Below are 70,625 nucleotides of genomic sequence, written 5' to 3' on the forward strand. Positions count from 1 at the left end.
AGAGTAAGTGGAAGATAATGGAAGATAAATGTTCATTGAAGGAATGAATGCATGAATAAATGAATGAATGAAAGAAGGAATGAAGAGTCTGAATGTTGGAGACAATTGGGAGTAGAGGAGGATTCCATTAAATTGAAAGTTAGAACATGTTCATTTTAAAGTAGGTTCCATGTCCATGAATTGTGTGCCTGGTGCTTGTCTGTTAAGCTTGAACATGTTGCAGGTACTGAAAGGTGATGATGGCATCCTTAACTAGAAGAAATAAATTTTGCCTAAGGGAGAAATCTGGCTAAAATCAGAAATGCCTCTTAAATATTTAGTTTTTGTAAGCTTGATCCCTGAAAAGATTTTTAAGGGGAAGCTGGGGGACACTAGGTGACGTTTCTGACTTTTAAGGCTGGTGCATGGAAGTCTGATGTAGTTCTGGCGTGGGGACCCCTGGGATGGCCAAGAGGATGGGAAGGAGTCAGAGGGCAGTGCAGGGAAGGGCTGGTGGTTTTCCCAAGAGAGATGAGACCTTCTGGAGACCTGGGGTGGGGGTGGGAGCTGTGTGGGCTGAAGAAGAGCAAATTGGAATACCCAGTGGGCTTATCTGAAGAGACGAGGTCATTTGGGGAATCTGGGAACTGGGGGATAAGTCTAGGATGGGGAATCACCTTCTCCTTTTCTTTCTGCTCTTTTTCTTCCTTTTCCTTCCCTTTCTCCTCTCTCTCTTCATCTCCTTCATCTTCTCTGTGGACCCCATGTAAGGTACAAACAACCCTCTTGTACCCCAGGAGGCAAGACACTATCTAGCATTGAGTTTATTCATTCATTCTTTCAGTTATTCACGGGTCTGCTTCCAAGGGGCCCATGGTTTCATGGAGAAGATGGACAAGAAGACTGAGGTACCTCCCTCCCTGAGGAAGGCAACTACATCAGTCTCGGGCAGAAGGCCACAGAAGGCTCCTGGGGAAGGAACTGCATGTGCTTTGTTTTGCCGTATGGTAGGGTTAACCATGCTTTGTTTTGCCGTATGGTATGGTTAACCATGCTATGTTTTGCTGTACGGTATGGTTAACCATGCTATGTTTGCCGTACGGCAGGGTTAACCATGCTATGTTTTGCCGTACGGTATGGTTAACCATGCTATGTTTTGCTGTACGGTAGGGTTAACCATGCTATGTTTTGCTGTACGGTAGGGTTAACCATGCTATGTTTTGCTGTACGGTAGGGTTAACCAGGCTTTGTTTTGCCATATGGTAGGGTTAACCATGCTTTGTTTTGCCATAAGGTAGGGTTAACCATGCTTTGTTTTGCCGTATGGTAGGGTTAACCATGCTTTGTTTTGCTGTACGGTAGGGTTAACCATGCTATGTTTTGCCGTACAGTAGGGTTAACCACGCTATGTTTTGCCATACGGTAGGGTTAACCAGGCTTTGTTTTGCCGTACGGTAGGGTTAACCAGGCAGGGAGGGTGAGCAAGACCATGCCAGGCAGCCAGAGGAAAAAATCCCTGTTAGGAGGCTGTTGGAATAGAGAGATCCAAGAGAGATGTTACGGGAACCTTCAGCAGACTCAGGAATTGAATGGGTGGGTGATCGGGTGAGGAGACCTCTTGGCTGAGATTTCCAGAAGTTTCCTGCAACAGGATGCAGGAGAAGACTGTATTCATGCCACGTGACTGAGCCCAGGAGGAAGGAGATCAGATGGGATGTGCAGAGACACCAGCCATACTCATGAGGTGAACCCAGTAAGGCTGTGTCTAGAGCTCTACTCCTCTCAGAGGACTCCCTGCCCCACATTGGGCAGATTCACGACAATGGCACATTCCTAGACCTGATTCCTAGGCCTTTCTGTGCTGGCAACACAATGACCTCCCAGATAGGCCCACATCCCACCCCAGGGCCTGTGCACATGTCAGGTGTTCGGCAAAGGGGAGTTAAGGCAGCAGATGGAATTAAGGTTGCTAATAAACAGAATTATCCAGGCAAGGTTAATGGAACCCCTTAAGGGAAAATGGAGGCTGAAGAATCAGTGTCAAGAGTCATGTGCTGTGAGAAAGACTTGGCCTGCCATTGTTGGCTTTGTAAATGGGAGGGGGGACATGGGCAGTCTCTGGACGACAGAGAAGACAAGAAAATGGACTTTCCCCTAGAGCCTCCAGAAAGCACCATGCCCTGTTGACCTTGCTTTTAGCCAACTGAGATTCCTTTCAGACTCCTGACTTCCAGAAATGTAATACAACACAGTTTTGTTGTTTTAAGCCACTGAATTTTGTGGCAACTTGTCATAGCAACAATAAAAAAACAAATACACCTTCTGAATGTCTCAAGTTCTTGGGAACTAGGGAGGAGGGAGGTCTCAAATGAAACACGTAAATTCCCAGCGTAGTGGCCCCTCATTTAAGTGTATTTCCACCCGTTGTGTCAGCATCCTCCATCAGGGGTTGGCTTTGGTAAGAGGGGCTGTGCTGCCTGGAAAAATAACTTAGGCTCAAAATCCCACTGACCTGGAGTTGACTTTGTTATCTAGAGTAATGGCTACGCTGCTTAGCCTCCCCGAGTCCCAGCTTTCTCTTGTTGAGAAGGGATAATACTATTCCACAGATTTCTCGAGAGGAATAAATAAAAGAATGTGTACACCTGCACTGTGGGTCATCAAACTCCTTACAGAATGGCTTTGCAATCTGAATCAGAATGGGCAAATTTGGGCTCCCAGAGGCTTCTAAAATCTGTTCAAGACTCACTTCCTCCATGAAGACTTCCTTGATTTCTCTCCAGTTCTATTTGTTCCTTGTCCGTAACTCTATCCCTTCAGTCCTTGGACTTTGAATTGCATTTTTCTGTTCGCTGTGATGCAGTAGAAAGTACACTACACAGCGGCCCCGGCTCTCTGGCTCTGCCCCTAAGCAGAGGCAAGTTCCAGACCTTCTCTGGACTTGGTTTCATCATGTTTACAGTAGAGAAGTTGGGAACCAGATGGGTTCAACCCAGCTTTGGCGTTCTGTGGCGCTGGAAATGTGATTGGTATTAGCCTGGGCACATATGCGACTTTGTATGTGTGTGGACGCATGTGTGTGTGTGCTCTTTCTCCGTAATCTAGGTTATAATTCATTCACAGAAAGCGCCCGTTTCTGTCCTCTACACTCAGCACTGAGTGACCTTGGGTCACTTGTCTTTTACCTGCTGCAGAATAGGAGTGGTTGGGGTCAGAGTCTCAAAACTTGGCCTTAGTGGTCCACTGTCCGGGCTGTGGGGTGGACAGCTCTGGGGAGACTGTTGCATTCCATATATTAAGATATGGTGACTAAATAGTTTCTCTGACGGTTCCCAGCCCTCCAGCAAGAGAAGGGTTAATCTGATTTAATGCCAAGTAAGATTTAAGATTTCTGACTTCCGCTGCTGTCATTATTAGGAGCCAGGTGTAATTAGACAGGGCAAGAAAAAGAGACTCAGCTGTGCACCGGACATGGGCTTTTTTTTTTCATTTCCATCAAATAGCCATCTCCTTTGTTCAGGTCATAAAATTCCCAGACTCGTCTGATTCATGTGGCTGGCCCTGTCTGCATATTACAGGGAAACGGCGCTGATAAAGCTGAGTGGTGCAGAGCGTGACTCATCCCATTTCCTGGGGCGCAGGTGCCTTTGGGGAGCGTATGAGTGAGAGGATGGTGGGGAGAGTCCCACATCACCCCACAGGAACCTGACTCAGAGGCGGGGGGAGGACCCGAGGGCCCGGGAGCTGGACGGACGTGAGAGGTCACCTGATTCCAGCTCTTGTCTTAGTCCCAGCACGTGCTTCAAAGAGGAGGCACTAAGCTATTTATTGACTGCATTTTTTAGTGAGGAAAATGAGGCACAGAAATGCTGAGGGCCTTGTCCCAGGTCACCCGGTGAACCTGCGTCTGGACTTGGAGGAAGCTTTTCATGAGCTTGGGGAGAGCAAACACACAGACCAGCTGGTGTTGGGGTCGTGGCAGACACACACCTGTACATGCCTTACCTTCGGGGGTCCACAGTCCGCAGGTTAAAGACTGCTAGCAATGGGGTAGACGATGGGGAGAAACGAACTCCCCAAACTGTTGGGTTTCATCCTTTTTCCTGCTGAGGCTGAGTCTTGGCTTGTCTTCTCCCAAGTGGAGTTAGGAGTTCTGGCCTCTGACAGCACCCAACTCACTGTCACGTCACTTCACTTGTTTCTCTCTTGGGCCTTCGTTTCCTCACCGAGGCACTGAGGGCACCATGTGCAGCTGATGGCCAGTGATGGAAAAGCTTCCTTCTGGCTGCCGGGGTGATCTGTGCTCGACCTGGGCCCAGCCTGGGAATGGAGCGGGAGGGCTGGCCTCTAAATCTACTTGCTTTCAAACAGTCTCTCCTTCCTTTCCTGCAATTCCCTCTTTCTCCCTCAAACCCATTGCTTTACACAGCGGAGGGCAAGAATCTGCACCAGGTGATGTGTTGTGACTCCAAACTTTGACCTGCACCCTTGGGTCCTGCGGGCAGCTTGACCTTCTTAGTTCAGCTTCCCGTGCCAGGGCCTTGGCATAAATTATCTCATTTAATCCCCCCTCCCCAAGAAGGGGTCTTGAAAAAACCAAGAGCTCCTCTTTCCTCACTGCAGTTAAATAGGTGCTAGGGCTGCACAGCTGGTTTGAGTGGAGCCAAATTGGGAGCCTTTTGCTGGACCCGTGCTGCTTTCCAAGGTGAGGAACCCTCTCAGAGGCCGCTGCCCTCCCTGTGAGGCCAGGGTGAGGGCTCCCAGCGCCTGCATCTTGATCGCTAAGAAAGGACTCAGGGCCTTGCTTTCAGCCCCGGGCCACCTGTGTTGAGCCTCTCCCCCCTGTCCACCTCAGAGTCCTGAGGATGACCCCATCTGCTGAGGTTCAGCACACCCCTCTCCTCTTTGGAAAGGGGCCGCAGTAGCCTCTGAGTGGTCCCTCATTTATTCTTGGTGAAAGCCTAAGTGCTTGCTGTCTCGTGGGAGAAACATAGCAGAGAACCGACCAGAACTGTGTGGTACTTTCTGCAGTAGACAAAGGCGTGGGGATGCTTGGAGGCCGCAGGAGGGGACTGCTAACTGGCTGCAGGTGGGAGGTGGGGGAAGCTTTTTAGAGCAGGTGACCCCTGAACTGAATTAAAGGCGAGAGGTTATTCTGTGGCTCATTGAGGGAAGGGTTCAGTGCAAGAAAGAGGAATGCTAGAGAAGGAAGTGTGGAGCCGCACTTGACACTGCTGTGTGCTCGGAAAACCTGTTGCTGGGGTGCAAAGCTGTCGGAGAGGGAGTGGGGGCAGGTCCTGAAACTGTGCCAAGCCAGGTCACTCGGGCTGGGCCACGGGCAAAGGGAGCCTTCAGGGTTTGAAGCGAAGAGAGTGGCTTGCTTGGCTCTGAGGTTTAGAGACGGCCTTGCTGGCTTTTGTTGGTGTGAGGACAGGAGGAGGTGAGCCGAGAGCGTGGGGAGCCCGGGAGGGGCTCCTAAGTGGTGTGGGACAGAGGTGACAGGGGCCTTAGGGGAGTTTTGGTGGGAAAAGGTATGAGCCTGGGTCTGAGCAGGACCCCCCTGGGCCTGGGAGAGTGCGCGGCCCCGGAAGCCAGAGGTCTGAGGGGATCTGGAGGAAAGGCACAGCTGAAAATACCCTGGGATGCGTTTTATGATCAGTTTGTATCTTAAACCTTTATGTGCTTGACAAATGACCTACTGTGTTTGCCGATCTATTTATTTGCTGGGCATCAATAGCTGTGGCATTGGAGCAGTTATGACTTCATCAGTAAAGCTTCCCGGGGTGTGCTTTGCTCGGGCATCTGGGCTGGAATAGTTGGTCATGCGAGTGAAGAGCAGGAAAACAGGGCAGGTCTGGTCACCGGCTGCTTCCTGCTGTCTGCCCAGTTTCCCTCCTGACGTGGAGGTGGAGGTGCATACAAAAATCTGAGTTTATTCCCAGCTTTAAACAGAGCCTAGCCCTTTTGCGGCAGCCGGGTCTGCGGCACAGCCAGCTGCCCTCATTGCCTGGTTTGCGGGAGCTTAGAAGTCTTTTTCTAAGGCCCACTGGACTCTTCCGGTTCTTAAGGAGGCGCTTTGCCAGGGGTTCTGGGGGATGGTCTCCTCTTGCCTCCTTCCTCATGCGCCCTCAGCCTGCTTTTCCATAAAGGGAGAGGGCTCGGTCCCACCTCGCCACGTTGTCTGCCAGCCATCAGGTCTGGCCCCGCACAGATTCTCACGATGCCTCCCTCCAGTGGCTTATTTATTTATAAAACCCTCTTCCATTTGGGCTGGGAGTAATTACGGGTTCCTCAGGGAGGTGACACGCTCATCACGTTCTAGCCATCTTCCCTGCAAGGGCCTTTGATCCAGCCCTGCTGGGAAAGTAGCCATTATAAGGACGGCTATCTTCGGTTTCCTTTTCACGGGAGGAAAGAGAACTGAGCTGGCAATGGAGGGTCTCACGGCCTCAGAGCCTCCACCTGGTCTGTGCCTGGAGTTCTGACAGTCACCTCGGCACGCTGACCATGTAGCCCCCGTGCCCCCCTTCCCGGAGGCCTGGGACTGGGGCCCTGTGCCCCAAAGGATCCCTTCTCCCTCCCTCCCCAACAGCCCTCCCTCCCTCTTTCCCTCCCCCCTTCCTGTTTTTTTTTTTCATTGAGTAAATGAAAGAACTTTGGGGAAGGGTCTCTAAAGTATTTGTGCTTGCTTCCTTTTTGTCTCACTTAGGAAAATCATATTAAAGAGAATTCAGAAACCACTGAAAAAGATACTCTCTTCATTACCCATAACCCCACTGCCTTAAAAATACTTAGAATGTTGGCAAGTTTCCTTCTATTATTAGTCACAGAAGTTTCTGGTGAAACGTAGTTGCTTTATCCTATACATCCATTAGGATAAATGCTTTTTTCCATTTTATGTGTTCTAATGATCATGTAATGTTTCGTCAGGTAATGTATGAAAATTTAATAAAGCCTCTGTTGGATATTTAAATTGTTTCTTAGTGACACTGTGATAAGTATTTTTATTTATATTGCTTTTCTCCTTTTGGGAATTAGTGTTATTTGTATAGATTCCAAGAAGTGGAACAATTGGGTCAAAGAATTGAATAGTTTACGCTCTTGATACACATTCCCAAACTGTTGCCTGAAAGGATGATTGCCTGGTTAATTCCCGCCAACAGCGGCACACTGTTTAGCCTAGGGATCTCTTACTTCAGAGCGATCAATCTGCAGGGGAGAGAGAATGTCACGTTGCTCTAATTTCCCGTTTTCCCCTCCCTTCCTCTCAGCTTCGTTTTTCTTTTTGCTCTCTGGTGAGGTGGAAGTATTGTCCACCTTTTCCGACAGCTGCCCACAGGCACCTGCAGTGCCCTCACCCAGGCTGGCAGAGGTGCCTGCATCCAGCAGGGCCCCACAGGGACCCAGGCCCTCGTCCACGTTAGGAGACCCCGAGGCCCCTCGCCTCCTCCTGGCAAAGGTGAGGGGAGGCACCCTAGAGGCTGTCTAGCTCTTGTGCTCTAAAGGTGGCTGCTGGCTGTATGACCTTGGTCTGGGGGGGCTCCAGCGCTGTTTCATGTGACACATTCGGGCTATTTGTGCTTACTGTGTCCCCTCCTGAACCGTCTTCCAGCCTCAAACGAGAGGGCAGCTGTTCACGCACCAGGACTCCACAGGGCACCCCAACTTTGGCCTGTTGCATTGCCTCAGTGACAGCAGAGAACCCTGAGCCTATTTCCACTCAAATGCTGTAGACTGAGGTAATTAAGCCCCGGTGTCATCCCCACAGCAAACTCTCTCCTCTCCTGGGCACAGTGGTCCTCCTAGGCAGTCAGATCGTTTTCTGCAAGCCGGGGGAGTGCCATCACGCTTGGCCTGCCAACATGCTGCACTTGCAGCGTGTCAAGGTCTTTGATACATGGAGGGGCCTTGAGGAGCTGAGACCCACCCCAAGGAGAGGTGGGGACCAGCAGGGAGACGTGTGGCCAAGCTGGAGTGCTAGTCTTCGGTCCTGGTTCCTACAGCCCCTCATTCCATGACTCTTCCCCCACCCCCATGCCGTTTCCAGCAACATGAATCATTAAATCCCTTTTCGTGAGTTAAGCTAGTTTGAAATGACTTCTATCTTCAGTTACTTGTAAATGATTCCCACTAACACATCAACTGTGAGTGTTTTTCCTGTGTATTCCTAACCAGAGGCCTCCCAGACTTATTTTTTACCATTTTTTGGGTATATTTATGGTAAGATGACTGTAGATACCCAGAAAGTTGCAAAAATAGTGTAATGAGGTCCTTAGCAGGAAGCACTTCACTAGGCTTCCTTCAGTGGTAGCAGCTTATAGCTGTATATAGTTCAGCATCAAAACCTGGAAGTTGGCATTGGTGCAATCCACGGCTCCTTATCTCTTATTATCAAGAAGACCCAGCCGTGTGCTTCCAGGTCTGCGTTTGTGGCGGTTGCTCTCAGGAGACTTACAGCCCAACGGGAAGAGAAGCAGTGAGCAGCCTGCTTGCTCTCGAAACCACACAGCCGCCAGCAGCATCCACGTTTCTTCTATGGAGAAGGAAACTGAGGCACAAGGTGGCCAAGCAACTGACTTGAGACCACTAGTGGTAGGGGCAGAGCTGGAATTTAAACACGTGCAGCTTGCTCTCAGAGCCTGGGGCCTAAACATCATGCAGTGGGGCTAATGACAAAAAGGAGATTGCTTCTCCTGAGCCTTCCTCACTTCCCACCCTCCTCCCCTCACACCCCTCCCCTCCTCGTGCCCACTCACTCCCCTGGGCTAACCGGCCCCAGCGCATTCGTGCATGTGGATCCCTGGGCTGTACCCTACAGGGGCTGGCACTCCCTGGGGACCCCTTTAGAGGGGGGAGGGTGCCTCCCTCTTGCAGCAGGATGGGGGAGGGGGCCAGATCCAGAGAACCCACCACGGAGGCGCTGGGACTCCGGATGTCAGTACCAACAGCAGGCAAACCACAAACAGTCAAGACACCTGGAGGATAAGCCTTGCACAGCAGAGGAGCGCCTTTACTTGTCGGTTCCCGCCTTCCCTTCCGGCTCCTCGGCGCAGGCCGCGGTGACAATGTCAGTGGAGGTGCCGGCTGGGCAGTGCCCGGGTGCCTCACTCGGGGGGTGGGCAGGGCGGGGGGCACTTAGGAGGACAGGGCTTGGCACAGGGCTTGGGAGAGCACGGAGGCGGGCACGAGCACGGGCAGGGCGGGGGGCAGGGCGGGGGGCACGGGGGCGGGCACTTCGGGGGGCACGGCGAGCATCTGTCCCGCGGGCACTTGTCACAGCAGCGCTGCATCAGCTTCCGCAGACAGCTGGGCTGGCACTTGGACTCACACCTGTCCTCACACTTGGGTTCGCAGCTCTTGGCCTCGCTCTTGGGATCATTTGGTTTACTTTTATCTTCACTCGACATTGCTTCTGGATGAGCTGGGCCCTGCAAAGAGAGGTCAGACAGGACTCGGTGGCAGAGCCCACTGCGGGTCAGAGGGCCGCCCGCCGCCCGCCTCCGGCCGTCCTGGCCCTTAAGACAGCTTCTTCCAGGGTGAGCTCAGGCTCCAGACCGCCGTCTCGCCACGGCAGTGCTTTTGCCATCCTCTTTATAGACCGCCTGTTCCTCACTCTGTTCCCACTTAACCTCATCGCCACCCATCCTCCCTAGTGGGCCCAGCCTGGCTCCTTTGCACCCCCAGCCCCAAGACATGTATTGCAGTGGACGTGGTATCTTCTCCGCCCCCTGCATTTTACTTTACTTGTTTATCTTTTTATTTTGAGATCATTTCAAACTTACAGGAAATTTGCAAAAATAATACAAAATTATAATAGTACAAAATGCAGGTAACTCCAATACACCCCTTACCCAGATTTACCACCTTCTAACATTTTGCCACATTTGCTATCTCTTTTCCTTCCTTCCTTCTTTCATTGGCTCCCTCCCCCTCCCCCACCTCCCTTCCTTTCTTTCTTTTCCTCCCTCGGCCCCTTCCGTCCTTCCTTCTTCCCTTTCGTGTATTATCCTCCTATTTGTCTGTCCTTTCTAAATATTTGCGTGTAGGGTGCGTACATCACGCTTGAGCACTTAATTCTTCTATGTATGTTCCCTAAGGAAAAGGATATTCACTTACGTCACTACATTAAGTACCTCAAGTTCAAGAAATTTATTATTGATACGATGCTTATCATCTATATTTCCAGGTTTTCAGTTATCCCAATAATACCCTTTTGGGCACTTTCTCCTCCTGAATTTCATTTTATTCATTTAAAAACTTTATTCTGAGGAGCTTGATCAGACTGCTGAAGGCCTGCCCGGCACAAAAACGGTTCTTAAAGCCCTGCTGTAAGGCCACGTCCCGTCCCCCTGGAGAAGCCTCAGGATGTCTGTCTGTGGGCCTGGGGACCGGACTTCTGCCCACCCCATCTGGCCTGAGGCACAGAAGCTTCCAGAGTTGCTTTCCTCACTGAGAGCTGGGGAGGGCATTGAATTCCTCTCTGGACTGGGTTTCAGTGGACGGCTCCAGATTCTCCCTGCTCCCCCTTCTGCCTAATGGTTACTGGAAGGGGGAGACAGCAGGAAATTCTACTTGTTCTGAAAATTTGAAGGCTAGAACCACAGAATATGATTTTAAGAAGGAAATTTCTTTTCTTCTCTGTAGAGTTTTACCCGAGCAGGTCTTCCTAAACGGGCAGTTTAACTTCTAGGACATGGATAAGGTTTTTTCGTCCCTGATTGAACTTTAGGTTAGATCTAATTGTTGCCCTATTGAATCCCTTTAATGCTATAAAAATAAAATTTTACCTATTTTACTTTAGTTGTAGCACTAGTATGGCTCTCTGGGAAGATGGAGCATTACGTTGCGCTCCAAAATTGTCAAGGTTTCTGTTGAGAGTCAAGGGCATCCCAGACTTAACTAGTAAAAATGAAAGGAACCTCTCACCCAAACACAACCATCGCAGCCCTGCTCAGAGCCTGTGGCATGACAGGCCAGAAAGAAAAGGGACCATTCCCAGTGGTCTAATTGCAACCTACCCCTTTGTGTTGGCAGAGAACTTGACAAGCAGTTGAGTGAAGTGGGTGGTGTGGCTGTGCTGGGGAAGGTGGGCTCTCCCCAGTTCCTCTGCCTGGCAATGAGGAAGCTGGCGGTAGGGGCAGGGGGAGTATCACTTGTGAGGTCATCACAGCATCATCAAGAAGCAATTATTGTGTGACTGCAGAGTTCCCAGCTTAACCCAAGTCCTTGGATGTGAGAACAGAGCTATGATTAATTACCCCTTCACTGTCCCACCTTCTCTCTGAGCCCATTAGAAGTCATGCTGGTGAGATCAGGCTATGCTGAGCCTACCAAGCTCCAAGGCTTCTTGTTGCTAGGAACAGAAAAGCTTCTTCACGGTGCTCATGCTCTCTGCTCCTTCAGCCTTCCAGGATTTTAACTCCTCTAATGTTGACCCCTTCTGCATCTTTCTAGGAAGGTTTCTCTGGACTGATCACAGACTTTTTGGCTCTCTTTTCTTTTCTATTTTTCAAATATAAGATTCTGAAACCTCTTTTTACCTCTCTCCATCCCTGGCCCAAATCCAAGGATGATTTTAGCTCTATTGCTCAATGTCTTTGCTTATACACTATTTGCTGAACTCTGTGATGCTTTTGTTAGTGGGTGAATGGCCATCCCTTGATATGCAAGGCCAATGCTGTGTGTGTAAAAAAGTTCATTGTGATGCTTCTCATAATTTCTGACCAGTTGAGTTAACTCCAGGTGCTATCTTAGAACAGAACTATTTGCAGGACAGAGTCTCTGAGAGGGCTCTTTCCTTGCTGTTCTAAGGCCTGGCAAGTGGACCTTTGTGATTGGAACAGGGGTGTGTCTGGGGCGTTAATGGGACATTGGTTGAGAAAGGTAAGTAGGGCTCAGATACTTAGCAGCTTTAACTCAGGTCCAAGAGGCTAATCCTGGCAATCATTCACTGATTAAGCACAAGTGACTTTTGATTAAAGCTGCAACCTGAGCGTGTCTAAGTTGTTGAGAGATATTTCTGGTGATAAAATGTGGGATCGATTGGAGGGGGGGTTGGTGGAGAAAAAGAAGAATCAGCCTGTTTCCAAGAAATTAAAAAAAATCTCCAAGTCTGAAGGAGGGCAGCGGTGGCGGTAGAAAGAGGGGCCAATGAAAGAAACATCATCAGGGAAGCAAATGTGTGGGATTTGTTACTGACTTGGTGTAGAAAAGAAGAAAGAAGAGTTGAGGATGACTGCCAAGTTTCAAGCTGGTGATTTTTTACCATCAATGGGAGGTGAGAACACAGGAGAACAAGTTTGTGTTAGGAGAAGACGGGTTTGACTTGGAGCAACTTGAGAGGTTATTGGAAACATGGGACTGGCTTTTATGCCAAATGGTCAGGCCAGAGATCTTGAGTTCATTTCAGTCCAATGGAATTTTTTGAGTGAATGAGCATGAGCTGGTCTAAAAAGAGGATTGGAGGAGAGAAGAGAAGAAGAGCTGGGGAGACCAATGTAGGTTTATTCGGTTTATATAAAGGAAAAATAATACACATACGATTGAAACCTAAATGAGCCTAGATGAAAAGGGAGAGTCGGTCAGATTTTCACTCCTGCCCTGGGATCATTGGTATTAGACCCAGACCCTAGGGGTCCACTCATCTCTACTGGTTTTCTTTTCTCCCCATTCTTTGTTCATGAGCTCTTTCTCTCCAAAGCTGGTGAGAAGCAGTTCCCATATCCATCTCTGGAGACCCAGCCCCACCTACTGTTCAGCTCTGGACCAAGTAGATATGGAAAGAGGCAGTCACTTCCGACTAACATGCCAAAAGATGCCATGATTTCTGCTGGCCTTTGTCGTCTCCCTCTCTCCTTTCTCCCTCTCTCCTTTCTCCTATCTCCTAGTTTTTGCTTAAGAAGTTCCTGCTGAGTGAAGTATATCCTTGGTGGACTTTCACCAAGATATAATTTGCCCATCATATTTCTGGTCTTTCGAACCCTCCTGCCTAAAGGCCAACACTCTTGGCATTGTTACCTTTAAATCACAGGCACCACCTAGCCTTTGGCTTTGGTTGGCTCGGCAGCTGGCTGGCAGCTGGACACCATGGAGACGAAACCCAGGACAGGCTTCCTGGGTGGTTTGGTCTTGGAAGGAGAGAGGCTGGAAGGGGAAATGAGGTGGTGGAAGCCGGGCCTTGGTGAGGGATTAAAACAAGGACCCTGAGGAATATCCAATATTGTATTGGATAGTTATCGATAAAAATATTTAAAAAAAGAACAGGGACCCTGGAACCATATCTCTGTTTTCAAATCCTGCTTTCATCCGTTACTGAATGATGCTTTGTGATTTACTTAACCTTTCCAGATCTCAATTCCCTTGTCTATAAAATGGGTTAATAACAGCACCTGTCTCAGAATAATGTGCAACTTATGTTGTAAGTGATATTTCCAAATGCTTTGCAAGTATCAGCTGATTTAATTCTCATGACAGCCCATCACAATTTGAGAAGTGCAGGGACTGAAGCACAGGGAATTTAATTTACTTGATAGATCAGCCTTGGTTTTCTGTCTCTAGAGTCTCGCCTTAACCATTATACCATGTTGCCTTCCATTGTAATAGTGCTGTTATGAAGAATAAATGAAATGTTCTGTGTGAAGAGTCCCAACTAAATGTTCGCTATCATTAAGGGTCATTATTTTTGCCAGGGATGATCTGGCTTCTTCACCCCTTGGCTTGCCTGATCCTCTCTCCCTTCTTCTCTGCTTCCTGGTCTTGGCTTGAAATCCCACTTCCCTGACTCAGTATTTTCCTTAGAACTCTTCTCCATGTTTCTTTTATTTTGCCTTCCTGCCACAGCACCTTGTGCTGCTCACAGCAAGATTAGACAGTTCAATACTAACTGTTACTGGATGATTTCAGTTTTGAATAGGGGATGTTAATCTACATGTCATTGATAGAAGGCAGCATTTTACATCTCTGTTAAAGGCCAACAAAGTCAAAGAATCACTCAGTGCTCCCTCTGGGCGCCTGGAGCTCCTGTGTCAGACCAGCAAGGGCCTATGTGGCAGCAACTTTAACTTCGGTAGGAATCCTCTCCTCCACTTCGTTCTTTTTTTGGAAAGTTTTTTCCTGCCTTTTTCTGGCCATGTAACAAGGAGGACTCAGGATGAAGTTAGGAAATAACTCCATTCCTTACCCCTGTCCCTCTTGGTGGGGTGGTTCTTTCTACTGGATGGAAGCTCTGGCAGATACCCTTGACTTTTAGGGTCCTGTTTAGACAACAGGAATCTCTATGGTCAGATCCCTTCTATTTACATAAACAATCATAGTTCAGTGATTGAATGGTCTTTACTGCTTGGGACTGCTGCAGGCAGGAGGCTTGAATGCAAAATCTTCTCCATTTGCCCCCTTGGAGTTTCTGCCCTCTTCCCCCATTCCCCTCTAGGCTGCAGAGGGAGGAGGGGGAGGGGAGGGGGAGGGGGAGGGAGGGGGCAGAACTGACTGATACTGTTCTGAGGTTATATAGGAACTTTCCGGACTTAGCAGTTGCTTAAAGCTGATCTTTTCTCTTGCAAAGACCTTGAATGTTTTCTCCATCTTCAAAGGACATGTCCCCTTCCCATTGTGTGCTGGCGTTTTGGTTTGCAGTCCTTTAGTATTTGCAGATACATCTCTTTTGACTAGTTGCTTATGCCCCTTTTCCTGTGTGTAGACATGTGGCAGTTCTCCCTGCTGGGATGACAAACCTACTCTTGGCCCTCTTAGACAGGATTTTAAACAGCTTTGGGAACCAGTGTTTTCTCTACAGTGGTCTACATGTGGTATGTGGAAAACACTCATACAGTCTCCTCTTTCACTGTTTCGTGGCCGTTGGTGATTTCCCCCGATATTTGTGCTTGTTTCATTATCTGTCCGGGAGGGACATGCTCCATAGCCCAGTGTTTACTCTGATCGACTCCACTGCCATGTCCTCCTTGTAACCCTCTCCTCCCCGGGGCCCCTAAGACCTGGATAGCCTCCTCTTCTCTGGCCTCAGTTGAGTCTCCTGTATGGACTCGGGCTCTCGGCTGGAGCCTTTTTGTCATTTCCTCGGGTTGTCTTCACTTTCTACACTGACTGTGCGTCTCACTCTCCACCAGCGCCGCAGCTGCCGCCTGGGCACAGAATTCCAAAGCCCACATGCTCCCCCCTGGGGTCCCTTGGAACCTCCAACAGGCAAGGCAGAATCGGAACCCACACCTTCCTTGTGTTCCCCCCCCACGCCTCCTGCGCCCACGCCTCCTGCGCCCCCGCCCTGTGAGTGGCACCCACCCACCAAGACTTCTGGGGCAGAAATGGACCATTTGCGTAAGCGCCTCCACTTACCCTCACCCCAGACCTGCCGGTCTGCTTCCTACCCCAGGCTCCTGTCCCAGGCTGGCGCTGGGGTCCCTGTGTGAATCTCTCTCAAGCCAGGCCCCCTGGCACCCCTCCCAGCTCCTGTTGTTTCCTTCACTGAGGCTCCCATCGTGCCAGGTTTCCCACCTCTAACTCATCCTGCGCCCGGCTGCCGCAGTGATTTTTACAAGATGAAATCTGATTGTACCAGAGAATTTAAGACGAGTCCATTGGCTCTATGATACCCCACAAATCCGATTGTTCAGCTCGGTCTGCTGTCACAGACTCTGGGGCCCACTCGGAGCCCCCCAAGTGTGCTGGGCTCTGTGGGAGCTGTGCATTCTTTCTGCCAGTGCTGTGCTCCACCCTCCTCCCCCAACATTAAACTTCTGTCTCGGCATGATTTAGCTGACCCCTCCAGGCAGTTAGCTGCCTAAGCAAACCTCGTTCTGAGATTGTCTCCCCATATTTGTGGCTGTGTATTTCCTAATCTCTCTCCCTCCCCTGATAGTCCATCTGCGCCCTCTGTGCCGGTGCGCCACCCAGCACATCTTACCCACCCACCCTTTAATGCTCATTGCGAATGAGGGGTTGGAGCAATATTCCTCGAATAGCCTTGCAGCTGCTCTCCTCTAACTGATATGTCCTCCCTCTCTTCTCCGATTGCCTTATTTTTTCACCTCCTGGCTTCAGCTTGAAAACCTGCCTTCCTGATGGCCCCTTCAGTCAGGAGAGGTCACCCCTGAAGACCCCCACGTGCTCCCCACGGCTCGAGTCCCCCACCCCTGTGGGAGGCCACGGCTGTGTGTGGCTGTCTCCTGTTTCACGCAGTGCCCTACTCCACAGCAGGCCCCTCAATATTCTTTCATCTTCATGACTGACCTAGGGTCTGGCCCATATGGGTGCTTAAGCAAGGTTTGGAGAAGAAATGACCAGACATGCAAGTGAAAATCTATCAGGGGACTTCAGAATAAAATGAGCTGTTAGAGGAGGTAGATTCGAGTCCATGCAGGGGAGGGTATAAGGGTCAGCTTCCATCATCAGCGTGTCCGTCTCATTCCCAGAGACCCCAGGCCATGCACCTTGGGCCGTACGGCCTGGGAAGTCTAGGTCTCCAGGGCTTGTCCAGGACACACCTTCCTCCGGCCCAAGCCCCAGCAAGGATGGACTCGCCCGGCAAGCCCCAGACCCGGCTCAAGTTCCCTTCCCTGGGTCCAGCGTCTCCTTTGCCTTCTCTGCTGTCCACCCCCTGCCCTGGCCCTGCTTACACGTGCATATCCTGCCCCGTTTTCCGCAGGAGCTGTGGTGAGGACCCAGGATGGACGTGGGCTGCTGATGGAAGCTGTTGGGTGACGGGGCTGCGAGGGCATCCAGTGGGCAAGCGGCACTCACTCTACCTGATCAAAGCCCCTGCCTCACTCTGCTGCAACCCAGGCTCCACCTGAGGGTGATTTCTGGGGCTCCCTCCAAGCTCTGCGTCCTTTGTCCCCCTGAAGCTCCATCAGCCTCCCAGCTCCTGGAGGACGGGAGTAAGCTGGGGTCTTACTTGGGCAGATTTGTTTTAATTTAATTTTTTAGTTAGAGAATTACAGAAAAAACATATAAAATACAGCTATCCTGTATACCCCGCCCCCCATTATTAACACCTTGCAGTAGTGTGTTTCCTTTATTACAGTTGTAGTTGCACTACTCACTGCAGCCCACTTTGCAGTAGGGTGTGTTTTCCACCACACCATCCTACTATCAACATGTCATGCGTTCGTGTGGTCCTGGGTAGATGCTCTCATGGGGAGAGCAGAGATGAAGAGAAAACCCTCCCCAGTGCTGGGGCTGCCTTTTGCAGGTCAGAGAGCAGGGGGAGAAAATGTTGAACACTTAGGGAAGTCAAAAGACAAAACCACATTTCCTTTACCGAGTGTGGGAAACTCTGGGGGAGTTTCAGATGATTTAAGAACGTTTTTGTCAGTTTCTTAGCCAGCTTTGCTTTGTAAGTTCTTCACATTTTTGGTCTCACGGGAGGAAGCAGTTCTGCCTCCCTGTCTCCTCTCCTGCCGCCAGGAGGCAGTGCTGGTTGGGGCGAGGGCAGCTGGAAGCCCTAGGCAGCCTGCTCAGAGGACGGAGACAGGGGAGGACCGCAGCATGGGCTCTGGGGAAGGGCGTGGGGGCACACCTGCCGGGTGCCTGCTGTCCGGGGAGGCATCTGGAAAGAGGCACTTAGTCCTCTTAGGAAGACAGCAGCCTGTGGAGCTCGTCTCCTCGGATCCTGGGAAAGTGGGGTTCTGTGGGGTGCAGAGGGTGGGGCCCAGGGAAGGCCATTTCACTGGGGAATAGGAGAGTCTCTGGTGTGGGCTCGGCTGGTGGCAGCTCCAGAGGATGTCGTGTTGACTTCGGTGGGCACACCTGCTGGCACCGTGGGCACAGCACACAGGGTCCTGCTGGGAAGGGGAGAGGGGCTCCGGAAACCTGGGGACGGGGCCTGGAAACCTGGGAAGGAGCGAGTGGAGGATGTGACTTGTCCTACTGCCGAGGGGACACATCTCTTGGCTTTCAGGGACCCGGCAAGGACCACGAGTCTGTCATTTGTAGGCCAGGAATGAGGAATAAATTAGCTGTCAGAGGGGGTGGATCCTACCTCTGGGGGTACAGCCAGCAGGTTTAATGGCACCAATGAGGGGGATGAAGCCACAGGTCCAGAGGGAGGTAGGCATTCCGTCCTCTCACACCCTCTAACCCTCTGTGGTCCGGATCTTCTCACTGGATTTTGCCCAACACCACAGGCGCCTCCGTGGACCAGACAGACCAGAAGCAATTCCCCTGTGGCTGCTGCCTCAGGCAGAGCTTGCGCTCACCCCCGAGGTGCTGCTCAGTGTGTGTTTGTCCCAGCAGATCCACCTTTTAAAAAGTATTTTTATTGACAAATTTTCACATACATGCAGTCCATGTTTGGTCACAGTCAGTGAGTGGCTCTCAGCATCATCACATACTTGTGCATTCATCACCATGATCATTTTTAGAACTGTTGCACCTCTCCCGAAAAAGAAATAAAAAGAAAAAATGCATACATACCATACCCCCTACCCCTCCCTCTCATTGACCACTAATATTTCCATCTATCCAATTTATTTTGACCTTTGTCCCCTCTATTATTTATTTCTATCCATATGTTTTACTCATCTGTCCGTACCCTAGATAAAAGGAGCATCAGACACAAGGTTTTCACAGTCATGCAGTCACATTGTAAAAGCTGTATCATTATAGAATCGTCTTCAAAAATCAAGGCTATGAACACAACTCTACAGTTTCAGGTACTTCCCTCCAGCCACTCCATAAACGAAAAAGGGATATTTATATAATGCCTAAGAATAGCCTCCAGGATAACCACTCGACTCTTTGAAATCTCTCAGCTACTGACACTTTATCTCATCTCTCTCTTCCCCCTTTTGGTCGAGAAGGCTCTCTCGATCCCATGATGCCAGGTCCTGGCTTATCCCAGGAGTTCTGTTCCACGTTGGCAGTGAGATTTACATACCCAGGAGTCATGTCCCATGTAGCGGGGAGGGCAGGGAGTTTACCTGGCAGGTTGGCTTCGTGAGAGAGGCCACATCTGAGCAACAAAAGAGACTCTCTGGGGGTCACACTTATGCATACTTATAAAAGTAAGCTTAGCCTACCCTTTGCAGGAATAAGTTTCATAGAGGTGAACCCCAAGATCAAGCTCAGCCTATTGATTGGGTTGACCCCGCTGCTTGTAAGAATATCGGGATTCTCCAGATAGTCATCTTCTTTCTCCCCATTCCCCCAAGGGGACTTGACAAATACATTATTATTCTCTGCCCAAAGTACTCTGGGATGTATAGGGGCAACATACGAACCTGGACAAACCAACAAGATCTCACACCCTTTCAGGATTCCATGTAGTTACGGTATTCGAACAAACTGACCATGCATGTTGAATTAGAATATGCACTACCCAAAATATACATTTTGCACCAAATAAACATCTCTTCCTTTGGTCACCCACAGAAGCTGAGGTCTTAGTATATGGACCATATCATCCTTTACTCTGTATTCTGATTTACCGTAGCCCTATACAGATCAGCTTCATTCCTATCTCCAGTCGAAGGCTGATCACTTTTTCAGCATTTTTAACATATGCTGTATGGGCTAATGCTGACTGGAGTAGACAATGATGGTGGTTAAATGTACAAATATAAGAATGTTTTTGCACGAGGGTCTACAGTCAACAGTAACATTGTAATATGCTTCCACAGAATGTAGCTAAGGCATAATGCCAAAACTAAATGTCAACAAGCGGGAGATAAAGGGGAAGGGATATGGGATTCTTTACGGAAGAAATGGAAATGTCTTCATAGAGATTATGGTGGTAAAGGAATGGCTATATGATTATACCAGGAACCATTGATTTTTTTACCTAGGTATGATATGTGAATAAAACTGTTAAAAAATGAACAGTGAAACAAGCGCTAGAGAAAATGTGGAGAAAAGGATGTACCTATTCACTGTTGTAGGGAAGTTGAGAGGTGGCGCCCCTCTGGAGAGCAGTGTGGTGGTTTACAGGAGGCCAGGGGTGGGGCTGCCTTAGGATCCTGCAAACCTGTTGCTTAGTGTGTACCTGGAGGAACTGAGAGGGGGACACGAGGGGATATTTGGACACTGGTGTCTGTGGCAGCAGTGTTCACGGTTCACCATGGATGGAGGTGGTCTGAGAGCATTATGACTGAAATGGAAAGGGAACTGTTTTGGTACATACAATGGACCTCTGAGCAGCTGCAAAAAGGGATGAAGTTGTGAGATATGCGGCTAGGTGAATGAAATTTGAGGACAGTATGTTGAAAGAAATGTCAGAAACAAAAAGACAAATATTGTCGTGCCTTACCCATAAGGACTCACCATGATATACAAACTTGCAGAATTTAAGTCGAGGGCATGGGTTATCAGGTTGGGCCTATTGTAAAGGTTCCTAGATCATCAGCTCTTACAGCTGTCACCTGTATTCAGGAGTTGTAACCGTTGTTTCTAAATTCTGAGATACTGAGCTATTTGTGCATAACTTGTCATTCCCTGAAACTTCAGGTGTGTATGTGACGCCTGAGTGTCAGAGTTAGAGCTCTGCAGCTATGAAAGTCAGCACTACCATGTTGGTTTTCTAATATCACAAACCAGAAGCTTGAAACCACGTGCACATTTGTTATCTCAGGGTCCCTGTGATCAGGAATCAGACCCCACTTACTTGGGTCTTTTGCTCAGTCTCACAAGGCTGCAGTCGTGGTTTGGGTTGCTACATTCCTTCCTGGAGTCAGGAGGCCTCTTCCTAGCTCCTGGGGTGGCAGAATTCTGTTCCTTCTGGTTGTAAGATGGAAGTCCTCAGCTTCTAGAGGTCACCTGCCTTGTGACCCTCCCCCTGAGCAGTTTGCATCACAGCCTCTTGTTTCTTCAAAGCCAGCACGAGAGTCTCTCTCTTCGGTCTGTAGGTCTTATATAATGCAACCAAATCAAGAGAATGCCATCCCCTTGCCTTTGCTATATGCTGTTGGAGAAAGAAGGCTGGCATTCTGTCCATGCTCAAGGGGCTGGGATAATTTGGGTACCACAGAAGGGGTGGGGACTGTGGGAGCCACTTACAGTTCTACAGCCGTGCCCTCTGAGGGTGGATGGCATGAAGGGGGGCTCCCAACGTAACACCTCTTCCAGGAAGGCTTCCGTGAACCGCTATGGCCCCCAGTGAGACAGCTGTCCTTCCCCTGTCATCTTGGAGGATCTTGTGCCTAACTTGTAACTAGCACAGATCATATGTATTCTGACAGTCTGTACCACCATCTTCCGCACAGGGCTATAAGCTCTTCTCCCGACCAAGTCCTGCTTTGGCCATCACTTTATCTTCACCTCTCACATATGCCAGTTCCCAGTTGGCATGCAATGAAAGTTTAACAAAATGCTGTGAAGTGAACACCAGACACTGCCATCAGAGCTATAGTGATGTGCTCCGCTCATTCACTCTGCTCAGAGCTCCGAAAGGAGACAGGAGGTGGGTGAAGCTGGGAGAGGCACAAGGGACACTCAGCTCGTCAGCCCTCAGCCCCCCGAATCAGCCCCCCTGCTCTTCATGGGGACCCTAACTCCCAGAGTCTGAGAGCCTGCCGAGTCTTTTCCTTTTATCTCCCTATAGTAACCAAAGTCCCCAGAAAGCCCCAGAAGCACTGTAGACATGGTATCCGGGGGTCTTCTTACAAGAGATGGAAATTTTGTTCATTATGACACAGCTACATCACTGAGAGAGTTTGGCAAGTGATTTCAGCAATTAGAATGAGACACAAGAAAAATATGTGCTTCGTTCAGAATTGTCTAAGCCAGTGGATAAAAGAATATGGATGATTCACTCTTGATGTCATTCAAAGCCCCCAGAAAGAGGAACAGCTCAGAGAGGTAAAAAAGTAAGACAGGTTGTTCTAGCTGGAGGAGTGAATGCTACAGGATGGTCAGATTTTTGAACCCTTATTCTGATTTCCAGAGGAGATGTTGGGTTAAGTTATTTACTGTTGGAAGGACTTAAGAGACGAATGACTTTTCTTCCAGATGTTACAGCTTAATAAGGTGAGCCCCAAGAGTATTAAGTGGCTTTCCCAAGTTCATGGTGAGGGGCTTATCTCCAGTCCATTGTTCCTTAGACCTCCGCTTGCTGCGAGATTATCTTGGTTTGAAAGATAAGGTCCTGGTTCTTAGGGGGCAGAAAGTAGAAGAGAAAACTGTTGGTGCTGGGTAATTAAAAAATTTAGAGTTACAATCCTGGTTCACTACTGGGTTAATAATTCTCTTTATTCCTGTGTGGGAGGGTCTGCTGTGGCTTCAACTTTTAATACTGTAGCAGAACAGATGAATTACTAGCAACCCCCGACACACACACGAGAGAGGGGTGACCCATTTGGAGAATGAACCAAAGGGCAGGAGAAGTAAGGTGGGAAAGGGCAGGGAGTTAGAAAGGAGACAAGTGGAGGATTATTCAAGCAGAGGAGGCAAGCATGAGCGGGGGGAGAGTCTCCTGCTGACTCAGACGTGGGGGTTTCTGAGAAGCCCCTTGTAATAACCAAGCGCAGAGCTGATCTGTGATCCTTATTGGGTCTTCAACTGGGTGGTGGGGGCTGGAGCGTGGCTCTTGGGGAGTTCCTTGCTTTCTGAGTCATACTTGCCTTGGGAATAAGTCTGATCTTGGGTAAAGTGCACTGAAGTTTCGTCCACTTGCCTTATTTCTGTCCCCAGGGATCAGTACTTAGTAGCAGGTCAGACAAGACAAGAGCAGCTTTCGGTTATGCCTGTGAAGGGGACCATGAGGCTGAGGTTGCTTGGCCTCAGAATTCATTGTGTGGCTGATGTTTATGGCAGAAAACGGGCTTCTCCTCACCAGAAATTAGGCCTTTGAAATCTAATTCCTTTGCTTGTAAAGTGTGAAAATTCTTTTCTAAAACTTCAATCCTCTCTCTGCAGGTTCTTAGATCCCAGCACTATGTCCCATCAGAAGCAGACACATGCAGACCCCTTCCAGCCTCTTCCCTGGGACCTGTTCCCAAGCCACCAGCCAACCAAAGTGTCCTCCTGTGCCTTCCACGTGGAAGAGAACCTCCTGAAACAGAAGTGAAGAAATGACACCTCTCAGCCACTAAGCCAAGTGTCTTCACACTCACTCCGAACGCTGCCTTTAGTAAAACCAGGATGTCCAAGTCGTGCAGAGGCCACCACTGAGCCCATCCCTAAAGTTGGGTGTGAAATCTCTGCTGCCCGCCGGCTTCCCTGCAGTTGATCAGCTGGGTCTTCTCAACTCTCACTCTCCCATTATACTTGAGCAGGGAGCCTATTATACTTGGTTGTGTCCTTCCTTCTTTACCGCTGTATGGTGTGGTCAAAGCAGGGTAGGTATCTCTTATCAATACCTCCCATAATAAGACCTTTTATCCCTGAAGTATCCCGACTCCCACCTATTTCCTATCCCAAATAGAGTCCTCTCTGGGGACGTGGACTTGGGGCCGGGAAGGGTGGAAGTGAAAGTGAGGCTCACAGAAAATGAAGAGGGGCTTTCCCCCCCAATGGGGGGCCTCGTTTTGTCCACCTGGACCCCCTGTAACCACTGAGACCCAGTTCTCTCTCCTCCCAAGTTCACACCCACCCCAGCAGTCCAGGAGAAGGACGCAGCAGGCCGTACAGTGGGTGGAGGTGTCGGTTTGACACTGATGGAAAGAACAGGTGGTGAGTTTTTCGCCCCTGGAAAATTACTTCCTTTAAAAACATTTATGCACATTTGAGAATTCTCAAAACAAAATGCCAATTTAAAAAAGCCAAATATAGAACTGCATATGAAATACAAACCCAGTATGTTTAAAAGATGACTCCTTCCATTTCTATCCCAAACCTTCCTTATACCCCACGCTGGGTATCTGTTCTCTACGTCGGTAGTGGAGAAAGTCCCACCTAAGAACTTTAGTCAAACCCAAGCTAAGGAAAATAGTAATTTGAAAGCTTCTTAAATATAATCCATCTAGGAGCCCTTCTGAGAGCAGAATGCATATAAAGGGGGATTGGTTCTTTGCTATATAATGATATAAATATTATAAAATAATATAGGACATAACATATAATAATGTTCTGTATAATAGCATTTCTACAGGTACAGAAGTGTCTGTACAGAAAGTGTTTCATTCATTCTACAAATACCTGTGCTCCTCTCCGTGTCCCTCACCTCTTCAGCTCTAAGTATATAACACTTAGGGTGAAGTTTCTTTTCCTTAATACAAATATGTTTTCTGCCAGATCTTGGAATCCTTCGTTGTCTTTGAGCAATGCTTAAGTGTTTTACAGACTAGTCCCCTGTGAGCAGAGAGAACCAAAAGGCATAATTCCCACTGTCACTGGCAGAGAGCCCTTGGGGAGGAGCACACGAGTGCTCCCCACCCCCATTTCTCATCCCACTTACAAAATGATATTGTTCTAGAAGAACTCAGGATTGGGAAAACGAGCCTCGGTGTCATGTTGTGCCCCATGGTTGGCACTGGGGTGGAAAAAAAGACCAAAAGGAGGGCAGTGTTAGACTAAAATTGTTGAAGGTTAAAAAATGAGGCTGACCCAAAGGTGAGGGAGCACAGCTGGGTGCTAAGATAGGAAAGCAAGATTAGGGAATGCGCCATGCCCTGGAGAAGTCATGCCTTCCTCTTGGGCATAAGGGCCACCATATTTTTATTTATAAAGACAATTTAATTGAGATAAATTCACATACCATACAATCCATCTAAAGTGTCCAATGTCTTCTAGTATAGTCACATAGTTGTGCTTTTATCATCACATCAATTTGACGACATTTTCACCCAACAGGGGTCACTGTGTTACACAGCCCCAAGTTTCATCCTCTGGCTTTGCCCCTAGTGATATGTGAGGCCCTAAACCCTCCTTTTCAATGACAAGCCCATCCACATAACATCGCTGTATTTATATGCACTACATGTGCCGCGATCACCTCTATCCATTTCCAAACATTTACAATCAAACTTCATTACAAATTCTGCACATATTGAGCATCAGCTTCTCATTCTCTGTCCCCATTCCATTTGCTGTTGACTTATGTTTTAAATATTAATGTCCTGAGTTGGCTGTTATATTTAGTTCATATTAATGAGGCCATACAATATTTGCCCTTTTGTATCTTACTTCACTCAACATAATGTCTCCAAGGTTCATCCATGTCATCACGTGTCGAGAATTCATTTCTTCTTATGGCTGAACACTCTTCCATAGTATGTAAACATTAGTTTGTATCTGTTCATCGGCTGATGGACACCTGGGCTGTTTCCGTCTTTTGGCAATTGTGAATAATGCTGCTGTGAACATCTGTGTGCAAATGTCTGTTCACATCCCTGCCTCCAGTTCTTCTGAGAATATGCCTAGCCGTGAAACTGTAGGTCTCAGGGCAGTTCCATATTTAGCTTCCTAAGGAAACCCCTCCCCAAACTGTTCTTCAGAGCAGCTGGACCATTCTACCTTCCCACAATAATGAGTAAATGTTCCTATTTCTCCACATCCTCTCCAATACTTGTCGTTTTCTGCTTTTTAATTAGTGGCCATTCTAGTAGGTGTGAAATGATATTTTATTGTAGTTTTGATTTGTGTTTTCTTAATAGCTAGGGATGTTGAGCATCTTTCCATGTGCTTTTTGTGTATCCTTTTTTGGAAAAAAGCCTATTCAAGTCTTTTGCCCATTTTTAAATTGGGTTGTCTTGCATTGTTGAGTTGTAGAATCTCTTTATATATCCTGAATATTAAACCCTTATCAGATATGTGGTTTCCAAATATTTTCTCCCATTGAATAGATTGCTTTTTCATCTCTTCAGAAAGTCCTTTGATGCACAAAAGTATTCAGTTTTGAGAAGGGCCCATTTATCTAATTTTTTCTTTCATTGCTCATGCTTTAGATGTAAGGTCTAAGAAAACACCTCCTACTACACATTCTTGAAGATGCTTACCTACATTTTCTTCTAGGAGTTTTATGGTTCTGGTTTTTATATTTAGATGTTTGATGTATTTTGAGTTAATTTTTATATAAGGTGTGAGATAGGGGTCCTTTTTTATTCTTTTGGATATGGATATCCAATTCTCTCAGCACCATTTGTTGAAGTGACTTCTCTGTCCTGGTTGAGTGAACTTGACGGTCTTGTTAAATATCAGTTGGCCATAGATGCGAGGGTGTATTTTGGAATTTTCAATTTTATTCCATTGGTCAATATGTCTATCTTATTGCCAAAACCATGCTGTTTTGACAACTGTAGCTTTGTAATATGCTTTAAAGTCAGGAAGTGAGAGTCCTCCAACTTCATCTTTCTTTTTCAATAAGTTTTTGGCTATTCAGGGCTTCTTACCTTTCCAAATAAACTTAATAATTAGCTTTACCATTTCTTTGATGTAGGTTGTTGGAATTTTCATTGGGATTTCATTAAATCTGTAGATCAATTTGGGTAGAATTGACATCTTAATAATATCTAATCTTCCAATCCATGAATATAGAATTGCCTTTCATTTATTTTGATTTCTTTTACCAGTGCTTCATAGTTTTCTGAATACAGGTCTTTTATATCCTTGGTGAAATTTATTTCTACATATTTGATTCCTTTAGCTGCTATTGCAAATGGAATTTTTCCTCGTTTCTTTCTTAGATTGCTCTTTACTAGACTATAGAAACACTATTAATTTTTGAATGTTTATCTTGTACCCTGTCACTTTGCTGAACTTTATTAGTTCCAGTAGCTTTGCTGTAGATTTTTTTGGGGACTTTCTAGATAAAGGATCACGTCATCCACAAATAGTGAAAGTTTTCCTTTTCTTTCCAATTTGAATGCATTTTAATTTTTTCTCTTTTCTAATTGCCTAGCTAGAAGTTCTAGCCCAATGTTGAGTAAAAATGGTGACAGTGGGCATCCTTATCTTGTACTTGACCTTTTTTTTATTGATTAAAAATTTTTTTAAATACCAAAAAACACCAAACAAACGCAAGCATTCTTAACTTTTGATCATTCTGTTCTACATACATAATCAGTAATTTCATGATATCATCACATAGTTGCATATTCATCATCATGATCATTTCTTGGAACATTTGCATCTATCAGAAAAAGAAATAAAAAGAAAACAGAAAAAAATTCATGCATACCATACTCCCCACCCCTCCCTTTCATTGATCACTAGCATTTCAATCTAAATTTATTTTAACATTTTGTACCTGATCTTAAGGAAAGCTTTCAGCCTTTCAACAGTGGGTATAATGTTAGCTGTGGGTTTTTCATGTATGTCCTGTATCATAATGTGAAAGTTTCCTTCTATTCCTATCTTTCAAAGTGTTTTTATTGGGAAAGTATGCTGGATTTTGTCGAATGCATTTTTCTGCATCATTCAAGACGATCAGGTGCTCATTTCCCCTTGATCTGTTAATGTGGTGTACTGCATTATCTGATTTTTTTGTGTTGCACAGCCCTTGCATATCTGGGGTAAAATCCACTTTATTGTGGTGTATAATTTGTTGAATGTAGAGTCTTTTGCAAGTGTTTTGTTGAGGATTTTTGCATCTGTGTTCATTAAAGACATCGGTCTGTGATTTTCGTTTCTTGTGATATTTTTACCTGGCTTCAGTATGAAGATGATATTGGCTTTTTAGAATGAGTTAGGTAGTGTTCCCTCTTCAATTTTTTGCAAGAGTTTGAGAAGGATTGATATTAACTCTTCTTGGAATGTTTGGTAGAATTCACCTACAATGCCATCTGGTCCTGGGCTTTTCTTTTTTGGGACGTTTCTGATGACTGTTTCAATCTCTTTACTTGTGATTGGTTTATTATTTTTCTGGAGTCAGTGTAGATTGTTCATGTCTTTCTAGAAAACTGTCCACTTCCTCTAAGGTGTCTAGTTTGTTGGTGTACAGTTGTTTATTTGATCTTCTTTATTTCTGTGGGATCAGTGGTAAGGTCCCCCCTCACTTGTGATTTTATTTATTTGCATCTTGTGCTAGTTTGAGCAGTTACGTAAACCAGAAAAGGCCACGTTCCTTTAATCCACTGCCGTGGCTGCAGACCTGCTGCGGAGGGACCTTCTGGTCAGGCTGTTTCAATTGAGATGTGACCCAGCCCATTCAAGGTGGGTCTTAATCCTTTCACCAGAGGACAGAAAAAGCTGAGAGAGCTTGCAGGGGGAGAAAAGCCCCAGAGAAGCAAGCAGAAACTGAAAGAGCCCGGAAGCCAGAAGCTGAAAGCAACAAAACCCAGGAGAGAAGGAGCAGCTGATGTTGGCCATGTGACTACCTGCGTGACAGGTGTCCCAGAGGCCAGCAGCCTTTCTCCAGAGAAGGCACTGTCCGTCCTGCTGATGCCTTACATTGGGCATTTGGATGGCCTTAGAATGGTGACTACTACGTTAATAAATCCTCGTTGTCAAAAGCCAGTCCATTTCTGGTAGATTGCGTTTCAGCAGCTTCAGCAAAGTGAAACACATCTCTTTCTTTTTTTCTGTCAGTTTGGCTAAGGGTTTATCAATTTTGTTGATCTTATCAAAGAACCAACTTTTGATTTTGTTGACTCTCTCTTGCTTTTTTTTTTTGCTCTCCATTTCATTTATTTCTGCTCTAATCTTTGTTATTTCTCCCCTTCTCACTGCTTTTGGATTAGTTTGCTGTTCTTTATCGAGCTCCTCCAGGTGTGAGGTAAGTCTTTAATTTTAGCTTTTACTTTTTTTTTGCCTTGGCAGGCCCCGGGAGGGTCTCTGACATGGTAGGCGAGAATTCTGCCACTGAGCCACCATCACACCACCTTTTTCCTACCTTTTTAATGAGGGATTTAGTGCTATAAATTCCCCTGTCAACACTGCCTTCCTTGCATCCCATAAGTTTGGTATATTGTCTTCTTGTTTTCGTTCGTCTTGCATTATTTGCTGATTTCTCTTGCAGTTTCTTCTTTGACCTACTGATTGAATGTGTTGTTTAACCTCCATAAATTTGTGCCTTTTCTAGTCTTCACCCTGTAGTTGATTTCCAGCTTCATTCCATTATGATTAGAGAAATCCTTTAAAATGTATCGACACCGTTTTGTGTCCCATCATGTGGTCTATCCTGTAGAATGATCCTGTGGGCGTTTGAGAAGGATGCAGATGCTGCTGTTTTGGGGTGCACTGCTCTGTGTATGTCTGTTAGATCTAATTCATTGATCTTACTATTCATGTTCTCTGTTGTTTTTACTCCTCTGCCTAAATGTTCTATGTATTGATGAGAGTGGTGTACCGAAGTCTCCAACTGTTATTGTAGATATGTCTATTTCTCCCTTCAATTTTGCTAGTGTTTTCCTCGTGTATTTTGGGGCACCCTGGTTAGGTGAATATATATTTATACTTGCTATTCCCTCTTGCTGTATTGTCCCTTTTATTGATATAGAATGTTGTTCTGTCTGTTGTAACAGCTTTGCATTTAAAGTCTATTTTGTCTGATAGTAGTGAAGCTATTTCAGCTTTTTTTAGATACTGTTTGCATAGACTCTCTTTTTGCAGCCTTTCACTTTCAAGTTATGTGTGTCTTTGGGTTTAAGGTAAGTCTCTTGTGGACAGTGACTAGACGGCTCCTGCATCTTCTTCATTCTGCCAGTCTGCTGGGGAGTTTAATCCATTAACCTTCAGTATTATCACTGCAAAGGCACTGCTCAGTTCAACCGCTTCATCCTTTGCTTTTATATGTCATATCTTATCTTTGCTTCTCTTTTTACCATTTTAATTGCATTTACTGATACTCTTCATTTCTACTCTCTCCTCTGAGCATCTCTTTCTGTCATCTTTCAACCTGCAGAACTTCCTTTAGTATTTCTTGTCAGGCAGGTCTCTGATGAATTCTCCCAGTTTCTGTTTATCTGTAAATATTTTCAACTCTCCCTCACTTTTGAAGGACTGTTTTTCCAGATAAAGAATTCTTGGCTGGTAGTTTTCCTCTTCTATTATCTTAAATATGCCGCTCCACTGCCTTCTTGCCTCCAAGATGAGAAATCAGAGTTTAGAGTTTTGGCCATCGCTTGGATGCAATGAATCACTTTTCTCTTGCTGCTTTCAGAATTCTCTTTACCTCTGGCATTTGACATTCTGTTTAGTATGTGTCTTGGAGTAGGTCCACTCAGATTTATTCGGTTTGGAAGACATTGTCTCTCTTGGACACGGATAGTTGTCTTTCATAAGAGTTGGGAAATTTTCAGATTTTCCTCCTGCCCCTTCTCTTTTGTCTTCTCCTTCTGGGACCCCCATGAATGCTTGTGCTGTCAATCAATTCCTGGAGACCTTGCTCCATTTTCCCCGTGGTTTCCTCTGTCTGTTCTTTTGTCTGTTCAAATTAGCATGCTTTGCCTTCCAGCTCATTGATCCTTTATTCTGCCTCTTTAAATCTGCTGTTCTGTGTCTCTAGTGTATTTTTACTTTCATCTATTGTGCCTTTCATTCCCATAAGATTTGCTATTTTTTGCATGCTTTCAAATTCTTCTTTGTGTTCACTTAGTTTCTTCTTAATATCCTTTTTTTCCCCTTCAGTCATCCCCTTCGAGTTGATTTGGGAGGTTTGCTTGAGCATCTTTGATTTGTTACTCCATATTCTGTATCTTCTCTGACTTTTTCATTCACTCCTTTGACTGGACTGTATCTTCCTGCTTCTCAGTGTGGCTTGCAATTTTTTGCAGATGTCTGGGCTTCGGATTATGTTGGTGTGTTTACTTTGAAGGTCGGATTCTCTCTCTTGTCAAAGATTCTGTTGTCGACTGGCTTTGTAGTGACGCTCTTCTTGACACTTGGTTAATCAGTATTACCAGGGCTGGGCCGGGACGCACGAAGAGGGCGCACACATTTCCTCAGGGCAGCATGGAGCGGGGTCAAGTAAAGGTGCCAGAAGGTCTCTAATCCCGCTCCCGGGAATTAATTCCTGGCCTGGCATGTCTCCGACGGCTTCCTGGGGGTGCACTCTCCTCGCCGGCCGGCAGAGGGCAGTCCCTCACAGCCTATCCCCAGCCACGGCCGGCTGGGAGTCCACGTTCACGGGCCAGAGGCTGCAGCCGCGCTCCGCCGTGGCCTGCCCTGTTCTTGGGAAAGAGGACCTCTGCAGTTCTCGGTCTGCAGCCGCCCACCTGCCAGGGGCTGGGCACCCCAAGCTTTCTTCCCCGAGAGTGGGGGACGGCCGTGGAGCGGGGGATGGGGGCTCGTTCAGGACCCTTCCCCACCACTTCTCCCCTCCTTGTCCCAACTCTGCTGGCCTTGCAGGGCACGTCCCTCCATCTCCAGAGCCCCAGGACCGTTGTTCAGTTTCTGCACGACCCCTGGCTGCTTTCTGGGGGATACATGTGCTGGCCTCTCTTTAATGAGCATGTTGCATAAGCCTCAGGACCATCATATCTGACACAGTTTAATAGATTTCCTTCATTTGCCGATGGCCGCTCAGTGAGTCTGTCACACCGGGGTCTGCGGCGATATGATGGGGAATGGCCAGAGTGTGAACTGTGGATTGCCACGGGACGTCAGCAGCGTTACCTGCAAAGAGCCGGCGCTCTGGACTCCAAGCCCAGATTGGGGTGGAGAGGGCGCAGCACGCAGGGGCAGGGGGGCAGGAGGGCTTCAGGCGCTAGAAACGAGCCCTCCTCTTTCCCAAAGACGACCCGACTCGGGTTTCCAAGTTTGCACCTGCAGGACGGGAAGGGAGAAGCAGCATTGCGTCAGAGCGTCGATAGAGGTTGCCTCTGGTTGCTGGGATTGCCGTGATTATTCCCTTTTTAAAAACTGATTTAGGAAACCATGTCAACTGCAAATATGGGACACAGAGTGAGGGTCATTTCCAGAAACTGATGTGCTTGTTTGTTCACTAAGACAAATAAGCTGTTGTGGTTAAAACTGGTCTGATCGCCTCTGTCCCTTCTGGCACTCAAGGATGGAGAAAAGCCACGACAAGAGAAAACTATATCTATTCAATGAAGATTTTATGAATTGTAACACTTTTGAAAAGATAATAGTAACATTTAAAAAAATAAGCTACCTTCTAGGCAAGAGAATAATAAGTTTTCAAATGTATTTCCTTCTAGTTTTTTTTATTTAATTCTTTGTTAAACGTTTTAGTTCTCAAATTTATTTTGGCATGTGTTTTTAGGTGAACAGCAACCCTAGTGTTTTCAATAATGAGTTATTTTCTGGTCATCATGTACTGAACAATCTTTCCTCTCCTTCAAAATCTCTATGCCTTCTTTATAGCATAAAGTTTGTACATAATTTATTTATTGAGTTATATGGATCTCTCAGTTATACTCACACTGTGGAATTTTCTAATATTTATTGGAACTTGGTCTTATAGGTGGAAAGTAAAGAGATGCTGGTGCCACTAACTATGATAGGGAATATCAACTTGGCAGGAGTGAGAGGCAGGCAAAAAGGAGCGGTTTGGGCCACAGCAACTTTTTTACTTATCACAATTTTCTGCTCCTAGTGTTATTTGTATTTGCTTGTTTAACCCATCAGGTTTTGTGACTCTTTTATTTTTTTTTTTGCATGGGCAGGCACCAGAAATGAACTAAAAATTTTGTGACTCTCAAAGTCAGGGAACCACGGTGTTTACCTGCATTTACCCGGACATTTGGTAAGAAAGAAGCAGGGCTGTGACATAACCATCACTCATGAGCGCTCACCCCTAATGCCTCCGAGGGAGTTTTGAAATTACTGTGTTTAGTTTCTTTCAGTCAATTCAAGTTCTTGGATAAGGCAGCCTCCCCTTCCCTCTATCAGAACGGACCCCGACGTCAGACCCAGACGGAGCTCTGATCTTCCGGGTGCCACCCCGTGTTGTAACACTAAACGATGGGGCGCACAGACTCTGCTCTCAATGTGCCCTGTCTCGCTTGGTGTCTCGTCTGAAGCATGGTGTGACAGTTTAGACACAATTTAGAGACAGGACCTGGCTCTCCACCTCCCCTAGTTTGCAGACCCCAGCTCTCCGCCTGCCTGGGGCTCCTGCACCCGTGCGCCTCAGTTCTCTTCCAGGTCCTTCCTCGGGAAGGAGGCTGAGGTGCCAGCGGTGGTGCTCACTGGGGGGCTGGTTGGGTGGGCTTGGAGAGGAGGGGAGTCCCCTGTGTCAGGCCACCACCTCTTTTCTTATGACATCCTGGTATTCACAAGTCCCCCAAACTCACCCTTCTCCCCGCAAGGAGCTGGGGGTCAACTGAGTCCAGGTTTATCAAAAGTAATATTTTAAAGGCTCAAAGAGAGAGGCTGGGGCGCGATTCCTACAGGTTTGAGGGGCCGGCAAAGGGGGTGGGCACGTCCGTCCTGGGGTGGCCCAACGAGCAGTAGGGGGTGGGATGGGGAGGGGACGGCTGGGAAGGGCAGGGGGCTTCAGCCTCTTCTCTGTGGCATGGAGGAGGGGAGGGGGGCTGCCTGTATGAATTTTAAGATAATTTATAAGAACTCTGGCTTTGCTTGTGAAATCCTTTCTTTTCTTTTTGGGATTCTTCTTCAACCTCCAGAAGTAGGACGTGTCAGGAAGAGACCAACAGCGCGTGGGTGGGCGACACAGCGGTGGAAGGTGGGCCTTGGCATGTGAGCTGTAGGTGGGCTGTGGAGGGGGCACAGCCTGGCCAGCCCAGGACACGCCACCCCCCCAACCGCTGCTGTCCACTCGGGGTAGAAAGGAGAGGCCGGCGGATTAACTGCGTGCAGGCCAATAGACTGTGGATGTTTCATGATTCATCTTGCGTTGAGAAGACGTAGCTTCTCAGGGGCCTGTGTGGTTCCATGTTATAGGACGAAATGAGGGTCTGTGGTGAGAGGGAAGAGAGTCCGGCTGCCTTGTGTCCAGGTTTGGGAGTGGGGGCTTCAGCAGAGTCGCTTCTGGTTTGGCGGGTGTTTCTGCTGACCCGGGGTGCTGCGAGGGGCGCACTCCTGCGGCTGGGAGGTCAGGGCAGAGCTCAGACCCCTCCTTGCGTTGCTGTTGCAGCTGATGAGACATCTTCCCTTAATGGAAGAGTTGCTGCAAGAATTAAGACATGCTTTTTTGTGTGTTTATTTCATTTTGCTGTGTTTTGTTCTCAGTTAAACCACCACGGCCCTACCATCACCCTCAGTAATAGCCTTTTGTTCAGAATTTCTGGGACAGGAACCAGCATCGGCTGCCAAAAAAGGGAGACACTTTGGGACTGTAGGAGGGTTTTCTGTAACTAAGCTCTCTGCACTGGTGGGCGAGGCAGACTCTGGGCTCTGCAGAGGCGAGAGGCCGGGAGGGAAGGGCCGAGGGGAGAGGAGAGGAGCCGGGAAATACAGGCCAGGGAGATGGATGCTGATCCCTGTGTCATTACTTACTGTGTGAGATGAGCAAATAAGCTAATGTCGCTTTTTCTTTTGCTCCAGCCTCTCCTTTGAAATGGGGATAACTGTGACACACTCTAAGATGGTTGTATGAACTAAAGAGATGAACTTCAGGGAAAGGACAGCACCTTCTGGGCGCTGTATAACCAGTCCGAGGGAGAGGACAGGGATTGTATCTTAACGTGGGGGTGGGAGGAAAGGGTCCTGCTCGGCCTGGGGTGAGGAGTCGGGAGACAGCAGTGCCTGAAAGGCTGCCCTGCGTATCATCCAGGGGCAGGAGCGAGGCGTATGTGGGGAAGTTCCTGGCAGAGGCGTCATGGTGAGCCAACTTGGACGTGATCAGAAGTGGCCACCATGGGCTGACGACAGGAAGGCTCCTCACCTTGATGGACCTTCCCCACAGCCATGGCACGTGTGTGAACGGATGCTTTAAGCCTCATTCTGCAGAAGTCACAGGCCGCTCTGCCCTGCAGCCTTCCCCCAAGGCCCCTCGTCAAGGCGTCTTTGGCGTCCCCCTGCTCCCCTCACCATCTTGGACCCCCTCTAGGTCCTTCTCTTTTCCGCGTCACTCTCCATTCCCTCCTTTCCTTAGTTCCTCTCCCTTGATCTCACAATTTATGAGGAGAGAATTACAAGCCGCTCTTGCCCCACTTCATTGTCCAAATCAAGCAACCTGTAAGGAAGGGTCCTCTCACCACTGCACATGCCAAATCCTGACTCATAGGAATATCGACCATTATCTTGGCAGTAATTTTTTGTTTTAAACTAAACGCTCTTACCCAGGCCCACTCTGGCGTCGTCTAAGCTAAAGAGGCTGAGCAAGCACTGGACTGAAGGTGGGTCCTCGACGGTTCGCGTGTCCCTGGCTTTTCACATCTTTTCCCTGGGGCCGGGATAAGTCATGCACCATTTCGAGCACACATTTTCCTCACAGGAAATACTCAAGGTATTGTAAATGGTCTCCATATGTCTTCAAGAAACCTGTAAGTTCGTTCACAAGATGCATGCAAGACTGGCCATTACTTGTTTGTCTTTATCAATTATTAACCCTTCCGGGTTCCCCGAATGCTCTGAGAAGACAGTCAAGGCCCAGATTCAGAAGGTCCTTTCTGCAGCCCCGGTGTCTCCACGTGCCGCCTGTCCAGACAGGACCCAAGGGTCCGAGGAGGCTCTACCCTGGACCCTTTAATTGTGGATTCAGGCTGGAGAGCAGTCAGAACCCCCCACGGCTTCCTGGTTTCAGCTGCAGCTCTACAGTGCCTGAGACCAGTTGTCAAACCACTCGGCGCAGGAAACCAGTGAAGATGGGATTATTATTTCCAATGAATAATGGAGTTTCTTTCTCTGTGAAGATGGCCCAGGATAAGACAAGTTTCCACATGTGCCAGCCTGTGGCATCCCCTCAGGCTTCAGCAGGACATCTGCTTGAGTGTGGAGACCCAAGGGGAAAGGCCATGTGGTGGGGCTCTCGGAGTGGGGGTTTCATCCTATGCGAAGCTTCAGTTTCTCTCAGCCTTGCTTTTCCCCGTGCTGCTTCTTTGGTGCTCCCTCTTAAGCATAGCCTGTCTGTGTTATCTTACGGACAGAAAAATAAGGCAAAATTCAACCCGACAAGCAAATTGTGAAACACAAACACGAAGACACCGAATTCCAGATAGAAAGGGAGAGTTAAAGACCCTTGACTAAAACGCATAATTTTTGAAAGTGACTCAGAATTTTGCCCCGGGCTTCTCCCCTTTCCCTAAAGACATAAGCGTTTGGGGTCTCTTATATCCAGGAATATCTCCGCTCTTCAGTTTCATGATTTTTCAGTATAGAGTAATACAGGAATGCAGACAGAACTGCTACTGCTTCTCTCTCCCTTTTCCTGACAGTGCTAACTCCAGATTTTGGCTTTCCCTTAGAGAGTGACAGATTCTATTTTCTTTCTAACTTTCAATGACTGAGAGCTATGTAAGATGTTTGGGAGCCCAGAGTTTCTGATTCACTTCTGGTTTTAGACTTTGATCAGGTCAGGCAAACATCTTCCATCCACCCCTCTTCTGCATACCCCTGATATTTTGACAGCACAGTGAGAAGTTCAGAGCCAGCAGCTGTGGGCTAGTGGTGCCCAGGGCTTGTGTATTTCAAGAAAAGGAGCATAGGGGAGGGGACTCCAGAGGACAGAAGGAAGAGGTTGAGTGTCCTTGTGTGGAGCATGGAAGAGGTTGGTTTCACATTTTACGCTGTGCTCTTACTAGTGTGAAAGGAGTCATTGCAGCTCCTTGGGTCCATGCAGGGAGACTCGCAGGAGAAGTGTGGAGAAGGGATGAAAGGGGAAAGTTCTCCCTGAAGATTACACTGAAGGAGGTAAGAGCCATGTGGAGCTCTGGAGAAGGATAGTGGCTGACTCAGGAGCGTGGGCAAGCTCTGAAGGGGATTATCCTACTGCGGGGGCAGCAAAGGCAGGGGACGGCCATGTGAGAGACCACAATCACTGCCCTAAGGCCATTCATCCTTACACACGCCTCAGGGCAAACCTGCTCCTGAACCAGCTCCCAGCCCCAGCTGGGGTTTGCTCGCTTGCACTGTGCTCTTATAGCAACTCGGATGAAAGTTACTATTCATACTTGACTCATGCTATTGTATTTTTATGTGTGTGTCCTCCTTGGAGGACTGTGGGGTCTGGGGCCAGCGTGATGTCTTAGGCTTGGCTGGGCAACTGCCTGGCACCTCGCAGTTCGCCATGCCTGACGCCAGAGGGTCAGGGTTATCTGTCTGTAACCTCTTTTCTTTTGTTTAAAATTCTTGGAAACTAAGACTAAGAAGCCCAGACTCTCAGGGGACTCGTCTTAACTTGTCATACTGTCTGTGATGGTAAGGTTCATGTGTGTCAACTTGGCCAGGTGATGGTGCCTGGTCAAGAAGTACTGACCTATTGATTGCTGCAAGGACATTTCATGGACCCAAATCATCAGTACGTTGATTATATCAATGTTTGATTATATCTGCAGTTGGCTAAGGGGAGCGTCTTCTGTCATGAGGGGCATTTAATCTAATTAGTTGGAGGCTTTTAACAGGGCGGTGATAGCTTCAGCAGTCAGAAGAGAGACCCTTCATCTCTACTTTAGCTAGCCAGCCTCTCCTAGAGAATTTATCAAAGACCTTCTTTGGAGTGGCCAGCTTGCAGCCTGCTCTCCAGAATTTGGACTTGTGCATCCCCACAGTTGTGTGAGATACTTTTATAAAATTTCATGCTATTCACAAATATCACCTGTCGGTTCTATTTCCCTAGAAAAATCTGACCAATAAAGTTTTGGTCCCAGGAGTGGGGTCATGGCCAAGCTTTCCCCAATCCCTGGGGAATGTGCTACACCCTCTCTGAGGCATGGGGCAGCAGCACTTTTCCTGAACCACGGGGAAGAAGGTCCACCTTCAGCAAAATCCGGGGCAAATTCACCTCTGCATGTGTACGGGTGGGTCCTCTCTCTCGACCTGAGGTTTCTTGCCGCCAGACATTAGCTTCCAGGGTTTGGCCTTTGAAGTTGTTTTTCCCTTCAGTTTGACCCTTTTCTGTTCCTTTTAGTCCAGGCTGGCAGTGGTTGAACTCACTTGCAAAAAAACTTGCCAGTTTAACATGCAGTATACAGAAATGCTAAATATCAGACAGTAGGACTTTCCACAGATCCTTTCTGGATAACTCCATTTCTAATCCTGGCTTGTTAAGACATGGCTGACTGATTAAATCTTCCCATGGGGCTCTCTTCTCTGGAGACTCTCTTTCCAGAAACTCAGAATTTTCCAAGCCATCAATTTCTGGTTTCTTTGTATCCAAGAGTTTAGTTCTTAGATTATTCCTTTCCTCTCATATTTTATTATAAGTTGCAAGAAGCCAGACTGACTTTTCCACATTTATTTAGGAAATCTCCTCAGCAGGATATCCCAGCTCATCACTTTCAAATTCTCCCCCCCCATCCAACACCAGTACTCAATTTTGCCAAATTCTCTGTCACTTTAAAACAAGGACCACATTCCTTCCAGTTTGCATGTCTGTTTAAAGCCTCATAAGAAGTATCTTTAGAGTCCATATTTCTACCAACAGTCACTTCAAAGCATTCTTAAACTTATCACAATTCTCACAGAATCTTCCCTTTATCAATTTAAAAAGGTGTTCTAATTTGGTGTTTGCAAACTCAGCAGCACCCCAGTCTTGGTACCAAAATCTGTTTCCGTCTGCTAAAACTGCCAAAATGCAATATGTCAGAAATGGGCTGGATTTTAATGATGGCTATTTATTAAGTTACAAGTTAAAATTCTAAGGCCATAGAAATGCCAAAATTAAGGCATCAAAAAGAGGATACCTTTACAGAAGAAAGGCTGATGGCATTTGGGGTTCCTCTGTCACATGGAAAGCATCTGCTGGTCTTTTCAGTCCTGGATTCCATTTCTTTTAGGTTCTGTGTGTCTTTGCTTGCTTCTCTGGGGATACCTCTCTGAGCTCTCTGCATCTTGTAGATCTTCTGTTGGTGTCTCCAGGGTGTTTCTCTTTCTTCGCATGCTTCATTTGGTTTCATGTCTCTGCTCTCTGGGTCTGTTTCTTTGTGTTTTCTGTCTTTATTCTGTTAATAGAGGACTCAAGTTAAAGGAGTAAAACCCACTCTGAACTGGGTGGGTCACATCTCCATAGAAACAACCTAATCAAAAGGCCCCACCCACAAAGGTTCTACAGCAACAGGAATGGATTAAAAAAATATGACATTTTCTGGAGCACACAACAGCTTCAAACCAGCACGCTATTCAACTCCCTTGAAGGACCTTCCAAGGGACATAAAAGTGTTATTTCTATTGGAGAACTGGCAAATTTCAATTTTTTGGTAAAAGCTAAATGTTGCCAAGTGTTTTCAGGAAATGGGAAAGCAATATTTTGCAACCAGGAAATAGTGCTAACTCCTTTCTTAACATTATGTTATTCATTATTTACATATTTCCTGTTTATGTCCTGCCTTCCATGCCTTAATGACAGGAAAACAGTAACTGGCCCATAGTAGGGGCTTTATGAATATTTACTGACTGATTGTTGGCTTAGTCCTAGCCAGACTGAAAACTGTTAAAAACAACCATCGATTATTTACTTAATGAGTCTTAAAATTTATGAGACCTGGAATAGCCCGGACAGACATAGAGTGATATGGCACTTTGTCTTTGGGTGCTGGGAGAGGGGAGAGGGGGGGAGGGGGGAGAGGGAGAGGGGGGTAGGGAGGGAGGGAGAGAGAGAGAGGGAGGGAGAGAGAGAGAGGGAGGGAGGGAGGGAGGGAGGGAGAGAGAGAGAGAGGGAGAGAGGGATAGAGAGAGAGAGAGAGAGAGAGAGAGAGAGAGAGAATATGAATATTCCTTAGTTAAATAACTTCTTTTCAGGGTTCTCATATTGCCCACTCCTAAAACCTTCTTTGATGGCACAGAGTTCTCCTGCGTAGCATCTCCCAGTACCACCTCCCCACCAATGTCCTTCAGTCAGTTAAGGAGAACTCCAGCCACATGTGGAGGTGTCACTCTTACTTGCTTCCTTGAAACCAAAGCCAAAACTGAGACTTAAACCCAGCCTGCAGCTGAGACTTAAACACGCCTGCAAGAGTGGATGAATCTGAAGAGAGGAGAAGAGACCAGGTGTGAGTTCCTTGACAAGATCTAAAGGAAGAGATTGGGCCGTAAGGCACTCAGTGTGGGGTCGGCCAAATAATACTGTCCGCTTTGCTCTCCTGCATTCATTCCTCTTGGTCTCAGTGTCAGCGTCTCCTCCAGCGTCACAGCTTCCGCAGCTCCGGCACTCTTTTCCGCGGAAGGACACGGCACACGAGGTGGTGAGGGTGATTCGGTATGACAGGTGTCCTGCTCAGAGCCGGGGTGGCAGGTGTCGAGGATGAGCCGGGGTGGCAGGTGTCGAGGATGAGCCGGGGTGGCAGGTGCCGAGGATGAGCCGGGGTGGCAGGTGTCCTGCTCAGAGCCGGGGTGGCAGGTGTCGAGGATGAGCCGGGGTGGCAGGTGCCCTGCTCAGAGCCGGGGTGGCAGGTGTCCTGCTCAGAGCCGGGGTGGCAGGTGCCCTGCTCAGAGCCGGGGTCAGGAGGTGCTCGGTGGCTGTTTGATGACTACACGTCCTGACCAGCCTGTCACTCCGAGTGTCAGAGTGTGCGGACGCGTGTGTCAGTGCTGACGGTGCCGACAGGCTCCGGGTTCGGGTCCGTGCACGCGACTCGCACGGGCGATGCGCAAGGCCGTTTTGCAGGGAAGGGGGTGTCCTCGGGGACCCGGGAGCGCCCCGACGGCGGGAAGGGAGGGAACCCCTGGGTCGGGAGGGGAGAGAAAAACAGGGAGAGGAAATGAGGAAGATGGAATGTGAGGTCTAGGAATTTTGGAAATGTTTTGTTTAAGGTGAGTGAAATTGTGGCGCTGGAAACTAGGCCCAGATTGTGCTAACAGTTTCTGGTAGAAGTAGGGCTATAACGCAGTTTTTCTGGCTATCAGCTCATTGTTCCATATGAAACACCTTCTCGCCTATTTCTCCTGATGGGAACACGAACATCCACGTCCTGAAAATGGCAGAAACGGATGTGAGGCGGTTCGCTCAGCTGCAGATCTGGGCTGTGTCTGGGGCGCTGCGCTGTAGGCTCTGACCTTTTCTGCGGGCTGGAGGTGTAACGGCCCCTGACGACCTGGGAGAGCCGGTTGCGGTCCACGGGCCGCCTTTCCTCTCCCTGCCCCGGTCCCGTCCGGGAGCGTCGACGAGGCTAGCGAGCACCCCAGGGTCGCCCCCAGGAACGCAGGGGCGTCAGGCTGGGAGGCGTCCACTCCCGGGGGGCCCTGCGCACACCTGCACCACCTGCCCCCGGCTCTGTCCGCACGTGCACAACAGTCATGCTTCCGCAGCCGCCGTGTGCCCAGGGGGCCACTGCCACCCACCGGGCACCCCGGGCCGAGCCCGCTGCTGGGTGCCGGGAGGAGCTTGCGGCCATCAGGACTCACTCCCCTGCTTCCTGTCTTCGCATCACAGCAACCGAATCAAGTTCTCCATAACAGCAGAGTTGGCTGGGAGGTTGAAACTACACAGTAAGAATTCCTTCCAGTTTCTGGAGTGCTCATTCCTCAGATCTTCACTGACAGGCCAGTGTTCTCCTGCGTAATTTCTTCCTGTGTCACCTCCCCACCAAGTCAGAAGTTGGGCTCCTTCATCCGTACCTGAGCCGGGAAAGGACAGCCTTAGCCATACTAAGGACTGTCGCTACTTACTGTTTCCTCAAAACCTAACATTCGAATCCAAACAGACCTGTAACGCCCTTAGAAGAAGCAATTTCACGGAGAAGATGGGAAGGAGAGGAGCAGAGACTTCCGTGCAGCCTTGGAAATACTTTAAGGAAAGAGACAGACCTTGTGAAAAAGTGTGTGTGAGTGTGTGTGTGTGTGGAGGGGAAGTCTGTCCACAAAGGGGTCTCCCTTTCCCTTCCTGCGCGTACTGCCCGCAGCCTGGCTCAGCTGCTTTCTCCCCAGTCCAGCCCCAGCCCTAGACCCTCCCACCTGCTTTCTGAGAAAGGACATTACAAGGAGCAGTTGTGGTGGTTTAGGCCACAGTTGGGGTCTGCAGAGCCTAAGGTTTGCGGGGTTGCGGCCAAGTTTGCAATCTGGTGGGGCGATTTGGGCATCGGTGAGCCCCTCGGAGGGGACATCATGAAACGCTGTGCCTCGGGTCTGAGGAGAGCCGCTGCTTACCAGTGGGTTCTGGGCTTCTTTGTTTTCACTGAATTAAACAGAATTTCCAATCCCCTCTGAGTATTTTGTCTGGGATCTGTGGTGCCCAGCAGTCAAGGGTCACTGTGATGGGGCAGGTCACTACAGAAAGGGCATATGGCATATGGCCTTGTCACTGGACAGTGCAAACATTCCAGAAGAGCAGGGGAGAAGCCCCATCACGGCTGGTCCCCTGGGATGGCTGTTTCTAGTGCAGGTTGATGGACGGCGGCTCCATACCTCCCCATCTAGACTTGTTTGAGTTTGGTTTCAATCTACGCCAGAGGAGGGGCCCCGCCACTGAGAATTCCTGTTCTGACAAGCATCTGGGACTGCTGGTTCTGGTTTAGGGTTTAAGGTCTGGAATTGTGGAACGGCACGGAATAGACAAGAGTGAGGGCGGTGGAAGGCTGAGGTCGGCAGATGACAGATATCTGTGATTTTCCTAAGAGTGGGCTCAGGAAAACGGCCATGGATTGAAGCTGCTCTGCCAAGCACTGAGGAGAGGACAAGTGCCTTTGTGAGGCATCCTTGAGGAGAAGTTTCCATGTTCTACTTAGAATGAGTACAAAGACTCATCCTTTTCCCCCGGTCCATCCTGGAACTCTTTCTAGGGAAGGCTGGACAGCGGGCAGCTTTTCTCCATTCAGCAGCTGGGAAAGGAGTGCTTGGAAAGATGTTGGGTGCAGGACAAGAGGCTGCCTCTGGAACTCAGGCTGGAACCTGAAGGAAAGGGGGCTCTGTCCGCACCATCCTTGGGGGGACCCCTACCGCCGACGGCTTCCCTCACCTGCCACCAGGCTTGCTGCCCTGGAACACCAATTGCGCTTTGATCAAAATTTCTCACGGGACCATGAGCCACACCCAGGGCAGGCTGGGTCCCAGCCACCTCTGCGTCCTCAGCCTTTCCCACTGCTTGGGGCCTGGGAGGGGTTCAGTGCAGCGATGACCAGGTGACTCGGACAACATTTGACCCTAACGTCAGAGGCTGAGATGACATCTCCATTTCCTAGCTTGAAATACCTCTGTGTGTGTGTGTGTGTGTGAGAAAGAGTGAGTGAGTGAGTGAGTGAGTGAGAGAGAGAGAGAGAGAGAGAGAGAGAGAGAGGAAGCGTGATTGGAAATAAGGAGGGAAGGAGGGTGATGATAAAAATGGCGCTAAAACCCAGCCCCAAGTCCTTTAAAATAGCCTGTCCCTGGCTCCGCAGCCACCTCGCCTTCACCAGTGATTCCAGGAGCACTTGAGGAAATGATAGCTGAGTCTAATGCTCTCATTCCCTGAAGGAAATCCTTCCACAGCACTGGGACAGGTGCCAATTCATCAGGCAGATGCCAACCTTGAGTGTTTAGAGCACTGTGGGAGTGTGACAGCTGCTTTCAGGAACTGGGTGAGGGCCCGGGGAGTAAGTAATCTGTTGGCAAATCCTGTCTCCTCTTTGTCAGGAAGCACCAGGAGAGAAGGCCCCACAGTGGCCCTGCCCATGGCACTTGGACCCGCAGGCGTGGGGAGGGGAGCGGCAGGTGGGCGAGGCGGCTCCTCCAGGCCTGAGGCTCGAAGTGGCCTAGGGTCCGGCAACTTCTCCTCCTTCTCCTCCTCCTCCTCCTCCTCTTCCTTCTTCTTCTTCTTTTTTTTTTTTTGAGTAATGGAGAGACTCTAGAGGAGTAGAGTAGGGGACAGAGAAAGAGAGACAGAGGCAGAGACGAGAAAATCCAGAGAACCAGCAGGAAAACAGGTTCAGAGGGTTGGTAAGTGGGGGGTGGAGTGAGCAGATGAGAAGTGGCAGGTGGCGGGTGAGGCGCGGGTCTTCATTTCAATGCAGTGAAGGTAATAGACGAGTACATCCAAATCCCAGGCCACTCGAGCATTTGTGGTAAAACCGGCACTGAAATTTCCTTTTCATAATTCCTTTTTCATCCCTCTTATTTCTTTCTCTCATGGATTATTTCTTTTCGTAGTTTCTTGCCCCTGTCCCAAGCATGACATGAAACCTGTGACTGAAGGAAAGAGCTGAGCTATGTTCTTGGTACTTGGACAGGTAGTGGCTGTGATTTTCTGATGAATATTGTTCTCAGTCTTTATTTCTGACTCTGTTTGGCCAGTGGCCACGAGCACATATACAACCCCCTTGCCAGGGTCACCGTAAGCCTGTCTGGAAAGTAAGGAGAGGAGACGTTGGAGTCGAGAAAGAGCTCAAGGGAGAGAGAAATGACTTGGGCGATTAGAGGCACACAGACTCAAAGAAAGGAGGAAAATTTGGACGGCACATGGGAGGTCCCCCACCTTAGAATCTCTGCATCCATCAACCTTAAAAAGTGAATTAGCTCTTTTGATGGAGACTTCACAGGACCTGGGAGTGCCATCAGTGCACAGGCGCTCCAGTGCTGGGCTAAGTGAAGGGGGCCTCTCTCCTGATTCCTCTTACCTTCAGTTCCCCCCACCCAGCACCGCTTATGCCACTGCATGCCCACAGAGCAGCCGTCCTCCATGGGGCAACCCATGATGAGAATGCGTCTGGTTACTGTCTCCCCAAAACTTTGCTTTCCGGATCATACCTCCCCTGTCCCTCAACACTTTCTTTCATGGCACAGTGTTTTGTTTCTAAGCCATTCCCGTCTCCAGTCCTCTAACTTGCTTCACAGTAGGCATATCCTTCTTGGATGAAGAACCCGGGATGGGCTTCCGTTCTCCGTAAGCCACAGGCAGATGTTTAGGGTCAGCCACAATCAATATAAGCTTCTCTGAGGCTGGTCATTGTGTGAGTAAGTTGAGAAGAGTTGAGTTTCTGAAAAATAAGAGGGGATAGAGGTCATCTCTGGAAGAATTTGGCACATTATCTTTTCTCAGCTAAAAATGCTTATCTCCTACTTCTTGCAGCCTCCCATCAATCCAAGAAGGATGTCTTATCCTCAGCAGCGACCATGCAAAGTCCCCTGCCAGCCCCTCCCACGGGGCCCGAGCCCTGCCCTCTCCCCCAGCCGGCAGACGTGGCTCCCCGTGCAGCTCCCCTCATGCCAGCAGGAATCCCACCCAAAGCAGAGTGACTCCTCTGAAGCCGTCCACCCCTAACCTGGGCATGAAGCTGCTGGGTCTTCCCCCTACCTCCAGGTGCTCTTCTTCCAGCCCCGACAGGTGACACTACACAGCCTCAGGAGACACCACCGCTTAACGGACTCCAAGAGAATAACACGTTCTCCATTCACAGGTTTTCCTGCAGTTAGCCCACGGACCCCTCTCGGTCTCAGCCCCCGTATATGTATTATACATAGTCCTGAGCACAATTCCGTGAGTGTGCGGGAGAAGGCTGAGAATTTCCCAGGCCGTAAAGAGATCGCCGGCGGTTACGGCGTTCCCCGGTGCTGGGTCCCTCCCTGAAGTGTGAGCACGGGGCTTAGGGGGCGCTCAGAGGGCAGTTTGCTGACAGGCGCAGGTCCTTGTCCAGGAGTTTCTAATCTGGTGACACATTAGATTCCGTTGCCTCTTCCAGTCCCTCCTTTCCTGTGGGCTCAGCTCAGAGCTGAGACGTGGTATCAGCCTCTTCAGCTCTTGAGAACTTCTTTTCTCATCTGTCTGTACCAGCCCAGGCTACTCCCCACCGGCTACCTCAAGGCCCGGGGACTCTGTCCAGTTGCTACAGTTGACACAACTGGCCATGACTTGTTTGCTGACTTCAAGACGGCCGTGTCACTGTCGGTTTCGAAAAGCCCTGTGTCGTGGCTTGTTCTAACCTGGGAATGGAGACGTAATGAGGAGCAGTGTCCTGTGTCTTTTACGTATCTGAAAGCTGACCAGTACCTATGCCCCCCCAGGGGACTTCGCAGGGAGGCAGCTGGCGCCCCTGTGGGATAAGGAGGAGGATCTGTGGGGCCTGTGGGATGTTCCTATTTTAGCTGCACCCCGCCTTAATCTTCAGTGGCCCATGAGTGCCCCACATCTTCTGAGGACTTTCCACTGAGGATCTGCGTGCCTGCCCAGGCCCTCCTTTCTGGGAGGAAGCATTTTCTCTTCCCCAGACCCAGCGAGAGGGCACAGTCAGGAATGCTCGGAGACATGGCATTTACCGGAGGGAGCAGAAAGGAAGGAGCCTCCGCTTGGAGTGCCCAGAACAGGCTCGGGGGGCAGAGCGAGGGGTCAGCAGTCCTAGGAGGGGGGAGCTAGTTGATAGGAAATATGAAGTTACCTTGATTACCTTGACTGGAGTAGAAAGTGAGGAGATTCTGAATAATTTTACCTAGCTTAAAACAGTTCTTCTCTTTAAAATTTTCAATCATCCTCGTTCCTGAAGACCCTCAAAACCGTCGAAACCTCGGGAAACTGAGAGCCAAGGCAGGAAGACTCCTTCCCTGAAGCCATCTCCTTCGGCCAGCAGAGGACAGCGCCCGAGCTGGAGGCCACCGACGGCAGGACCGGCCCTGGCCACGGCAGGGCGGGATCAATGATGGAGCGGGCTGGGGAGGGGACGATGCCTGCACTGCGGCCCGCGTGTCCAGTCCCTGCGCGGGAAGCGCTGGGCACCACTGCTGGTGAACTCAGTGAGACTAGTGACCTGGGAGGCTCCTTTCCTCCTTGGCCAGGCGGAGGGCAATGTCCCTTCTCTGTGGGTCCCGAGGAAGGAGGCGGGTGGTGAGGGTGGGGGCAGTGGCTCCAGGAGGCGGCATTCCTGCCCGCACGGGGAGGGGGCGAGGCGAGTGCTGCCCTGCGGAGGCGGGACTCAGGGACCCGGGCACGGCCTGGCGTGGCAGGGCACCTGTGTGGCGGCTGCTGCTGCTGGACACCTGTCCTGCATTGATGGTAAACTTAAAGAAACAGGAAATAAGCCTTTAAGCTGTAGCAACCAACCTCATCAGTGGAGGAACGGAATGCTGGGTTTTCACAGGGGAGAGGAGTCCTCTTCTCCCGGGCACTCCCTCATCCTCAGGGATAAATGAATTCCCACCTCGCTCATCGCCGTGGCCTCGTCCTGCAGTAGCCTCCGAGGAGCAAGGCTCTCACCCTGGGGATTTTCCGTATCTGTACTAGGATGCACCGTCCACGCCTGCCCGGCCTCAGACGGATGTCCAGTCCTTGCTGTCCCTGGGAGGAGCGGAGAGGACACTGTTGATGAACTGCAGTGAAACTGACGGCCTGTGAAGTCCCTTTCTCTCCTTGAATAGGCGAAGGTCACTTCTGGGCTGTGTCCGGGCTCTGCAGTGACTCTGGGAAAAAGCTCAGGAGAAACACAGAGAAGCAGTGTCTGTTAAGAAATGAAAAGGTGAAATGGAGATTTTTGGTCAGAGGAAGAAAAGGTCGGAGGGGGATTAAGGCTGCATAGAACTCATGGCAGTTCCTGCTGAGAAAATGTTCCCCAGTATTCCAGAGGGTGGGGATAGCACGAGCATGTGGCAGTTGGAGGAACAAAAAAAAGTCCCTGGCACCTTATTTTTACCCCAGTGTATCAGCACTTCTGAAGTTCACGAGCTCTTTAGCTTAGTAAATGTTCAATTAAGTGCCAATTCATCCTTTAAAGGCCTGCTGATGGAGAATATTTATTCAAGTTGGTGGGAGGCAGGACCAGATGACTTTCAGTGTAGTGCTGGTTTTCTTCTTTTGATCTGTGCCAATCATAAAGATATATTGTTTTTTTCCCGTGTTGTATTAGCTACTTCTCTTCTCCGTCTATGCTCTCTCTGGTCACTTTAAGTTCTAATGCCTTCCTTCACGGAATTCTTAATTGCCAATTCGCTTTGACCATTTAAAGAACCAAAATCAAGCATTAGAAATAACAGTCACTAAAATCCCAGGATTTTGATACCCTAGAGCACAAGTTGAAGCACTCGGCTCAGTATCCTGTCGGAAGACTCATCGTGAGTCTAGCAAGGGGCCAAACAAAGGAGACGATTAAAATGTTGTGGAAGGAGGAGCAAAGCTCAGGGTTCCAAGGAAGTGAAGTTCTGGCCCATGTCCAGCAGAACCACGTCTGTGAGCTGAGTCTGGACGCCCCTTTCTAATTCTCGTCTCATTGACGGGAGTACAGTGCCTGGACGGTGAATCAGCGTGCCCAGGGAGCTGCGAAGTGTGCACACACCAGCTGAGATATTGCTGCTCTAAGTCCCAGGATTGACGTTCCAATTTGTGGAATCATGCAGAAAACGCAGCGTTCCTGTTTCATCCCCTCATACACAGTTTTACGTACTCTTAACTCTCTGCTTTAGTGTGGTATGTTAGTTACAGGTGATGAAACAACACAGGCACACCTCAGAGATATTGTGGGCTTGATTTCAGACCACTGCAATAAGCAAATATTGCAATATTGTGAGTTCCACAAATCTTTTGGTTTCCCAGTCGTATAGAAGTTCTGTTTCTTCTATACTGTAGACTAGTAAGTGTGCTTTAGTTTCCTCGGCTTCCCCAAGCAAATGCCATGAGGTGGATCGGCTCACACAAAGGGAATTTATTAGCTTATAGTTTGAGGCCATGAAAATGTTCAGATCAAAGCATCATCCAGGCAATGCTCTCTTCCGGAAGGCCAGCTGGCAGTGATCCTGGCTCCTCTGCCACGTGGCAAGGCACCTGGTGGCATCTGCTGGTCTCTCCCTTCTCTTCTCAGTTATGCTGACTTTAGGTTCTTGCTTCCATGGCTCTCTCCCTCTCTCTCTCCCTCTCTCTCTCTCTCTGTAGTCACTCAATTTATAAAGGACTCTAGTAATAACATTAAGACACATTCTGAATGAGGTGGGTTATGCTTAACTGAAACAGCCTCATCATAATGTCCTGCTTACAAAGGGTTCACACTACAGGAATGGATTAGGTTTAAGAACATGCCTTTCTGGGGTACATACAGATTCAAAACACCACACTCTACCCTCTGGACCCCCAAAAGCTGCGTTCTTTTCATATGCAAAATATATTCATGCCATTACAATATCCCAAAAGCCTTAAGTCATTTCAGTAGCAATACACTAAGTATAAAGTCTCATCGAAATAGTTATAGGTGTGGTCTGTTCGGAGGCCCAGTTCCTCTCAGTGTGTGGACCTGTGAAACCTAAATATCAAGTTATCTGCTTCTCCACAGGGAGAAACTGGAAGGAAACAAGGGCCACAGGTCCCAAACAATTCCAAACCCCTACAGGCCATGCTCCATTAAATTTGACTTCTTGCTTCTGTGAATCAGATACTCTGTGAGCCAGGGTTTGTGGTTGCACTTAGAAAGTACAGAGAGAGTTGATTTAGCACAATTCTTATGGACCCTAGGACTTTCGGAATTGTAAACGAGCATTGACTTCAACTTAAAATCACCACCTGCATTAGTCTCTAACAAGAGTCAACCTGCCCTTTGAAGCTTGAAGCAAGGCTTGGACGTCTCCTCTCTTAATGGGGAAGCGCTAGATGGCATCTTCCAACCTAAGGCAACATAATCTACATTGAAAATCTGTTTTTTAGTGTCACAATCTTCATCAATTATCTTAGCCAGATTTCTTGATAACTTGCTGTGGCTTTCATATCAGCACTGGCTGCCTTAGCGTGTACTTTCATGTTATGAAGTTGGCTTCTTCCCTTAAACCTCATGAACTAATCTTTGCTAGCCTCCAGCTTTTCTTTGGCAACGTCCTCCCCTCTCTCAGCCTTCACAGAAGTGAAAAGAGTTATGACCTTGCTATCGACTAGGCTTTGGTTTAAGGGAATGTAGTGTCTGGTTTGATTTTCTATTCATATCGCTGAAACTTTCTCCACATCAGCAATAAGGCTGCTTTGCTTTCTTATCGTTCATGTGTTCGCTGGAGTGGCACTTGTCATTTTCTCAAGAACTCTTGCTTTGCATTCACAACTCGGCCGGCTGTTTGGTGAGTTCTAGCTTTTAGCCTATGTCGGCTTTTGACATGCTTTCCTCTTCAGGCTTAGTCATACCTAGCTTTTGATTTAACGTGAGAGACATACAACTCTTCCTTCCACTTGAACACGTAGAGGCCATTGTAGGGTGATTAATTGGCCTAATTTCAATATTACTGTGTCTCAAGGAGCAAGGAGGGCTGAGAAGAGGAAAAGAGATGGGGAAAGCCTGGTTGCTGCGGCCATCAGAACACACACACTATTTTAAAATTAAGTTTACTGTCTTATATGGGTGCTGTTCATTTCACCCCACAGCAATTACAATATTTACATCAAAGATTGCTGACCACAGATCACCATATCATATATAATAATAATTAATATGCCTGAGATATTGCAAAAATACGAAATGTGACTCAGAGATGCCAAGTTTGCAAATCCTGTTGGAAAAATGGTGCTAATAGATTTGCTTCATGCAGGGTTGCCACAAACCTTCAATTTGAAAAAGCACAGTATCATTGAAGTGCAATAAAGCAAAGCACAATAAAGCAAGGTGTGTCTGTATTACTATAATTATATTATTAGCTGTCATCCATACTTTCATTAGCGTTCACTGCTTGTGTTGTAAAGTCATATGGTTCTTTAAAACTTTTATTCTAGTAACCTATATTCAACCTGAAATTTCTCCTTTTAATGACATTCAAATATATAATTCAGTGCTGCTAATAGCATTCATATATGCTCCCATCACCATTCATTACCCAAACACGTCCATTACTCCAAACAGAAACTCTGTACCAATGAAGCATCAACCCCACCTTCTCTGTTCCCCGCCCACAGGTGACCTCTATTACAGCTTCTGACTCTATGAATTTACTCATTCTAATGATTTCATATCAGTGAGATCATACAATATTGGCCCTTTTGTGTCTGGCTTATGTCACTCAGCCTGTTGTCTCCAAGGTTCATCAGCCACGTTATAGTGCGTATCGGAACTCCATTCCTTTTCATGGATGAATTGTATTCCATTGTATGCATGCACCACATTTCGTTTATCTTTTCTTCTGCTGAGGGACACTTGGGTTGCTTCTACCTTTTGGCATTGTGAATAATGCTGCGATGAACATTGGTGTGAAAACATATTTTTAAACCCTTGCTATACATTATTTTGGGTATATACCCACAAAGGGGATTGTCAAGTCGTATGGTAATTCTGTATGTAACTTCATGAGGAGCCACTGAATCGTTTTATACAAAGCCTGCACCATTTTCCATTCCCATCAACAATGAATGATTTTTCCTATTTCTCCACATCCTCTTCAACAGTTGCCACTTTCCATTTTTATAGTAGTAGCCATTCTAATGGAAGTGAAATTATATCTGATTGTGGCTTTGGTTTGTATTTCCCTAATATTAGTGATGGTGAATCACATCTTTTCATGTGCTCTTTGGCCATCTGTATAGCTTCTTTGGAGAAATCTTTATTTCTGCATTTTGCCCATTTTTAACTGTATTGTTTACCTTTTCTTGTTTGTTGCTGAATTAATAGGATTTTAAAAATATATTCTGGATATTAAACTCTTATTGAATGTGTAGTTTCCAGTATTTTCTCCTGTTCTGTAGATTGTTTTTTCACTTTCATGACGAAGTCCTTTGATGCACAAAATGTTTAATTTTGATAAAGTTCCATTTATCTATGCTTTATTTTGTCAGTAATGCCTTTGTTGTAAAGTCTAAGAAGCCAATGCATAATACAAGGCCCTGAAGATATTTTCCCATGTTTTCTTCCAGGAGTTTTATAGTTTTGGTTATTATATTAAGGTCTTTGATCCACTTTGAGTGAATTTTTGTATATTGTGTCAGTACCGTGCTGTTATAGTTACTGTAGCTTTGTAATAAGTTTTAAAGTCAGAGAGTCCGAGTCTTCTAACTTCATTCTTTTTCAAATGCTTTTGTCTATTCAGAGTATTTTCCCTTCCTATAAGTCTGATGATTGTCTTTTCCATTTCTACAAAGAACACTTTTAGAATTTTGATTGGGACTGTGTTAACTCTGTAAATTGCTTTGGTAGAAGTGATATCTTAACAATATTTAGTTTTCCAATCCATGAATATGGAATGACCTTCCATTTACTTAAGTTTTTTAAAATTTCTTTTAGCAATATTTTTTACTTTTCCATGTACGACTCTCTTACACCATTGAGCAAGTTTATACTTAGATATTTGATTCTTTTAATTGCTTTTGTATGGGAACTTGTTTTCTTGATTTTCTCTTCAAATAGTTCATTACTAGTTGTGTTAGTTTGCAAGCAGCTGGAAAGTGATATACCAGACTGGAACAGCTTTTTAAAAGGGAAACTTAATAAGCTTACAGTTCTAAGCCTATAAGAATGTCTGAACTAAGGCATACAGGGAAAGACAACTTAATTCAAGTAAGGACGATGGGTCAAGAACCCCTGTGTCAGCGGGGTGGTCATGTCGCTGGCATCTGCTGGTCCCTTCCCTCTGGGCTCTGTTGCTTTCAGCCTCTGTTCCTGTGGGGGCTCCTCACTTTGCTTCTCTGGGGCTGGTTTTCATCTCTTGGCCTCCCTTGGCTTTCTCAGCATGTTCTCACTTGCTTAGCATCTTGTGACGATGTCTGCTGGGCTCCAAGCATCTCTAAGCATCCATGTCTCTGTTCTCTGAAGCAGTTGTTCTCCAATCATCTGCATTTGCTCTCTCCTTTGGCTCTGAGGCTTCTATCATTTCTGACTCTCTCCAAATGTTTCTTCAAAAAGATTCCATGTCCTTTTGGATTACATGTCCATGTAATCAAAAGGTCATACCCACAATTGGGCATGTCACATATCTTTGGAGATAATTTAATTAAAAGTTTCAAACATACATTATTGAATCAAGATTAAAAGAAATGGCTGCCTGCAGAAGATTAAATCAGGATTAAAACATGGCTTTTCAGAAGTACATAATGTTTTCAAACTGGCACACTAGTGAATAGAAACACTACCAATTTTTGCATGTTGATCTTCCATCCTTCCATTTTACTGAATTTGTTTTTTAGACCTACTGGCTATGTTGTGAATTATTCAGGGTTTTCTTTATATAAGAACATGCCATGTGAGAAGGGGGGAAAATTCAGCTTCTTCGTTTGGAGAATTCCTGATATTCTCGTAAGCAGTGGGGACAATCAAATCAATAGGCCAAGGCCTCAATCTTGGGGTTTGCTCATATGAAACTTATCCCTGAAAACAATAGGGTAAATCTACATAAAATTGAGCCTAAGAGTCATCCCAGAGAACCTCTTTTGTTGCTCAGATATGGCCTCTCTCTCCAGCCAACACGACAAGCAAACTCCCTGCCTTCCCCCTCTCTATGTGGACATGACTCCTAGTGGTGTGGACCTTCCTGGCAACGTGGGACAGAAATCCTAGAAATGAGCTGGACTCAGCATCAAGGGATTGAGAAAACTGTCTTGACCAAAAGGGGGAAGGGAGAAATGAGACAAAATAAAGTGTCAGTGACTGCGTTATATCAAACAGAGTCGAGAGGTTATCCTAGAGGTCATTCTTACATATTAAGTAGATATCACCTACTTGTTATCCAAGATGTAATGAAGAGGCTGGAGGAAGTACCTGAAACTGTAGAGCTGTGTTCCAGTAGCCATGTTTCCTGAAGATGATTGTATAATGATACGGCTTTCACAATGTGACTGTGTGATTGTGAAAATCTTGTGTCTGATGCTCCTTTTATCTATGGTATGGACTGATGACTAAAAAAGATGAATTAAAAATAAATAAATAATAGGGGGAACAAATGTTAAAATAAATTGAGTAGATTAAAATGCTAATGATCAATCAAAGGAAATGGTAAGGGGTATAGGAAAAAATAGGGGGAACAAGGATTAAAATATATTGGGTAGATGGAAATACTAGTGGCCAATGAGAGGGAGGGGTAAGGGGTATGGTATGTATATAATTTTTCTTTTTATTTCTTTTTCTGGAGTGATGCAAATGTTCTAAAAAATGATCATGGTGATGAATATGCAACTACACGATGATATTGTGAGGTGTTGATTGTACACCATGTATGGAATGCTTGCATGCTAAGAATGTTCATGTTTGTATGTTGTTTTGGTTTGTCAATAATAGAAAAAAGAACTTGCCATCTGCAAATAGGGAAAGTTTTACTTCTTCCCTTCCAATTTGGTTGCTTTTTTTTTTTTTTTTTAATTCATGTGCAGACCTGGGCTGGCATGGCAGGGGACAACTCTGCCTGCTAAGCCACGTGTATCCCCCTGTTTGCCTTTTATTGTTTTGACTTGCCTGATTTCTCTGGCTAGAGCTGAATAGCCATGGTCACAGTGAACACCTCTGTCTTATTCCCGATCTTAGAGGGAAAGCTTTCAGTTCTAGAGGGAAAGCTTTCAGTTCTTTACCACTGGGTGTGATGTTGAATATGGGATTTTCATCTACGCTTTATAAAAAAATTTATTTTATTTTATTTTATTCATATATGCTTTTTATCATATTGAGGAAGTTTCCTTCTGTTCCTAGTTTTCTAAATGTTTTTATCAACAAGGGGTGCTGGATTGTGCCAAGGCCTTTTCTGCATCAATTGAGATGATCATGTGACTTTTGCCCTTTATTCTGTAATGTGGTGTGCTACATTAATTGATTTTCTTATGTTGAACCACCCTTTCATACCAGGGATAAATTCCATTAGCTCATGGCATATATTTTTTAATTGTGTTTCAGAAGTGGTTTACTCGCATTTTTGTTGAGATTTTTGCATCTACATTCATAAGGACACGGGTCTGTAATTTTCTTATCTTATGGAATTTTTGTCTGTTAGGAGTTAGGGTGATGCTGGCCTCATAAGATGACTTAGGATATGCGTATAGAAATGCTTATATAGTTCTATATAGGTCTATTAGGTTTCAATTTTTGGAAGAATTAAACAGGGATACTGTTAATTCTGGTAAAATTCACCAATGAAGCCCTCACTGGACCTGGGCTTTTCTTTGGTGGGAGATTCCTAATTACTGATTCAATCTCTTTAGTTGTTATTGTTTTGTTGAGCGCTCCTTTTTCCTTTCTTGTCATTGTAGGTACTTCGTGTGTTTCTAGGAATTTGTGCTGCATAATTGCTCATGATATCTTCCTATAATCCTTTTTATTTCTGGGGAGGTAGTAATGCCCCCATTTTCATTTCTGCTTTCAGCTCATTGAACCCTCTCTTTTCTTCCTTGTCAGCCCATTTAAATGTTTGTTGAGTCTATTCATCTTTTCAAAGAACAAGCTTTTGGTTTCACTGATTCTCTCTACTACGTTTTTATTCTTCATTTCTGCTCTAATTTAGTCCTATTTCCTTCCTTCTGCTCAGTCTGGGTTTATTTTGCCCTTTTTTTTCTGGGTGCTCCGGTTGTGAGGTTCAGTCTGTGATTCGATACCTTTCTTCTAATGCTTAGAGCTATGTATTTCCCTTTCAACACTATCATTACTGCACCCCATAAGCTTTGGTATTTTGTGTTTTCACTTACATTCACCATCAAGATATTTGTTAATTTCCCTTGTGGTTTCTTCTTTCACCCATTGCTTATTTAAGAGCATGCTGTTTGATTTCTACATATTTGTGAATTTTCCAGTGCTCCCTCGGTTACTGATTTTTTCCTTCATTCTATTGTGATTGAAGATGATACATTCTACGATGTAAATATTTTTAAAATTAAAAATTTAGGTTTACCTGTGATCTAATTGTAATTTACCTTGGAGAATGACTCGTGCGCTGGAGAAGAATGTGCATTTTGCTGCTTTTGGACATGGTGCTCTATATGGGTCTATTGGGTGTAGCGATTTTATAGTGTCATTCCAGGATTTCCTTGCTGTGCTGATTTCCTGTCAAGCTGTTTTATCCATCATCAAACTGATGTCCTGAAATCTCCTACTATTAATGTGGAACTGAGCATTTTTCCCTTCACACCCGTCAATATTGGTTTCGTGTATTTTGAGCCTCTGGTGTTAAGTGCGTATGTATTTATAATTATTTTCTTTTGTTGTTGGATTGGATCCATTATCAGTATACAGTGACCTTCTTTATTTCTTGCAACGGTTTTTGACTTCAAGGCTATTTTATCTGATATTAATACAGTTACTCCAGCTCTCTTTGCTTACTATTTGCATGATGTGTATTTTCCATCCATTTACTTTCTACTCACTTTGGTTTGAATTTATTTTTTGACCATAGGCTTATATATCTGAACCATAATATTTTATTAACATTCAGCATAGCTTTGTAACAAAGGAATTTATTTCAAAAATCACAATTCTTTATTTGCAAAATTAGAATAACTCAGTGGTATTCTTATCACACATTAGGAACCAAAGTCTGTTAATGGAGCATTTCCATGGTAAGTCGTTTTCCTTCTGTTTATAGGGCTTTTATATGTGACTTTAATCTACCCTTGTAAGGAACCCTTCCTTTCTTGAGAAGAAGCTCTTAAAAATGAGAAAGGGTAAGGACTGTAAGTTACATTTGGGCATCTAAGAGACTTTAGATATTTTATACTTTATTCTGAGTTGATTGCATAGGCCAATCAACTGCAGACTGAGAGGCCAGGTGAGGGCTTATGGAAGAAGAAAGGCTTACTGTGTCCTAAGGAAGGCTGATGGCAGGGAGTTGGTTACAGGACAAACTTGCTCTCCTTTGGCCCTTTCCCCTTTCTCTTTCCAATCGAGACACAGTGTCCATGGGTCAAGCCAAGGAGTCTATGATTTGGGGCTACCTATATCAGTAGTCTCTTGACCTGAAACTTTCTTTCTAGAGACATCTTAATATCTGACTCCCTCATCACCTTAATTATTTATTCAAACATTAGCTTCTCAAAGAAGACACGTAGTCACCACCCACACCTCCTTAGTGCTCCCAATTGCTTATATTAATATTTCTTTTCCCATAGCATATAGTTTATAATTTACCTAATCAGCATGTTGCTTTATTATTTATTTCCACCATCCCTTCTTATTAACCAATGTGTCCCAACTGTCCTGAACACTGCCTGCCATACTATAAACATCCGGTGATCTGTTCAATGAATTGGAGAAAGAGCTCCTTTGATTTGAGTTGCAGGATCCTCAAAATTCCTCATTGCCACTCGTCACTGTCACCGCCAGGTCAAGCAGAGTCTCCGATACTGAGCCTTGTCCCAGCGGAGAGGTTCTGAGCAGATCCTCGGCCCAGGCAGAGCCCTCCATACCTAGTTTTAGATGATTGGATGACCGTTTTAGCTGGTGAAAACTGATCCTGTTCAATCTTGGGATTTTTATATCCTACCACGCAGCGCTTCACCCTCCCACATGGCTGAGGCCAAATTCTTGAGGTTTGTGTCTGTTTTGGAGCAATCAGACTATGTTTTGAATCTGGATAAAAGAATAACATTTGATGTGTTGTGTGTTTTCTTATGTGGCAGGCAGAAGATGTTGCTATTGTTCAATATGATTTTGGTTTATTTTATAGTGGATTATTTTGAAATGCTCTAGAGATGAGGAAGATGAAATCAAATTCAAGGAGAATGAGAATGAAAGAGTGTCCACGTGAGAGTGCATTCCCTCCTGTTGATGTCAAAGAACGTGAACTAACGCCTGTCACCCTCACCGAGCAGCACGTGCTTCATTTTCTGAGGCAATTGAGTTAACATGGACTTCATAGTAGGTAACAAAATGGAAAAATTATTTTGATCACAATGTCAAAAATTTGGTCTGCCATTCTTTTAAAAAAATTTCAATGTTTTTGCTGCTTAAGGAAAGGGGTATTATTTTTTAATGTGGCCTACAAAGGAAGAAGCTTTGTAGTTAGAAGCAAATCTGGTAAAGAGAAATGCTAAATAGGAAGGGAGGGATAACCACCCAATGTCATAATGATGGTTCCAGGAGCTGGAATAATATCTTCACGGGTTGGAAAGATGTTGTGCTAGTTTATCACATGAGCTTTGCCTTCTTTCCTTGCAGGAGAGACCCGCTGTTAACACAGTTAGCTGCTTCTTTCAAACCCTGCTAAGTGCCAGGCGTGCTGTTTTTTAGCAGCAGCATTGCTAGTCACCTTCTGTAATCGACCTGCATATTTGTGACGTGCCCTCCCTACGTCTGGAGACCTCAGCTGCAAGGGTTCAGCACCTTGCACATTTCCACAAAGCCTCACCATTGTCTTCCTCGCAGGACCTGTCCCGGGGCTCTGCCTCCCCAGGAGACACCTAGACAGAGTCTGCCCAAGTTGCCTGCTCTTGGCAGCAACAGTCCCCACCCCGAAGCTAGAGCAGCTCAGGAGCTGGCAGGACCAAAGCACACAACGACAAATGGCTCCTCTTGCTATACTCCGTTACGTTTCTGTCAAAGCCCATTAGTACTCCAAAGGACTCTCGGTGAAGATCTTGTGGCATCATCACCAAACTTCAGTTCCTGATCTCCCTGGGGTGATATTTAACAGGGACAGTCTTCTTCCCTGAACTTATCATTACACATTCCAGGAGTAAGCTGAAAACTGACCATTCTCAGACACACCAAACTTCGGAAGGAGGATCTTTACATCTTTACATGTGATTTGTCTGTCTATGGTCTGGTCATTGATTTTCATCCCTGGATAAGTGGGTTTCTATTTACGCTTCCTGAATCATGCACCTGCTTTATGGTGATCTGAGTTTGGTTTCTCCCGATAGTTGTGCTGACACTAAAGCCTGGTGTGCAGGGAGTTTATTGAGGAACACAATCCCAGGAAAGAGGGACAAAGGGCAAGGGGGAATGCACATCACCAAGAACAATGGGTACTCAATCCCCTGAGCCTTTCTTAGGACATTTAAGAAGGACATTTAAGAAATAATCTAAGAACCGTCTGCCCTGGAGATGAAGGCAGGAATCCTTCGTCTCCTCCCTCTCTACCACACACGTCACGAGTCGAGCATGGCCCACACTTACAGGTTGTATGTGCAAGAACACACAGCAGTCCATGGTGCCCTGCACTGTAGTATCATATGACCCCCTAGATCAGGAATGGAGAGGAGTGCAGAATGTTCATGAGGGATGACCAGGAGACCCTGGAGTGAAACCAATCCAAATGTACATGGAAAGGTCCACATGAATGAGTGGAATAAAAGACGGGGCTCAGAGGTTTTGTTGGGGTGTAGAGTTGGGGCCCAACACAGCTAATCAGCAAGGCCAAGAAAAGTCAGACTTATGACCAAGGTAAATTAGCAGCATCCTGTCACCCTGAGAAGGACACCAGTGTGAATGTCAGGGCCATGTGGGGCAAAGCTCATTGCCATCAGAGCTCACATGGCTTCCAGGGAGACTCATTGTCCAATCCAGCACTGCTGATGAAATTGAGCTTCTCTGTATGGAAGAAAAAGCCTTAACACCCAACTATTCAGTGTGCTTTAGAGTAAACAAAGAGGAATAACAGGAAAGAAGGTGAAAGGAAAAAATTCTAGGGACTAGAAGTAGAAGGGCACTGGCTGTGACAAAGGAATCACAAGGTAGGTAGGTGCATTAGTTCAAAGTCTAGAACATGGGATGGGCGAGAGATTCCTTTTGCACCAAGGGATGTGGGTCTAGGAAAGACCTGAGGGTCAGGGGCCCAGCCTCCAGTGAGGTTCTGGTCAGCCAGGCCATAGAGAAAATTGGTAGCATGAAGGACCGGAAAGAAGGAAGCAGGTTGTCTCAGGCCTGAGAAGTCCACCATGTGAGCAGTAAAATCTTCTTGGAACTCCCCCTGCGGGACCCATAGAGAGGGGAGGTGAATGAGGAAAGACTTGTTCCCTAGCTTGGAGGAAAGCTATATTCTTAGAGGAGGGCTGCTTCCCAGGCTTGATGGAAGCAGCAGTCCCAGGCCAGAGAGGCAAGCAGAGAGACAGGGAAAGTAGTGGAAAGCTCAGGCCATAATCTATGTCTCAACTCATCCATCTGTCTTGTCATAAGAGAGTGTTTTCTGTCATAAGTAACTTCCTAGTAGTTCTCTAAGCAGTCCCTAGTCTCTCTTTACAAATAATGCCATTCATTCATTCAATAATCTCAGTTCACTGTGCGGGGAGGGAGGGGATGATGCTGGCTGTGGGCACCCAGAGGGAGGACATTGCTGGGGTGGCCGGCTGGCCTTGGCTCAAGTTCACAGGAGGTGACCCAGCTGCAGAGCCAGTGGGGCTTTATATTCAAGTGCAGGAAGTAAGGAGGGAAGGATCATCCAAAAATGTGGGTTTGAAGGGTGATTTGGATTTTCCAAAGAGCACAATTTATGACAGATTATGGATTGAGGGTAGGCCTGGATGAGGGACCCTTGTTTCATCATATCCTGAGCAGAAGACCCTCTGGTGTAAGGGCTCAGACTGTTCCAGCCCTCTTGTCCCTCTGTCACCACCAGAGAAGGGCTTCCCATGAGATGCAGCTCTTCAGAGCCTGCTGCCACCTTGGACAGAGCCAGTGCATGCCCTAGGAGGCCAGCTAGTTCCGGGGCTGGTGGACCTGCCTGTCATGCCCAGCGTTTTCACTGTGGCCCCCCTGCCCGGTCACTCTTTACATGGAGGACTTCATTGGAGTGAAGGCTTTCATAAGGCCAGAAGAATCCTTTCAGCCTTTCCATCCCCTCCCAGGCCTGGATCCACCGAGCGATGGATAATCATAGTGATTACGTTTTTCCATTTGGGACAATTCATGCCACCATGTCCTTGACCTCCCGGAAGAGTGAGGAACACCTACTGTTTATCTCCACTTGAGACACTGAACACCCAACAATCTTGTCTGTGCTAAAGTCTTTCCAGAGGACAGGTCTGCTTCTGGTGTCAGCAGTCCTGGAGCTTCCTCCTCCTTTCTTTCAGCCCACCTACACTCACTATAAACATGGTTCCTGGGTGCAAAGGTGGGCAGTGCGGTAAATTCCAGGGGGCATCATCGTCAGACAGCAGGTATCACAAATGCCAAATGGGTGGTTTATCACAGAATTTTAGCCAACAGGTGAATGAGGGAAGTGCAGTGAATCATGTTTGACAAGCATGGAATTAGGACACATCTCATCAAAAAGTTCCCATTTCCTTGAAGCAAGCTAGTTCACTGTATAAAAGAGACCACACCAGACCAGACAGCTGGCTGTTCTCTGCACACCAGGTGAGTCTCTCTACTTTATATCATTTACTCAAGGTATTATTTTTTATTGGAACTTCCTTGGCATTCTTGGTGTCTTTTCCCCTGGTTTTTTTTTTTTTTTTTTTTTTTTTTTTTTTTTTTTTATTTTAGAGGGAGGAAGGGAAGGAAAGACAGAGAAGGAAGGAAGGATGGAAGAAAGGGAAACACTTTTAAACATTTTCTTGTTTTATTATATTTTGTTTGTTTGTTTGTTTCTTACATGGGCTGGGGCCGGGAATCGAACCGGGGTCCTCCGGCACGGCAAGCAAGCACTCTTGCCCGCTGAGCCACCGCGGCCCGCCACCCCTGTTTTTGAAGTTTGTTCATAATCATGCAAAGTGTTCATCAGTTATAGCTACCAAGGATATCTTTATTTTAAAAATAATCACAGTTTGGGTTTGACTTTGGAAAGGATAGATTCTGTCCCATCAATTCTCATTGTGTCAGTGAAAAGGCAATTGGCTTAAACAAGGACCCAGAGTAAGTCAGTAGTAAGATAAGGACAAGAACCGAGTCCACAGTTCTTTCAGTGACCTTGCAGTGCTTTATTTATGCATTCAGTACAGAGAGTTCTATTCTTTCAACAAATGTTTTTGTGAAAATTTACTATATTTGGCACCTTGAATACTGAAAAATTAATTTGGAGAACAGGGAATTTACTCTATGAAACTAGAATTTATTCAGGAAAATAAGACATGGACATGGATATCTAAGATAGAATGCAGAAAGTGATCAGCATAAACTGATAGAAGCAAGTAAATCACAGTGGCAGTTTAGAAATAAAGAGGTGATTTCTAGAAGGCTTCCTCTAGAAAAACCTCCCCAAATTATCCTGTGAGGTGTGCTATGATGGGTGTGTGGTACATGAACAAGGAGGAATGGGGAAAACCACTTGGGGCAGAGAGAAGTGTGTGAGTGAGGCCAGAGTGGGGCCACACAGCCTCCGGAGGGGTCGGCAGAGCTGCCCCTCAGGGGTAAGCCCTTCTGTTTATCACACTTTTACTGTGTTCTTTTCCCCAAATCCTATCTCCTTTCCATATTACGCAGTACTGTCGGCTTCACGTTCCCCCTAGGAGCCAGTTGTGCTGTGTTGCTAATGTGGGTTTTAAGATGGATCAGGAATAAAAGGCACAGGGAAAAGCTCTGTTCAAGTGGAGCAGATAAAATTGCCCTTAAGATCCTCCTCTTCAAAGTCTCAGAAGTCATCAAAGTATTCTCTGGGGCAGAGAGAAAGAGAGGGGAGTATTTGTTTGTTAAGGGGCCAGAAGGGGCATCGACCACGGTTTCTTCCCCAGTTCATCCCTGCACAAATAAATCGCCTTTCCTCACCCTGGTGTAGCCGCCTTGGAGGCATGAGTTCCCAGCAGCTGAAGCAGCCCTGCACCCCACTGCCTCAGCCTCAGGAGTAGCAGGTAACGTAGCTCTGCCCGTCTCCACTCCAGAGAATTGTGATGACTGCACCAGGCAGAGGCACAAGGGATGTCTGGGTCCTATGGCGCTCACGTCATGGGAACTGAAAGCTCGTGCTCCTGGCTAGTGCTGAACCAAGGGGAAAGTGGCAGGGAGAATACTGCAGAGACAGAAAAGGGTAATTCACTTAGGGCTGGGGACCAGTATTAGGGATTTGGGGCATTATCCAAAGAGAAAGAGGAATCCATTGAAGCAGAACATGAAATCCACTGAAATGCATTGTGAATGAGTTAGTAAAGCTTCCAAGAAGTTGTTGAATCTTTCTTTGTCTGAGTTCTAAAGAGGACATAACAACACTGAACAGTATGAGAGCACTGCATGTCAGTAGGAAAAGGAAAAAGTTAATGAAATGCTAGGTTCATAACACTAGGCAAAACTGACTCCTTTCTAAGGTATGACATGCCACCCATGTTAAATAATCTTTCTGATGTTTGCTGCTTGTTGAATCCAGTTCACCTCTTCTCTCCTGACGACTATCAGAGATACTTCTGTGTATTTATGAAAGTCTTTATAAATACACAGAGACTTCTCCGTGTGTATTTATGAAAAATATTGGTTAACAGTTGTTTTCCTTGCAACGCTTTTGTCTCCTTTCAGTACAAGGTAATTCTGACCTCCTAAAATGAACTCAGATGTGTTCCTTCCTTCTCTGATGACTACCAGAGGGTTCCTTCCTCCTTTCTGAGGGCCACAAAGTCCTGTTCCCCCACCCAAGGAATATGATACCCCCCCAAATGTCCCTGGCCCTTCTCCATCAGCCATAGCACCATTTTAATCGTGGGTCATCCTGCAATCCTCGCATTTAAAAAGAAATCTATCATTCCAATATGTGAAGGAACAGAATGTGGTGACTTCCAATCCAGAACAACGAGCTTGCCCATACATTTCCTGAATACCCTCATCAAGTTGAGCAATTTCACTGTCTTATTAGCTTATTGACAGTTTTTCCTTTTAAAAAATTGTGAATGAATAGACAACTCTGTCAAATACTTTTCATTCTTCTGTTGAGATGGTAATGGAGCTTTTCTCCATTATTCTGTCAAGATAGCAAAATTTTGAAGTTTAACATTGCATTCGTGGAATGAGTATAAATCGGTCAAGATGAATTGTCCTTTTTTGCATATTGCTAGTATTTTATTTATGACTTCTCTGTGAATTTATGAGAAATATTGGTTAACAGTTGCTTTCTTTGCAAAGCTTTTGTCTCCTCTCAGTATCAAGGTAATTCTGACCTCCTAAAATGAACTCAGATGTGTTCCTTCCTTCTCTATTGTCTGAAGGATTCTGGATAGGTTTAATATTACTTTGTTTCATTAAATACTTGGTAAAATTTCCTGGCAAAATTCCCTGGGCTTGGAGTTTACTGTAAGGGAAATATCCAGTTACAAATAACTTGATTTAATACAAATAAAGCAATTTACATTTTCTAGAGTCAATTTTTGCAATTTGTGTATTTTAGGGAATTTATCTTTTTAAACCAACTTTTTGAATTAGCGTAAAGTTTTTCATCAACTTCACTTATCCTGTAGTAATGTTCCCCATTCATTTTCCATACTGATAATTTCCATTTTCTCTTGATGACTCTGGCTAGAGGTTTATCTATGTTATTGATCTTTTTAAAGAATTTGTTTTTAGTTTTATTTATTTCTTCTATGTTTCATGTTGTTAATTTCTACTCTTTTATTATTATCTCCTTTATTCTGGTGGTTTTATGCTTCCTTTGCCCATCGTTTTCTAGTTTGATGAAATAGAAGCTTTGATGATTGACGTGAGTCCCATCATTTTATTCTAATATATCAAACTCATAAACTTCTCTTTTCACCTCTGTAGATGTGCAGATTTTCATATTTTGTATATTCATTTTAATTTTGCTTACATATTCAAATTCTTCTTTATTTTATTTCTTTGTGTCATGGTGCAATTAAAAATGTGTTGTTTAGTTTCAGTGAATTCAGGGGCATTTTCTAGCACTGATCTGATTTATCCGATCAACAACAAATTCAGTTGTTGTCAGAGATAATACTCTAGATAATATGAAATTTTTAGATTTGCTGGGATTTGTGTATTTAACATAAGGACTCCTGGATGGTGTGGTGGTGGCTCAGTGGCAGAATTTTCACCTGCCATGCCAGAGACCTGGTTTCGATTCCCAGTGCCTGCCCAGGCAAAAAAAAAAAAAAAAAAAGAAAAGGACTCCTGCTGTATATAATTTACCAAACTTTTACCTTCAAACTATATATATATATATATGCATCCTTATATTGGAAGTATATTTCTTATAGACATCATATAGGTGTGTCATGTTTTTGCATCCATTCTGCCAATCTCTGTCTTTCAATTATTGCATTTAGACTATTTACATTTAATGTAATTATTGTTATCTTCGGGCTTTTGTCAGTTTTTCTTGCTGTTTTCTGTTTGTTCTCTCTGTTTTTCTGTTCCTCTTTTCTTTTTACTGATTTACTGTGGATTACATGACTTTTTTTAGAATTCCATTTTGGTTTACCTCTTATGTTTTTGATAGTAATGGTAGATGATTTTAGCTGCTGCTGTATGTTCTATATTACATATACAAACATTACAGTCCATTGAAATTTTCATTTTACTTGTTCAATGAAATATAGAAAAGTCTTTTATGGTCCTTTATTCTTTCTAATATACAAAATGAATTTTCTTAAATGTTTCCTTTACAAACATTGGGAACAATATCAGACTGTGTTGCTATGTTTGCTTCAACTGTCAAACATAGTGAAGAAACTCAAGAAGAAAAGTAAACCTAAAAGTAAAAATCTATTTCTCCATATATTACTTTTAATTTTTCCATTAATTTTCTTCTTGATTGTATTAGTTAGGGGTTCTCTAGAGAAATAGAATCAACAGGAGATATTTGTAGGTGTAAAGTTTATAAAAGTGCCTCACGTAACTGTGGGAATGTAGAGTCCAAGGTCTACAGTGCAGGCTGCAAGCTGACAACCATGAGGAAGGTCCGAAAGGAACTCTCAGGAGGGGCTGGCTAGGCAACCGTGGGGATGGAAGGGTCCAAGGTCTGCAGGGAAGGCTGTGACGTTGGGGACTCCAATGAAGGGTCTGGACGAGCTCCACACGAGAGGCTCACTGGCTGAGGCAGGAAGAGAGCTTCTGTCTTCTGAATCCTCCTTAAAAGTCTTCCAGTGATTAGATTGTGTTACTCATAGCAGAAGACACTCCCCACAGCTGATTACAGACACAATCATCTGGGGATACAGCCAATGTAATCATGATTTAAGTCCATGAAATGTCATCATATCAACAGACAGGGCAGTGTTTGCCCAACCAGACAACCAGACACCACCACCTGGCCAAGTTGACACATGAACCTGACCATGACACTGTTTTCAGGGATTCCTTCACTCCCTTTCTGTTTAAAGAGCTTGTTTTGTCCATTCTTTCAGAGCAGGGATGCTGACAATAAATACTGACAGTTTTCTACCTCTAAGATTGCTTCAATTTCCCTTTCATTCCGGAAGGATATTTTCAGTGGGTATTGTTTTATTAGTTTCATAGTTCTTTTCTGTCAGAACTGAGAAAATGTTGTGACTTGCTTCTAGGCTACATGGTTTCTGACAAGAAATCCACTGTCATTCAAGTTGTCTTTCACAAGTTGTTAAAGTATCTTGTAGCTTTTAAAATTTTTTCTTTGATTTTAGTTTGAGAAGGTTGATTATATTGTCTAATGGCACAGATTTTTCTTTGGGCTTATCTTGATTGGAGTTCACACAGACTGAATCTGTAGGTTTATGCTTTTTGACAAATTTAGGAAATTTCAAGTATTCTTTTCCAAATACATTTTTAAATAAATATTTTAATAAGGATGGTGCCTATGAGCTCTTATTATAGTTTCATTTTACGTGTTCCCATGACATAATTTTATGTAAAGTTCTGCACTTTATCATTTTTATGCCTAGGAATCATCTACCATCAGTTTCTACTCTGAATGTTGCTTTTTCTATTTCCATTATCAATTGATTTTGGCTGGTATTCATCCTTGCCCTCTGTCTTTTCACATACTCCAAATGATGCAATGTTAGATCTCTTTTCTACTCTTTTCAATCTCTGCTATTTTTATTTCCATTTATTTTATGGCTGTAGTTCAGACTGGGTGATTTCTATTGTTCTATCTTCGTGTTTTTTCCCTCCATTTACTGCATTCTGTCAAGCCCATCCATTATCTTTTAATTTCTATTAGCATGTTTTTCAATTCTAAAATTCCCATTTTGGTTTTCTTCATGTATCTATTTCTGTGCTCAGACTTCTTATTTCTTTGTCAAATCTGATTTTTTATTTGCTTTAAGTGTGCTTATAATTGCTGCAGCATGTTGGCGATTACTTTTAAATCCTTCTCAGATGTCAATTCTGTCATCTGCCATTTCAGTGTTGGCATTTATTGTCTTATTTTTCAATCAGGTTGAGATTTTCCTGGTTCTTGGTATAACAGGTAAATTTTTATTAAAACCCAGACATTCAGAGTATTGCCCTGAAACTCTGAATTTTATTTAAACTTCTGTTGTAGCTAGCATCCTCTGACACCACTAACAGGGGTAGGGCACTGTCTTGTTACTGCCAAGAGGAAGTCGAGGCTCATATTCTGCATTCAACTCCTGCGGACATCCAGGGGGAGGGGCGCTTCATTATTGGGAGGGGGGGTGTGCGCGTGCGCACTGGCTCCCAGTAGGTCTCTGTGAGTCCGCGGGCTGGGCACGGCAGTGGTGCTTCCTTACTGCTCCTGTAGCTTCCCCTGCAGAGGAGAGGTGGGGTCATCGCCAGGAGGTGATAGCGTAAGTCCTGACTATCCTCTGGGCGTCTAGGGATGCTCCCAGTAAGGAGCGGAAGGGATCATCTTAAGGGCCTTATCTGGAGGAGGGTCTGGGGTGCCTCTGACAGCCTGGCAAGGTTAGAAGTGTCGGCTTCCTGCTCAGCCTGTGTTGGTGTGGTGGGGGTTGGGCCACAGATCTTCTGTGGTATTTAACTGAGAAGAGAGTTACTGTCTAGGCTGGTTAGACCTCCCGTTCCCTGGGCCTTGGGTGCTTTCGTAGGGATTTTGTGGTTTGTTACTATTGCTGGCTTCCTTTGTTTCCAGCAGCATATATGGGATATCTGAGGAAAAACATAATACCCAGAAAACTGCTTTGTTCCTCTGGTCCCAGGGCCCTGGCCAGTCTGCTGTCTTCTCTCAGAGTTGTCTTTGGTTTGTTACATAATCTGGGGTTTACAGTTATATTTATTAAGAGGACTAGGGACCAATATGTCTGCTCCATCTTTCCAGATTGGGAAATCTCTTGACAATGAATTATATCAGAGGAACAAGAGAATGATCATGATGTAATAGGGAATTAAATTAAAGCCTGGGAACGTTTCCTATTTCCGATCATAGTTTTGTCTCTGCCATATCCCTAATAGGGCAAAACTGCTGCTGCTGCAGCTGCTGCAAGTTCTATCAAGTACTGCGTCTTGAGCATTACTTATAAATCAGACCTTGTGTGAAGTCATTTGATATCTAAGACAACACTGTTGTTGTCACACTCTGATTATGAGGAAATTGAACTTCAGAAGAATCAGGCATCTTATTCTGGGTCACTTAAATAAATAGAAGAAATGAATCTGAAGCAATATAGAAAAAGTTCTTGAGATGTCCACAAAGACTCAGTTCCTTAGATATTTCAAGTGCACTCTTTAGGATGGGGTGAGTCTAGGGGCAAAAATTTCGGAAAGGAAATTTTCTGTTCTACCATAACACTATACTTCACCTGTTGAATGAATGGATCCATAGATCAGGTGATGACATTAGCCATTCAGTTCATAGATAATAAAGGTTCATCTGATGGTTCTTTGTGAGAGAGTTATGCTTAAAATCAACACTCTTTATTCTGAGGCTCTGGGAAATTTAAAATCTTTGAGCATAGCCCTTTGCCAGGTGTTTTCCAAAGACTGATCTCTTTGCCTAATAGTATCTAAGGCAGATGAAGGGTTGGATGGTTGTGGTAACGTCACCCATCTCTTTAACAGAAATCAGGTGATGGGCTCTTGGAATTGGGAAGCCTGGTTCTTGTGCTTGTTCCTTTGTCCTGAAACTAACACTGACTTTTGAGTGTAGGGTGGGGCTACATTTTTGTTGAGACAAGTGAGTGTACTCTAGAACAGGACACCGGGAATAAGGAAGGGGCACTTGCTTGGTGAATGCTTCTGAGCTGGGTGTAAGTCAAGCACTTGATGGTGGGAAGGGCTTAGGACACTTAAGTCTGGACACTTCCACGCAAGGAATTGGTTGAAAGATGTTTGGAAGGACTACTTGCACTGCTTCTGACACTGGTAAGATTCTTCCCATGTCCTAAGAAACTGAAAACTCTTCCATTGGCAATGTGCACAGAACGAACTTCCACACATTTTGATTATGTCAAGAAACATGTAATGCTCAGTGTCATATCCCTTCAGTCTCCCAGAACGTTCTTTGATGTTAAACACTATTAGGAGGCTGCTTGAATTTTTCTGTCTATTCCTTTTGGCATCTTCTCAACAAATCAGCCTCCGTTGGCAAGACTCTTCCCTCCTTGTAGAGACTACAGAAAATTCCATTCTTTATGGCAGTAAATGTTGAATGATACATAAGATATCCTCAGAAAGAAAGACTGAATTTATAACATCTGGCTGATCAGATTAGAAAAATCTCCTTTAAAGCCTCTATTAAGAACCTAACTAGGCTACCCTGGGAAAAAAGCCACTTGCTGCTCTGAGAGACTTGTGAGACCTGGACTTTTACCACAAGGAGCTCATAATTTAATATGCAAGCCTTTGAATGTCAGTGGGAAATTAGTCTTAAAACTTCATAGAGTGGAAGAGAGTTCCTCCTTCTCATTCAATTGTATTCAAAACTATCCCTTTTAATTCCTTAATCCATTTTCTCATGTAAAAAGAGAGAAACAAGCCATAATTTTGATATGATTTGCCAACAAAGCCAGATAGAAAATATTTATCCCATCACAAAATGCACTTTATTCAGGAGGTGAAAGAAAAGTTACAATTGCTCACGTGGTGGAAATCATTGCCCAGGTCACACGCAGACACGGAAGGCATCCAGAGAATTCCCTAACGACGCTAAGGGAGGGAGAGGCTGCTCATCCTTCTGAAGCTCTGGGGTCCTGGCTCTGCTGAGGAATGCCCTTTCCCAGTAGCCTCCCGAAGAGCAGCAGACTACCAGCCCGGGAAGGCGACCTTTCCGAGGGGAGTCATCACAGGCAGATCCCAGGCTAAGGATGGAGAAACCCTCCCGTGTCCGTGATGGGCTTTGATGGGAAGACGTAGGTGGAGTCGTGGAACTGGGTGAGCCAATTGTCCTCGTCCTTTCGTGATCCTGACGAGCCTCAGGCTGTTACTTGCTCTTAGGTGGGCACTTCTGCTGGCAGGGGGGAGGAGGCTGCACAGGAGGGCACTTCTGCGGGCACAGCTGAGGTGGGCACGGCTCCACACACTTTGGGGGTGGGCACGGCTCCACACACTTTGGGGGTGGGCACGGCTCCACACACTTTGGGGGTGGGCACACAGGAGGGGGCTGGCAGGGCTGCTTGCACTGCTGCTGCTGGTAAGACATCTTTCCGGAGTCTCTGGGAATCTAAAAGAAATTACAGGACAGTGTTCACAGGAGGGAACTCCTACAGACAGAGAAGCCAAAGCTGATGAATTACCTTGGAATATTCTCTCTCCACTCTCCAAGATTATATTTTAGTGTCTGAACTCCATTTTTAATCCTTTCTGGTTTCTGCCATTCTCCTTAGCAAACTGGTTCATCCAATCTAGGAGAACTCTTTTTCCTAATGCCATTTTGCTAAAAAAAAAGTGTTCTTTTCTAAAGTAGAGTGTAACATTGTTTGCATTGAAATAACTTCTTGCAATAATGATAGTTACAGATGCTGAAATCCTGGGCAATCGCACAGCTAATTTCTATCATCAATATGCCTCATGAGACCTTAATGCTTGAGTAGAGAAGAAAGCACTGCTCAGGAGGCATTTGAAGATATCTCACCTTCTGAGACCTTTGTAATGTCAGCAAGATGGTCTCTGAAAAGATGCAGGGCAGAAAAATACCTTGTTCTTTACTCATCTTCAAATCAAAGTTTTCCAGATTAACTTCTTTTCCCATAAGGATATCCACCATAAACAAACTAAAAGTATATTATTGTC

At 46.1% G+C, this 70,625-nt stretch overlaps 1 protein-coding gene and 3 long non-coding RNA genes across 13 annotated transcripts in view; 2 read left to right on the plus strand and 2 right to left on the minus strand.

Annotated features, from left to right (window-relative positions):
• Positions 1 to 8,962: 8,962 nt before the first annotated feature.
• On the minus strand, positions 8,963 to 11,137 carry LELP1 (late cornified envelope like proline rich 1). The gene is made up of 2 exons (XM_077155947.1): positions 10,998 to 11,137; positions 8,963 to 9,407 (listed from the first exon to the last, which is right to left on the minus strand). The coding sequence occupies exon 2, from the start codon at positions 9,384 to 9,386 to the stop codon at positions 9,084 to 9,086; it is 303 nt and encodes a 100-aa protein (XP_077012062.1). The 5' UTR covers positions 9,387 to 9,407; positions 10,998 to 11,137; the 3' UTR covers positions 8,963 to 9,083.
• A 46-nt stretch (positions 11,138 to 11,183) lies between these two features.
• Positions 11,184 to 33,893, plus strand: LOC143679722 (uncharacterized). Of its 10 annotated transcripts, none has more exons than XR_013173912.1 (5): positions 11,184 to 11,862; positions 12,188 to 12,256; positions 15,102 to 15,309; positions 16,637 to 16,868; positions 22,840 to 23,916. It is a non-coding gene; the product is annotated as an uncharacterized LOC143679722 (long non-coding RNA). The 10 variants fall into 10 exon arrangements; XR_013173906.1 differs by lacking the exon at positions 12,188 to 12,256 and adding an exon at positions 32,430 to 32,577 and having other exon boundaries at positions 11,185 to 11,284; positions 22,840 to 23,261; XR_013173908.1 differs by lacking the exons at positions 15,102 to 15,309; positions 16,637 to 16,868 and adding exons at positions 32,430 to 32,509; positions 33,393 to 33,893 and having other exon boundaries at positions 11,184 to 13,159; positions 22,840 to 23,261.
• Positions 33,894 to 67,119: 33,226 nt separating this feature from the next.
• LOC143679725 (uncharacterized) overlaps positions 67,120 to 70,625 on the plus strand; it is a 6,561-nt gene continuing 3,055 nt past the window's right edge. Inside the window, exons 1-2 of the long non-coding RNA XR_013173917.1 lie at positions 67,120 to 67,228; positions 69,617 to 69,767. This is a non-coding gene — a long non-coding RNA (uncharacterized LOC143679725). The remainder of the gene's footprint in view (positions 67,229 to 69,616; positions 69,768 to 70,625) is intronic.
• LOC143679724 (uncharacterized) overlaps positions 69,417 to 70,625 on the minus strand; it is a 1,434-nt gene continuing 225 nt past the window's right edge. The window contains exon 2 of the long non-coding RNA XR_013173916.1: positions 69,417 to 70,056. This is a non-coding gene — a long non-coding RNA (uncharacterized LOC143679724). The remainder of the gene's footprint in view (positions 70,057 to 70,625) is intronic.

This window comes from Tamandua tetradactyla, chromosome 4 (assembly GCF_023851605.1).
Source record: "Tamandua tetradactyla isolate mTamTet1 chromosome 4, mTamTet1.pri, whole genome shotgun sequence".
NCBI classification, from domain to species: Eukaryota; Metazoa; Chordata; class Mammalia; order Pilosa; family Myrmecophagidae; genus Tamandua; species Tamandua tetradactyla.

What these genes read in the sequence shown, in the direction of transcription:
- LELP1 (XM_077155947.1), bottom strand. Translation starts at nt 9,386, where the DNA reads ATGTCGAGTGAAGATAAAAGTAAACCAAATGATCCCAAGAGCGAGGCC.